This window comes from Lolium perenne, chromosome 6 (genome assembly GCF_019359855.2).
Source record: "Lolium perenne isolate Kyuss_39 chromosome 6, Kyuss_2.0, whole genome shotgun sequence".
NCBI classification, from domain to species: Eukaryota; Viridiplantae; Streptophyta; class Magnoliopsida; order Poales; family Poaceae; genus Lolium; species Lolium perenne.
Window position 1 is genome coordinate 228,952,165 of NC_067249.2, and position 72,089 is coordinate 229,024,253.

A 72,089-nucleotide genomic window follows, 5' to 3' on the forward strand; every position below is an offset into this window, starting at 1 on the left:
TAAAAAAAAACCTTTTCTTAAATCTAAACAACCTTTTCTTAAATAAGGAATAAATAATGTATACATCTAAACAACCTTTTCTTAAATCTAAGCAACCCTTTCGTAAATCCAAGCAACCCTTTCGTAAATCCAAGCAACCTTTTCGTAAATTCAAAAAACCTTTTCGTAAATCTAAACAACCTTTTCGTAGGCGTCCTCGGATTGGCCCGGGAGATCGAATTGATTATAGAAACATGAGTTTAATTAATAGATTTATTAGTGAACAAGGAAAAATACTTCTAGATAGAGAAAAAAACTAAAGGAGAATACTTAATAATACGGCGAAATATTTATACAAAACACCTATCCCGAGCACACGCAAGGGAACCGTAGACAGGCAAGTGAAATCCAATCCACGAAATAATTTGATCCATGGACGACACCATTGTGGTAAAGGTCGTAATTCCAGAGGAATCATTACCAAGGTGGCTCTTTGCTCAACGAGTAAAAAACTAAATCTAGCAAACTAGAACATTGAATGTAAACTCCAGTTGTATTCGTATATGTCTCAGTCACTTCAATCAGAGTCAAAAGCGAAAGAAAGCAACTAATTGACCATCTGGACTGATTTTAAATGGAACGGCGGCTGATCTTCCTTCTTGTTCTTGCCAAGCAACGAATAAACCTTCCATGGTTTTTGTTGTTCGACCCCGAATTCTACGGTACTGCCAGTCACATTGATGCCATTGTCCTTGGCTCCGTGCTAGTAGCACCTTCAGTCACACTGATCTGATCCGTTGAGAAAGTTCTTGGATCCGTGAAACCAAGCTGTTTTGCTAAAGCTGTGTGTTGATTAATGGAGGTTTGATAACTCAGAATGTGTAACCGTCCATCATGATCTCGTGTAGCCCATCCCAGATATCCTGCTCCCTCGCCGCCGGCCTTCCTTGCTCCGGCAGCCGCGGCACGTGCGCAGGCGACGAGGCATTTGAGCCGGAGTTCTCGCGATGGCTATCCCACAAGTGCTGCGGCTGCGCAGCCGTCCAAGAAGAGGCCGACGCAGTTGAAGACGCGGCGGCGACTGGGAAGTTGAGCTTGGCGCGGTGGCCGCGGAACTCGAGCGCCGCGACGTCGTAGGCGCGCGCGGCGTCGGCGGCGGTGTCGAAGGTGCCGAGCCACTTGCGGACGGCGCGGTGCGGGTCGCGGATGTCCGCCGCCCACTTGCCCCACGGCCGCTGCCGCACGCCCCTGAACTTGCCTCCCTTCCTTGCGCGCCGCTTCCGCACGCCGCCATCCTTCACGAAGCTCGCGGCGGAGCACTCTTCGCCCTCGCTGCTTGAGCCGGTGATCGCCACGGACGCAGCGACAGCGGACTCGCAGCCCACGCACCCGTTCGCGCCGCACCTGGCGCAAGGGGGAGCGGTGGCGGCAGCAAAGGGTGGCGTGGATGGCTCGAGGTGTGTAAAACAGGGTTTGGGAACGCTCGACACCCAATAGGGTTGGCGTAGGGTTTATATTTATAGTGTACAACATGTACAATGTTACAGGTATAATACACAGAAGCTCTACGTACATATACAGTCTAACACCCTCCCTCAATCTCAACTCTGTTATCTAACATCTAACAAGTTGAGATTGCGCCGACAGCCTTGAAACAAGGGCAAGGACAGTAGCTTTGTGAAGATGTCAGCAAGTTGATCTTTGGAGGAGATAAACCTGATCTGAAGAAGCTTCCGTGCAACACGTTCCCTCACAAAATGATAGTCAACTTCGATGTGCTTGGTTCGAGCATGAAATACAGGATTAGATGACAGATATGTCGCCCCAATGTTGTCACACCAAAGAACAGGAGGACGAGCTTGCGGTATGCGCAACTCTCGTAACAATGACTGCACCCAGATGATTTCAGCAGTAGCATTTGCCACAGCTTTATACTCGCCTTTCGCATCGCTCCGAGACACCGTAGCTTGCTTGCGAGCACTCCAGGCGATCAAATTAGGACCAAAGAATACCGCATATCCCCGTGGATCGCCTATCATCGGGACTACCAGCCCACCGCATCGTAGAACACAGACAAAGAAGGTGAAGGAGCAGAACGAAGACGAAGTCCATAGGACGGTGTATGGCGAATATAGCGCAGAATGCGCTTCACAGCAGCCCAATGAGGATCTCTGGGTGAGTGCAAATACTGACAGACGCGGTTAACCGCATAAGATATATCCGGCCTGGTAATAGTGAGGTACTGAAGACCACCAACAACACTGCGATACTCCGTCGCATCCTCAGAAGACAAGAGCACACCATCGGCAGCTGTAAGGACATCCGCGGTGGACATCGGAGTCATAGCAGGCTTACTGTCTAGCATGCCAGCACGACGAAGCAAATCCTGAGAATATTTCTTCTGAGTGAGAGACACCCAAAGATCATCATGAGTCACCTCAAGACCAAGGAAATAGTGCTTTCCCAAGGTCTTTCACAAAGAAAAGTAGCCCCAAGAGAAGCAACCAGACGATCAGTAGCAGTAGCAGAGGAGCTGACCAGGATAATATCATCAACATAGACCAAGAGATACATAGTGACCTCTGGACGCTGAAGCAGAAACAGGGACGTGTCAGCTGTAGAGGGAACAAAACCATGAGCACGAAGAGCAGCTCCAAGGCGTGCATGCCAGGCACGAGGAGCTTGCTTAAGGCCATACAAGGCCTTCACCAAGCGACATACATGGTCAGGACGAGAAGGATCAGCAAACCTGTGTGGTCGACGCATGTAAACCTCCTCATCAAGAACTCCATGAAGGAATGCATTCTCGAACGTCCGGTGGCGAAGAGACCACCCACGAGTAATGTACCACGTAGCGAATACGAATGGTGGTTGGTTTGACAACAGGACTGAATGTATCCTCATAATCAATACCATACCGCTGTTTGAATCCCTTTGCCACCAAGCGAGCCTTATAGCGCTCAATGGTACCGTCTGCATGTTTCTTCACCTTGAACACCCATTTGCAGTCAATAACATTGAGACCTGACCGTGGCGGAACCAAGGACCATGTTTTATTTTTGAGAAGAGCATGATACTCAAGGTCCATAGCTTGACGCCAATGAGGAATCTGCATGGCTGCAGAATAATGACGAGGCTCAGCAGTAGGATCCGCAACGGCTTGAGACAGACACGCGGCAAGCCAAGCAACAGTCCCATCAGTGCGCTCCTTAGGTCGAGAGATGCCACTCCGACTGCGAGTGTGAGGTCGAGATGGCACAGGGGCAGCCACGGTAGAAGGGGGAACTGTGGTCACAGGTGGCGAGGCAGCCGGCGACGCAGTCGCAGGTGATGGTGGCGGTGATGGGCACGGTGGCCCAGTCGGCGACGGAGGCGGCCCAGCGGAGGAGGCAGGCGACGAGGCAGCAGGCGTCGCTGCGGGCGACCCAGGCGTGGGCGACGGCCGGGCGGGGGCGACGCAGGCGCTCCTCGAGAAGGCGAGGACGTGCCAGGCGCGGCAGAGTGCTGAGGCACATGCGCGGGCAGCAGCACGGCGACCGAGGACGGTGCATGGGCCATGCACGGTTCCACCGGATCGTCGTGAACAGGGGCAGCCGGAGGAGCCAGAGGGGAATCATCCAGAAGCTCAAGGCGAGCACCTCGTCCAACACCTGCACCATGGTTAGGAAGCAAAACAGAGAATATGCAACATCATCAAATTGACCAGGCAAAGTAGGAGTAGAAACCAAGGGCCGAGTATTGGACACGGTGGAACTGGGAGCAAACTAAACAGGTTTTCATCAAAGACGACATCACGGGAGATGTAGACACGATTGGATGGAATGTGGAGACACTTGTACCCTTTGTGCATAGAACTATAGCCAAGGAAAACACATTGTTTGGAACGGAACTCCGCCATGCGATCGTTGTAGGGACGTAGGTGTGGCCAACACGCACACCAAATACTTTGAGAAAGGTGTAGTCCGGAGGTTCATGAAATAGGAGCTCAACTGTGTGTTTTCATATTGAGAAGTCTAGAGGGAAGCCTGTTAATGAGAAAACAAGTCGTAACGAACGCATCACTCCAAAACGAAAAGGAACAGATGCATGGGCAAGAAGAGTTATGCCGGTTTCAACAATGTGACGGTGTTTACGCTCAGCTACGCCATTCTGTTGGTGAGTATGAGGACAAGCTACACGATGAGCAATGCCATGCTTCTGAAAGAAGGAACTAAGATTACGGTACTCACCCCCCAATCAGACTGAACATAAACAATTTTCTCCTTGAGGAGCCGCTCTACATGACGTTGGAATTGCAAGAAGACATCAAACACATCAGACTTGCGTTTCAGCAGATAAATCCATGTAAAGCGACTATAAGCATCAATAAAACTGACATAATAGTTGTGACCACTAACAGAAGTTTGGGCATGGCCCCACACATCTGAATAAATAAGCTGAAGAGGAGTTTTGGCTACATAATTTGACACTGAAAAGGGTAACTGATGACTCTTGCCTTGGCCGACAGCATCACAGATCGCAGTGTTCTTTATTACTAGACACAAATGGAAGATCATGACGACGAAGCACATGACGAACAATGGGAGTGGCAGGATGACCAAGGCGAGAGTGCCAATGTGATGACGAAGCTCGCACAAGACCGAGAACATGGGGGGCGGCAGGCACATCAAGGGAGTAAAGACCATGGCGACTCCAACCTCTAAGAAGAACGTCCCGCGTGACCCGGTCCTTGACAAAAAAATGAAAAGGGTGAAACTCAACAAAGACATCATTATCAAGGGTGAGCTTTTTAACAGACAGTAAATTGCGAGTGACCGAGGGAACACGAAGAACATTACGAAGATGAATGGACTTGGACGTACGGGTAAGAAGGGATGCCTGGCCAACATGGGAGATGTGCATACCTGACCCATCAGCGGTGCGAACCTGGTCGTGGCCGGTGTAGGACTCCCGCGAGGTGAGGTGAGAGAGATCATGTGTCAGATGATCAGTAGCGCCAGTGTCCATGTACCACGTGGAATCAACAGGGTATGACGAAGTAGATGTGACGCCCCGGAACCGGTACCATGAGGATTCCAGCGATCCCGCCGAAATCCGCACGATATCGATTCTGAGACGCCCTCCGACACGACGTGCGCGACGAATCACACACGTGATGCCAGAGGAATTAACACGAGCGGTAACATTACAACAGGATTACAATAGAGCCCACAAGATACATATATTACAACAACGACTCCAACGAGTCAAGATACAAATATACAATACAAAGATCCGAATCATACAGAAGATCGAATACATCCGAGTACGGACAAGATACAAATTGGACTAAGAGTCCTGAAAATAACCAGCGGCGTCCATAACCCTGCCCAGGCCAAGCCGGAAGGGTAACCTTGCTAACGTCGTCATCTCGTACCTGTCAAAGTCGGGCCATCGGTTGCCGACAAAAGGGGGAGGAGACAAAAAGAAAGGAAGGCGAGGGTAAGTACCATTGGCACATACTTGCGAGACAAGACCAGCTATGCTCGCTGGTGGGCGGTATAAACTTCACCCGGCTATATGTGGAGTTTAGCGGCAGCAAAGCTACTATCCAATAGAGACACGCTACAACATCCGTCTACTCAGAGAAGATAAGAGAGCGCACAAGGTAACAGTTCTATACTCTGCAAACATAACCCAGCCAATGCGATCCCCCTTCGCCAAGAGGTATTGCAAAGGCACACACACTTTTGAAAGAGTTTTATTAGCAAATTATTAACAACAGGAAATAAGGTGTAAGTTGTTCTATGATCGAGCTATACAATTCCAAGTCGTCCATAACCGCGGACACGGCTTATCGATAAGATGTACACCCTGCAGGGGTTGCCCAAATGTAACCATACGCATGCTCGACCCACTTACGACAGGTGGATGTCTCACAACAAGACCGTTCCCAGTTCAACAAGAAAGTCTAGGGGGCCACCCGACTAAGCTACCCGTGATTTAAGTCCGCCCGTACTCCGAAGCGGACTCAGGGTTTGCGTTAACGGCTAGGCGTGCAAACCACACGCTTCGCTAAACGTTCCGCGGGGTACAGTACAGAATATAAACACCCGAAGGCAACAGGAAGTAAACACCCGAAGGCAACAGTAAGTAAAGCATGGCATACATGGCATAGGCAAATAAAACCAAGGTTGTGGCCCCCTTTTCAACTGACTTGAGAAAAGGTAAAGGGTGAGGGGGGGTCCCAATAATCATCCCCACGCATGGGTAGAGCGCTCAATCTCGGAACAGATAACAAGAACTCGGGTCCTAGGGGACATTAGCGAGTCAAAGTTCCGATGCTTTCGCAAAGGGGCTCACAGATGCCTCTGCTTACAATTTTAGTTGTTAACAATAAAGTAAAGTGTGATTATCTCCAACAAATGATATAGCATGTGATAACCTCCCAACAAGATATCCCGAACATTTCGAGATATCAACAAAACCCTAAACTCGCCTACGACTCGCAAAGCTGTCAAACAACAAACAATAGGTAGGGCGAGGAGGTGTATCTCGGACATATAGGTAACAGGTGGATAGGACACGTGACACAACAGAATCGCAACATAAGGATAGCAATAGATCAAAAGAGCATGTAAAAGTAAAATAGGTGAAGGGGTGGGCTCGCCTGTGAAAAGCTGCAGGAGAACTTGTCGGAGAACTCGTCGTATCTCACCACACCACTTCGTGATCCTATCCGGGAAGAAGCAAATGCTGGAACACACAACGGATGCGAACTTACTACTACGGATGAAGAACCAGCATGATGAAGATGATATGCATGACATGGCAGATATGGTGCAATGCAACTTATTCATATTAATCGGAGTCGGAACCCCGGACAAGCAAATTAGGTTGGAGTTGCATTTTCTACCGATAAATTTAAGTGTTGATTAACATGGCATAGACATGGCAAGGGTGAGCTACTTCAAAGTTAAACGGAGCGGGGAAACCTTAGTCGGATATCCGAAATACTCCGCATATATGTTAGGTGAACATGCATAACTATCACGTCTCGACACGATGCAAGAAGCAAACACATGTATGGATGGCAAATTCATGATCCTTATGTTTTTGTGATTGAAAAGGACATAAAGTTTGTTTGATTTGGATTTATAAAAGTGCATTTTTAATTCATTTGAAAAACCATCTGTTTGTGCAAAAGCTGAAAACTGAAATTGAATTTTGAGCCGGAAAACATATTCTCGGAACTGATGCTAGCCACAGCCATAGACATGTGGTTCCATGGCCACGTCAGCACCCAACGTGCAAGAAACAAAAAAGGTTGGATTTTATGCGCGCGCCAGGATTCGAACTCTGGGCTACACGGTTGAGGATCAGGGTTGCTGCCAGTGGGCTGCTGAATCAGATTTGATCATATACAGGGTGCAGGCGATGTAAAGTGTAGAGGCGTGGTTAACTGAAGAATGAACACTACAAACTGAAAACATGACAGCTGGTGTTCCTGTAGACAGATTTTTGCACGGATATTAAAGTCGTGACCGCGACAAACATCGGGCACGGTTTTGTGCGAACCAAAAACAAAGATGGAGCTGGTTGTGGGGAGCATCGAAAGGAACCATTGGCTCGTGCTGAAGTGGTCTGGGACGCCGGTGAACTTCGCCGGAAAAACGGATCAGCGACGAGACGCTGCCAGCTGAAAACTGAAAACTGTTTCTGGGTCGAACTTTGAACGAAGATGGCGACGTCTATGCTGCACGGTTTGGGACGATTCAAAAACCAAAATGTAGCCTGTGCTGTTGTGCATCCAACGGTACAAAGATCTCGAACGGAGGTTGTCTGGTTCGCCGGGGATCTTCGTCGGGAGTAGCCACCGTGAAGCAGAACAAAAACGGGACCTTTTGTTTCGAAAACCACTCGATCTCGTTCTCTCGCTCGACGTCGCAGAGATTCATGCAGAGGGGAAAGCGTGGTGTTGATGCTGCTCACCCAGGGTTGCTCGACGACGAGGAAGAAGCGGCAGAGGGGCTCGCCGGCGTTGAGGAAGAAGGTGGCCGGGTGGTAGATGATGAAGACGTGGACGAGCTCGAGCTGCTGCCGGCCTTGGCGTCCTTGAGGAAGACCAGGATGAAGAAGGCAGGGACGAGCGACTGGCCAGCGGACACGCAGCGACGAGGTGCAGGGCCTGGCCGTCGCGCTGGGTCGATGATGTCCGCGACGAAGACGTCGGAGAGCAGAGACGTTGAGCATGAGTTGCTGGAGCGGACGGCGACGGTTGGAGGCTGCTGCGGACGCGGTTGCAGCGGCGCGTGCTGGGGCGACGGAGAGACGCAGACGTGGCCGCGGCGTCGACGCTTGGCGAGCTGGAGGCGGACGACGGCGGCAGGTCGATGTCGACGCGCTGCAGCCCGCGGGCGCGAGCGGCGGGAGTCATGCAGGGGAACCGGGCGTCGATGAGTTTGTACACGCGCGGCTGCTGGCACGCGCGAAAGGGCGGGGACGGATGCATGCTCGTCTTTGTCCTTGCAGACGCCGGGATGATCTTGGGAGCGGAGAGGATGAGCGAGGAGAAACAGAACGGGAGAGAGTGGCGGCGGGGAAGAGGACTAGCAGGGCTAGGGTTGCAGGGTAGGAACAGGGAAGATTTATAGGATGGATGCGGACATCCTCGGACGTCCCATCGAGTTTCATGGCGACGTGGAGCGTGGGGATCAGCGCCGTACGAAGAAGACAACGACAGCAGGAAGCAGCAAAGGTTGTTGGTGGGCTGTGGGCTGAAAAGAGTAAAGCCCAGAAAGGAGAAAAGATTGGTTACGTGGTGCTGCTCTCTCTTTTCAAAACGCTGCTTAGTTTTGCTTTGAATTGCAAAGCAGATAAAAGAAAGAGAAGAAGAGTTTTTATTTTAAAATCCTTTTAATTCTGAAACTGTTTTGAAAACCAATTTTAAAAGAACAAAGCTAGAACAAATAAATATCATTTTGAATTTGAAACCATATGAGAGGGAAAAACACAAAATAATTAGGATTTATAAAATAAATTTTATTTAGTAAAAACATGGATGATATGATGCATGATGCCATGATGATGCACAAAAGAAAAAGAACAAGCAGATCTATTAGGGGTACTATCCTGGGCCGTTACAATCGACACCACTAACAAGGAACCTCGCCCCGAGGTTCCACGCCATGGTACGGGGGAGAGAGGTGAACTAGCGGATCTTCTGGCGCATCGTTGATCTTCACCCGACCTTGAGGTGGAACCTTCTTCTGACGAACTGTTGGTCTTCTCGACACCACTAACAAGAATTCTTGCTCCACGTAGATCGGCGACACCACTAACAAGAAGTCGTTGTTCCGTTGTTGATGATGCGCTTCCGTCGGGATCCTCCAAAGATCGAACCTAATAGGATAAAGGCATAGATCGTCCAACCCACGTCGAAACCTAAGACTCGGAAAAACTCGGATAAGAGAGAAGACTCAAAACTCGCAAAGGTAAGAGGAGAAAGAATAAAGATAAGGAGAAAAATAGAGCTAATCAGATCTATCCAACGAATTTTCAGAAAATAGTTTTCACACTAAACACAACAACGTCTGTTGGCAAGGTTATCCTACAGGCTGGACTAGTGGGGTACCGTCAACCTGAGGCTCTGATACCAACTTGTGACGCCCCGGAACCGGTACCATGAGGATTCCAGCGATCCCGCCGAAATCCGCACGATATCGATTCTGAGACGCCCTCCGACACGACGTGCGCGACGAATCACACACGTGATGCCAGAGGAATTAACACGAGCGGTAACATTACAACAGGATTACAATAGAGCCCACAAGATACATATATTACAACAACGACTCCAACGAGTCAAGATACAAATATACAATACAAAGATCCGAATCATACAGAAGATCGAATACATCCGAGTACGGACAAGATACAAATTGGACTAAGAGTCCTGAAAATAACCAACAAGGCCCATAACCTCGCCTGTGCCAAGCTTAAGGGTAACCTTGCTAACGTCGTCATCTCGCACTGTCAAAGTCGGGCCATCGGTTGCCGACAAAAGGGGGAGGAGACAAAAAGAAAGGAAGGCGAGGGTAAGTACCATTGGCACATACTTGCGAGACAAGACCAGCTATGCTCATTGTGTATAAACTTCACCCGGCTATATTTGTTTTTTAGCGGCTTCAATGCTACTATCGTATAGAGACACTGTACAAGATCCGTATACTCAGTTAAGATAAGAGAGCGCACAAGGTAACAGCTTCTATACTCGCAAACATAACCCACCCAATGCGATCCCCCTTCGCCAAGAGGTATTGCAAAGGCACACACACTTTTGAAAGAGTTTTATTAGCAAATTATTAACAACAGGAAATAAGGTGTAAGTTGTTCTATGATCGAGCTATACAATTCCAAGTCGTCCATAACCGCGGACACGGCTTATCGATAAGATGTACACCCTGCAGGGGTTGCCCAAATGTAACCATACGCATGCTCGACCCACTTACGACAGGTGGATGTCTCACAACAAGACCGTTCCCAGTTCAACAAGAAAGTCTAGGGGGGCCACCCGACTAAGCTACCCGTGACGAAGTCCGGCCGTACTCCGAAGCGGACTCGTGGTTTGCGTTAACGGCTAGGCGTGCAAACCACACGCTTCGCTAAACGTTCCGCGGGTACAAAGATGTAATATAAACACCCGAAGGCAACAGGAAGTAAACACCCGAAGGCAACAGTAAGTAAAGCATGGCATACATGGCATAGGCAAATAAAACCAAGGTTGTGGCCCCCTTTTCAACTGACTTGAGAAAAGGTAAAGGGTGAGGGGGGGTCCCAATAATCATCCCCACGCATGGGTAGAGCGCTCAATCTCGGAACAGATAACAAGAACTCGGGTCCTAGGGGACATTAAACACGTGACACAACAGAATCGCAACATAAGGATAGCAATAGATCAAAAGAGCATGTAAAAGTAAAATAGGTGAAGGGGTGGGCTCGCCTGTGAAAAGCTGCAGGAGAACTTGTCGGAGAACTCGTCGTATCTCACCACACCACTTCGTGATCCTATCCGGGAAGAAGCAAATGCTGGAACACACAACGGATGCGAACTTACTACTACGGATGAAGAACCAGCATGATGAAGATGATATGCATGACATGGCAGATATGGTGCAATGCAACTTATTCATATTAATCGGAGTCGGAACCCCGGACAAGCAAATTAGGTTGGAGTTGCATTTTCTACCGATAAATTTAAGTGTTGATTAACATGGCATAGACATGGCAAGGGTGAGCTACTTCAAAGTTAAACGGAGCGGGGAAACCTTAGTCGGATATCCGAAATACTCCGCATATATGTTAGGTGAACATGCATAACTATCACGTCTCGACACGATGCAAGAAGCAAACACATGTATGGATGGCAAATTCATGATCCTTATGTTTTTGTGATTGAAAAGGACATAAAGTTTGTTTGATTTGGATTTATAAAAGTGCATTTTTAATTCATTTGAAAAACCATCTGTTTGTGCAAAAGCTGAAAACTGAAATTGAATTTTGAGCCGGAAAACATATTCTCGGAACTGATGCTAGCCACAGCCATAGACATGTGGTTCCATGGCCACGTCAGCACCCAACGTGCAAGAAACAAAAAGGTTGGATTTTATGCGCGCGCCAGGATTCGAACTCTGGGCTACACGGTTGAGGATCAGGGTTGCTGCCAGTGGGCTGCTGAATCAGATTTGATCATATACAGGGTGCAGGCGATGTAAAGTGTAGAGGCGTGGTTAACTGAAGAATGAACACTACAAACTGAAAACATGACAGCTGGTGTTCCTGTAGACAGATTTTTGCACGGATATTAAAGTCGTGACCGCGACAAACATCGGGCACGGTTTTGTGCGAACCAAAAACAAAGATGGAGCTGGTTGTGGGGAGCATCGAAAGGAACCATTGGCTCGTGCTGAAGTGGTCTGGGACGCCGGTGAACTTCGCCGGAAAAACGGATCAGCGACGAGACGCTGCCAGCTGAAAACTGAAAACTGTTTCTGGGTCGAACTTTGAACGAAGATGGCGACGTCTATGCTGCACGGTTTGGGACGATTCAAAAACCAAAATGTAGCCTGTGCTGTTGTGCATCCAACGGTACAAAGATCTCGAACGGAGGTTGTCTGGTTCGCCGGGGATCTTCGTCGGGAGTAGCCACCGTGAAGCAGAACAAAAACGGGACCTTTTGTTTCGAAAACCACTCGATCTCGTTCTCTCGCTCGACGTCGCAGAGATTCATGCAGAGGGGAAAGCGTGGTGTTGATGCTGCTCACCCAGGGTTGCTCGACGACGAGGAAGAAGCGGCAGAGGGGCTCGCCGGCGTTGAGGAAGAAGGTGGCCGGGTGGTAGATGATGAAGACGTGGACGAGCTCGAGCTGCTGCCGGCCTTGGCGTCCTTGAGGAAGACCAGGATGAAGAAGGCAGGGACGAGCGACTGGCCAGCGGACACGCAGCGACGAGGTGCAGGGCCTGGCCGTCGCGCTGGGTCGATGATGTCCGCGACGAAGACGTCGGAGAGCAGAGACGTTGAGCATGAGTTGCTGGAGCGGACGGCGACGGTTGGAGGCTGCTGCGGACGCGGTTGCAGCGGCGCGTGCTGGGGCGACGGAGAGACGCAGACGTGGCCGCGGCGTCGACGCTTGGCGAGCTGGAGGCGGACGACGGCGGCAGGTCGATGTCGACGCGCTGCAGCCCGCGGGCGCGAGCGGCGGGAGTCATGCAGGGGAACCGGGCGTCGATGAGTTTGTACACGCGCGGCTGCTGGCACGCGCGAAAGGGCGGGGACGGATGCATGCTCGTCTTTGTCCTTGCAGACGCCGGGATGATCTTGGGAGCGGAGAGGATGAGCGAGGAGAAACAGAACGGGAGAGAGTGGCGGCGGGGAAGAGGACTAGCAGGGCTAGGGTTGCAGGGTAGGAACAGGGAAGATTTATAGGATGGATGCGGACATCCTCGGACGTCCCATCGAGTTTCATGGCGACGTGGAGCGTGGGGATCAGCGCCGTACGAAGAAGACAACGACAGCAGGAAGCAGCAAAGGTTGTTGGTGGGCTGTGGGCTGAAAAGAGTAAAGCCCAGAAAGGAGAAAAGATTGGTTACGTGGTGCTGCTCTCTCTTTTCAAAACGCTGCTTAGTTTTGCTTTGAATTGCAAAGCAGATAAAAGAAAGAGAAGAAGAGTTTTTATTTTAAAATCCTTTTAATTCTGAAACTGTTTTGAAAACCAATTTTAAAAGAACAAAGCTAGAACAAATAAATATCATTTTGAATTTGAAACCATATGAGAGGGAAAAACACAAAATAATTAGGATTTATAAAATAAATTTTATTTAGTAAAAACATGGATGATATGATGCATGATGCCATGATGATGCACAAAAGAAAAAGAACAAGCAGATCTATTAGGGGTACTATCCTGGGCCGTTACAGTAGACCCCTGGGTCGCGAGAGCCGCTTGCTTCTCATTACTGCGGCCATCATTCCCAATACCAAGAAAGTCCTGCTTGAAGCGTCGATGGCACCGAGAAGCAAGGTGGCCCTCAATGCCGCAAAGTTGACAGGGGACCTTGGTGCCACAGCCGGTTTCTTGCCGTGCACGGCCGCGGCCAGCAGTTGTTGCCGTTGGGGCGGCTGGGGGCCGGCGTGGGCTGCGGCGAAGGCCCACCTGCGCGCGCGGCCGCCGGGGGCCACGTCCACCACCGCGGTAGGCCGCGTTGGCTGCGGCATCAGAGGGACCATCAGGACGCATATTCAGTCGACGTTGCTCAGTATTGAGAAGGCGAGCATAGAGCTCGCGAGGCGGAAGGGGAGTGTCCCGACCGTTGATGTTCTCCACGAGGGCCTCATAGTCTTCATCAAGTCCGTTGAGAAGGAAGGAGGTGAACTCCTCATCACGGAGAGGCTGCCCAATAGAAGAAAGGATGTCCGCCATCTCCTTGACCTTATTGTAATAGGTGGACATGGAGGAGTCCAGCTTCTTGATTTCACCAAGTTTAGTGCGGATTGCCATAGACCGAGCCATCGACTGCGAGGAGAAGCTAGAGTCCAGCGTGGCCCAAGCGTCGCGTGAGGACGTAGCAAAGACAACCATGCCCGCCACCGAGGGAGTGAGCGAGGACTGGATAGCGCCAAGGATGGCTTGGTCCTGGGCGACCCAAAGGCGATGCGCCGGGTTAGTGATAACCATCGGAGCACCGTCAGCCGTTGTAACCTGAATCACAGCCGAAGGGCACGGCAGTGTCCCATCAACGAAGCCCTCGAGATAGTGGCTGCGCAGAAGAGGCAACACTTGGGCTCGCCACAGAAGATAGTTGTCGGCGTTGAGCTTGACCGTCAGAAGATGGGCGAAGTGGAACGGAGCAGCAGGTATAGCCTGGGCAGCATCCGGTACATGCCAGCGAGCACAGCGGCAGGGACGGCAACAGGCGGCGTGTCCACGACGGGTGGAGGCGGCGGCGGAGAGTGCGGCCCATAGGAGAGGGGCGGCATACCATAGAACAAGGGCTGGCCATATAGACCAGCACCATAGGGCACCAGGGGCGCCGACGCGGCTTGCGACGGCAGCGGAGCAGCGGCGCCGGGGGACGCCGAAGCCGTGATCGGCGCAGAGCAGCCGGGCCGGCGTGTAATACGCAGCGACGGAGCTGGGGCGGTGCCGAGGGGCCGGGCGCAGAGGCGGCGCCGATGGTGGCGATGGAGCCCGGCTAGCGGGGATACCAGGGTGGAGAAGGGCACCCAGCGCCGTTGGCGAAGATCGAGCCCGCCGCACGCGTGGAGATCGGCGGCGGAACAAGGGGCGGAGGAGCGGTCCCGGCGAGAAGCGCCGCGAGGAACGGCGACACCGACGCGGTGGTGGAGGCGCATTGCATCGCGGGAAGCAGACGACGTAGTCGACGCGATGGAGACCGAGGCGGTCGACGCCGGCAGGCAGCGACGGCCGACGCGGGACAGGAGGCGCCCGACGACGCCGCAGAGGTGGCCGGCGTGCTCGAGGCGGAGGGAGACGAGGCGAGGGCGGCCGACGAGGTGGCGGCGGCCGATGCGGTGGAGAGGGCGGCGGAAGTCATTGGATCGGTTTAGGTCTTGATACCATGTAAAACAGGGTTTGGGAACGCTCGACACCCAATAGGGTTGGCGTAGGGTTTATATTTATAGTGTACAATATGTACAATGTTACAGGTATAATACACAGAAGCTCTACGTACATATACAGTCTAACAAGGTGCAGCGCGGGGACGACGGTGTCGCCGGACAAGACGGAGATGAAGGCGCTGAGAAAGAAGGAGTTCTCGTGCTCGGTGTTGGGGAGCTGGAACTCGCGCTCTAGCCTTGGCACCATGACGGGAGCTCGTGTAGCTCAGCAGTGACGTAGAGTGAGGTCGGTGTCCGAAGAAAGTTTTGGGATCTGAATTGAGTTCGAGTGATTCGCTCTGATGTTTCAGGTTGTCTTTTATACATGTCCACGCGCATTTAAAGCACGTTGTTGTCGTGGGGAACGGAAGAGTGAGTGGATGATTAGCCACATCCACACAGTACCCTGACGGCTGGATATGACCATATTTGAGCTGTTCACACACGTTGTCTTGCAACAGCAAATCAATTAGGTAGTCTCAGCTTATCTTCAGGCCGACAAATATGTCCCCGACCTCTAGCAAGATTATGTTGGATTTCCTGTATCAAATGGGAAGTAGATTAGTTATCTGTTTTTATTCTCGAAAAAAAATTATGTGTTTCTTTTTCTCGATTTTGTGAGATTTCACAAATCAGTGGGAAGGCTGAGCTTAGGGCATCTCAGTCGACTGACACTTAACTTATGTCTCGATCGAATTACGTCAGCGTATTTCAATAGGAGCCTAAACAAAATACAAACAGTAGCAAAGGCAAATCTTCAAGCAGAAACAAAATCTAACGCTGCAGCTGGGACATAAACTACGAGACTTAGCAATACCGTATTTATTAACGGTAGTATTTCACTCCAACTACGAACTGATTGTTGTCGTTGGAGCGGCCATCACTGTCCTCCTTCAGGTGCTCGAGAGCACTCTTTAATGTGGGGTTGTCCTTCATGCCAAGGAGGTGCACCTCTTTAAGCTTCTTCAAGTGCTCCACGCCCTCGATGCTCTTTTGGTTTTTACCGAAATTCAGTTCGAGCGTCTCGAGTTTTGTCATGGATCCTTCCTCAAAACTGAAAACACTCGGGAATCCAGCCTCACAGCTGACTCTCATCTCCTTGAGTGCCCGGAAGTTGTGGGCACTTTGTGCAACCAGTTTGTCACCGCTATAGAAATGACGCTGCAGCCGCATGATCCTCAGGTTGGGCGCCTTGGACAGGACAGCGAATGGTTGGTCACCCTCGAGGCGTCCATTTGACATGCAGAACTCCACAAGATATGAGAGTGACCCGACCCAGTCTGGCAACCTAGAAAGGCAGCCATCAAAGCGAAAGTAACGCAGGAGCTGCGGCGGAGAGCGTAGGTCCATCAGATAATCCAAATTACTATCGCTGGAATTTTCAGTGTCTCCAACACTGAGCCACCGGAGGGCGTTCGTCCTACACAAGGAGGCGGCGAGATGCTTACAGACTTCCTCATGAATCTGTGACTCGGCCTCGACGTGCACAACTATGCCTTGCAATCCTTCTAGATCACCGATCTCTTTGGCGACTTGGATGTTGTCTCTGATTACTATGCTATTCACCTCTCGCAGAGCCTTCATCCGCGATATCCCACTTGGAGGCTGCCATGTTGGCGACCACGTGTTCCTTTTTGAAAAGAGCAGGCGCTCAAGCTTCTCCAGATTTATCACTGTTTCTGGTAGATACTCCAGGTAGGTATGACGTGCATCAAGCGTCTGCAAGTGCTCTAGATCACCCACACTTGGAGGAATCTCATTTATATCTGTACCCCTAATGCTCAAGAACTTTAGGAGATACATCCGGCATATATCCCGAAGATGCTTGTATGTTAGGCTTCTGCAGCCTTCCAGATCAAGTACCCTTAGTAGAGTGAACTCGCCCAGTCGATCAAGCAGCTTGTGCCCTTCCGGCTCAAACATGCTAAATGATCGGACGTGTTTCAAGTCCATCCCCTCCATTACATCCCTCCTACCATGTCGCCCCGCTGGCATTTTCTTGGGCGGTGGAGATAAATCATTGGCTCCCTGTTCTATGCCATGGATGGAAAGGCGGCGAATCTTATCGTAAGACATCCCAACATATTGACAACCTACCAGGCTAGCAAAGTTGGCCTCCAGGGCTTTGGATACCATGACCTCTAGTATCATGTCATGCACCCTGCACGTCTCCACCCCCCCATTGTCATAGTTGCTTGCAAATGGGGCTGGATCAATCATGTTCCTACTCATCAGCTCCTTGTAGTAGCCTTCTGCTACCTCCAACAATGTCAAACCCCTCTTCTCTTCTACCAATCCTTCAGCGATCCATCTATGCAGGAGCCGATCCTTGAAGACCACGTAATCCTCAGGAAAAATACTAAGATACATCATGCATATCTTGAGGTGATGAGGTAGGTGGTTGTAGCTGAGTGTGACTATCTGTCTCATCCCATCTAGGGTAGGGTTGCTTTCCATCTCAGAACCAATTGATCTGCAAATTCTTTCCCACATATCTGTACTCTCCGCCAATTGGTAGCTCGCCAGTAGGCTGGCAATGCTAACAATGGCCATTGGCAGCCCAGCACATTTTTTTAAGATTTTCCCCATTTCAGCTTCCAACTCCTTAGGGCAGGAGGCATCCTTGGACCCAAATGCTCTACTAAGGAACAACTTTTTTGAGTCTTCTATATCAAGGGGCTTGATCTCATGTATGCAGTCGCTACCAGGGCTGCATGCTTTAGCCACATTGTCTATCCGAGTGGTCACTATGATTCTACTCCCATTGTTGTTTCTAGGAAACTTGGATTGGATCGCTTCCCAGGATGCTATGGTCCATACATCATCGATCACGATCAGGTACCTGGTTTCAATATAAGCATATATATTGTTAGAAGGAACTTTACACACAAATTTCTGAGGGAGACAATGTTTACATGTTATATTTTTAAAAAATAAAATAATATTCATCCATTGGGATTGTATACCTTCGAAAACAAGTAACGCTATTTAACAAATAACTTACATATTGCTCGTATAGTCGTGTTATCTTTAATGCGACTCTCGAATGACGACGCTGCTATGACATCATGAAACCACTAGATCATGATGTATTCCCATCGAAATGGGCACTCCCAAGCCAACACAATTTTGTTTTTGTTTTGCAAAAGGTGGTTTTATTAAACTAAAGAGTCCGTGCCATACAAGCCTGCAACATAGATTTCCTTCATCTCATGTGTTTTATTTTTTCAGTGAGGGACAATATGTAACTATAAAGAACAGCCGAGATATATATGGCTACTACATGGAATCACTTCAAGAGATAGACAATATATCGAAAATACGTACATCCGGATTTATACTGAGTGGCATTTGGTTTGGATTCAATTTGGAAATGAAAAAGAAGACGAAACATGGCACTTAAATGTCAGGCCGGCCATATTGAAGAACAATATGCAACCCTAACAATCTGATTGAACACTTGGCGTGAGAAATATTTTGCAGTACAAACGCCTCTGAAAAGCAAACAATGTACATACCCCACAATACTGAAATTGTCCTTTGTCCAATAAGCTTTGTGAATGAAAGGCTCCAACCTTAATAGTGCCGCCTTTAAAGTGAATGATTTTGTAAATCATTACTTCTAGACCAAAAAGTAGTTCTACTTCAAGGTCAACCCTATGGCTTATGTTCGGCATTGTTGAAAACCTGTTGGATGCATGATCGGGCGCGCAAAAATAAATAGCTAGGTTGCAGTAGTACTGTCACATATAGATGATGGTGGACTATCAATCCTACAATATATTTGTGACACGATTCTATTCAGGGACCACAACCACAGAAAGGCTAAAACATTGAAACTAATACTCTCGAGCAACTTTCTGGCCTCAAATTAATTTTCATATTGACCCTTTTTTTCTATTGCGAAGCCAAAGATGTCGCTTCTCAAAAGGTGGAAGTATTGTTTTCTGATAAAAGGGCAGCTTGTAGTTAGTTTTTAGGTAGTCCAATTAATTATTGGTGGCTAATGAATGTTGTGTGGAAGATGTTGAGGAACCCCTTAAAAACAAATTGAGTAGTTTGAAAGAAAAACAACTCTTTATCGATGAAAGATAGGTTCTTATAAATCAAATACTCCCTCCGGTCCTAAATATAAGCCATATAGTTTTTGGCACGGAAATTAAGAAACACACTTTTGGGAAAAATTACACCTTGTTTGGTTAGGATTAACCCTAGGCAATTAACGTGAGCTAATAGAGGACTTTGCATAAGCTAAGAAAACATAATTCAATCACTAAAAATATTTTCCATACAAGTGGGGCAACGTAGTAAACCTTTAACGGTTGCCCCGAATGACTCCACTGGGCCTGAAACGGCGATTATAGACGATGATGAAGATGATGACATCCTAGATGGTCAAATTCTCTCGGCTATAATTGGCAACATTTCGGAAGTTGATCTAGAACATGCGGAGCTTAGTTCTGATTTGCAAGCATCCGAACGTGGTTCTCGATCATCGGCTGGAAAGAAATCTCGTAGGTATGGCAAGAACTTTAAATCTAAAATAGTTTCTCGATGAATGGCATGTTCCGGAATAGCAGAGGTCTTCGCGACTTGGCTAAGCATTCCCACATTGCTGATGGTTGTAGAGATTATGATTTAGATTTTCTTGCTATATCGGAGACGGGTAGGCGAAATTTCTCTCAAAGTTTTCTCGACCGTTTGTCGGGCAGAATTAACTTTCAGTGGTTCTCTCGCCCGCCACGAGGTAGGTCAGGAGACATTTTACTTGGCGTCCGCATAGACACCATGACCGTCTTAGCTAGTTCTGATGGAGAGTATCATATTAAACTCGACATTCAGAATAAAGCCGACGGTTTCGTGTGGAGTCTGGTTGCTGTGTATGGTGCCGTCCAAGAAGAGTTTAAGGCTGACTTTTTACGTGAGTTGGTAAACCTTACAAAGGATAATCCCTACCCGATTTTAATCGGAGGTGATTTTAATTTGTTGAGGTTTCCTCATGAGAAAAGTAAAGGCCGTTTTGATGGTCATTGGCCTTTCTTGTTCAACGCTGTCATTGATAGCCTTGACTTAAGAGAGGTGTTTATGACTGGTCGACAGTTTACTTGGGCGAACAGCTTGCCGGAGCCCACATACGAGAAACTAGATCGCGTGTTGATGGATACCGAATGGGAAAATAAATACCCTCTGGTGTCAGTCCGCGCACTAGAACGTATTGAAAAACTGTCTGACCACGCTCCCATCCTTTTAACCACCGGGAATCCCACACCCGTTCGTAAACGGCCGTTCAAATTTGAACTTGGCTGGTTATATCGAGAGGGATTTCATGATATGGTTAAAAGGGTTTGGGACAGACCGGTCGGGGGGAGTACACCCATTTTGAGATGGAATAATAAAATGTGTTCTATGCGCAAACATCTATCTGGTTGGGCTGCCCATACGGCTGGTATTCTTAAAAAAGAGAAGTCTCGCTTATCAACTGTGATTGATGAGCTTGAGGCTGTTGCGGAGACTAGACCCCTGTCTACACATGAGATTGAGCTTAAAAATCAATCCAATGAACAGATGGCGGGTCTTCTTCGCGAAGAGGAGCTCAAATGGTATCAACGATCCAAAGCTCAATTCATCTTGGAAGGAGACTCGAATACGCGGTATTTCCACGGCTTAGCTAATGGGAGACACCGAAAAAAACGTATTCACTCTCTTATTCAAGATGAAGGGTTGATTGAAGGCCATGAGCAACTCAAGTCTTACATTACTAATTATTATAAGGGTCTGTTTGGTCCTCCGGAGGAAAGTACTTTCTCTCTTAACGAGGACTTAACGGATGATATACCCCAAGTTTCTTTGGAAGAAAATGGCTTGCTAACCGCACCTTATACTGAGGAAGAGGTTAAGAAGGCAGTTTTCCAAATGGAATGTAACAAAGCACCGGGTCCAGATGGGTTTCCAGCAGAGTTTTATCAAACTTTCTGGGATACTATTAAATCGGACCTTCTAGATTTGTTCAGTGATTTACACATTGGACAACTAGAATTATTTCGTCTAAATTTTGGTGAAGTTATCTTGTTACCGAAAATTAATGAGGCAGAAAGGATCCAACAATATAGACCCATTTGCCTATTAAATGTAAGTTTCAAGATTTTCACGAAAGTGGCCACCATTAGACTTAATACGGTTGCAGATCATGTTGTTTTACCATCGCAGACAGCCTTTATGCAAGGACGTAATATCCTTGATGGAATGGCGGTTTTGCATGAGAAGGTACATGAGATGCATTCTAAGAAATTAAATGGTGTTATTTTAAAGCTTGATTTTGAGAAGGCGTATGATAAAGTTAAATGGTCTTTCCTTCAACAGACACTCAGGATGAAAGGTTTTTCGCCTGAGTGGCGAGCTCTAATTCATGACTTCGTGTATGGAGGTAGTGTTGCAATCCGGGTTAATGATGACACCGGACACTACTTCCAAACACGAAAAGGGTTACGCCAGGGAGATCCGCTATCTCCGATGTTATTTAACATCGTAGCGGATATGTTGGCGGTACTCATAGAGAGAGCCAAGTCTGATGGTCAGATTGAAGGTATGATTCCACATCTGGTTGATGGTGGCTTATCTATCCTTCAATACGCTGATGATACAATTCTGTTTATTGATCATGATCTTGAAAAAGCTCGAAATCTGAAATTAATTTTAGCAGCTTTTGAGCAATTATCAGGATTGAAAATTAACTTCCATAAAAGTGAATTGTTCTGCTTCGGTGATGCCCAAGACGATGTAGCTCTGTATACAGAGTTATTTGGTTGTGGGCAAGGCCAATTTCCGATTGGCTATTTGGGTATTCCGATTCACTATCGGAGACTGACAATTGCGGAATGGAAATTAGTGGAAGAAAGATTACAAAAACGCCTCAGTAGTTAGAAAGGTAAATTGTTGTCCCTGGGTGGAAGATTGGTACTCATTAATTCAGTACTAACTAATATGGTACTGTATATGTTATCATTCTTCATCCTACCAAAAGGAATTCTGCATAAACTCGATTATTATCGATCCAGATTCTTTTGGCAAGGGGACAACGAGAAAAAGAAATATCGGCTGGTTAAATGGAGTATAGTTTGTAGTCCCAAAGATCAAGGAGGGCTTGGAGTTCATGACCTGAAGGTCAAGAATTCAGCTCTTCTGGGTAAATGGCTTTTTAAGCTACTTACTGAGGATGGGATTTGGCAAACTATACTTCGGAGAAAATACATCGGCTCGAAGACATTATCTCAGGTGGTTTGGAAACCTGGGGATTCACACTTCTGGGCTGGTCTTATGGCGACAAAAAATGTTTTTTTTCGACATGGGACTTTCTCCATTAAGAATGGAGAGCAGATACGTTTCTGGGAAGATGCTTGGCTAGACAATGCACCCCTATGTGAACAGTATCCCGCTTTGTATAGAATTGCGCGTCGCCAAGGTAATACCATTGCAACCGTAATGGCTACCTCACCCCCGAATGTGACGTTCAGACGGGTTTTACTAGGACAAAGGCTCGTGGCATGGAACAACCTAATTCAGAGGCTTGGAGATATTTAGTTATCGCCAGAACCAGATGAATTTCGATGGAACCTCCACGTAGATGGTTCTTTTTCTGTAAAATCTTTATACAATGCGATGCTACTTTCTGATTTACCAGTTGATAATAATAAGAAAATTTGGAAGATGAAGATACCATTAAAAATTAAATTTTTTGGATGGTATCTTCCTCGAGGGGTTATTCTCACCAAAGACAATCTTGTTAAGTGGAATTGGCACGGAAGTACACGATGTGTTTTTTGTCATCATGATGAAAATATCAATCATTTATTCTTCCAGTGCCAATTTGCGAGATCTATATGGTCAGTCATCCAAGTAGCGTCTACCTTGTATCCTCCGACTAGTGTTGCTAATGTCTTTGGCAATTGGCTTCATGGTATCAGCTCAAGGTTTAAAATGCTTCTTAGGATGGGGGCGCTAGCAGTTATCTGGGCGCTCTGGCTATGTAGAAATGACAAGATCTTTAACGATAAAAATTGCTCTTTGTTGCAGGTTATCTACAGATGCACAGGTATTCTCCGTTCGTGGTTACCTCTTCAGCGTGTGGAGAACCGATACCTGTTTACGGAGGTCTGTACACGGTTGGAGGATACGACGAGGGATACTTTTCCCCTACATGGGTGGCAGCATAGTCTACGGATAATTGCTCCACCTAGCTCTTAGGCGTTATATGATTCATCGTTCCGATATGTATTTCGCCTATTTTTGTTTTTCTGTAACTTTGGTCACTTGAGACAACAAACGGCTGTGTGCATACTGGTTATGCAGAGGCTGGATGTAATTGCTTTTTGAAGTAATAAAGCATCCTTTATCGAAAAAATTATGGATTTTTTCTCAAAACACTATATGGCTTATATTTAGGACCGGAGGGAGTACTATGTAATATGGTATTGTGTATGTTATCATTCTTCCAAGGGACAATCAGAGTCTTACTAAGATTGAATTATTTTTATCTATATTTTTCTAGCAATGTGACAGTGAAAGGACAAAAACCACTAGGAAAATAAAATATGATTTGTCGTCGAAAGATCAGGGGTGTTATTGGGATTGAAGTCCATGAAAAGATAACCCTACTTAGGAAACGGATACGCGTCCTTAAAGCTTGAGAGAAAGAGCCGCAAGAAAGTGTGTGTGTGTGTGTGTGTGTGTGTGCCGATCTGCCTAATAAAGGAGACGGTCTTTGGGTTCTTCTCGCGCCAAGACGATTTTCTGCTTGATGCATCCCTCATGGATCTAGCCGGTGACGAAATCTTGAAGGCTCTGTCGACGATCTCCATTGCACTATTGTAACATCCTGTTTCAGGGATCAATAGGATTGGTAGGATACTCATACCAACAAGTTGCAACTTCTTTTTCAGAAGCTCATCTCCGAAGAACTCCGTGGATAAGTGTGCTTCCCTCGAAGCGATTTAAGGATGGGTGATTGATCGAGAAGTCTTTCTCGGATGCGCATGAGTGAGGAAAGAGTGCACATGAAAGACATGTGTTAGTCTGTGGGGCTTGTCTAGAGATTGTAGAGAGCTGCTAACTATAACATGCCCGGTCGAGGTGTTCCAACTACTAGGAAAAAGCTCTTCTGTGCCCGGCACGACTAGCCGACTAGGTGACTAGAGGCAACGGTGATGGGTGGACATAATTGTTAGACAATATATATGTGTACCCTCATATACATGTGATAGCCAAACCTGTATTATGGCGTTAAGCAGTTGCCCAAAATATTGTGCCGAATAAGAGCGATTCGATCCAATGTCTTCCACTTCCACCATCTCTGGTTCCGCTGCCGCCATCTTGACAACCACCGCTGGCTCGCCGTTCCTGACTTCGGCGCCCCTCTCCTGAACGGCCTCATCGGCTCTCCAAGGCGATCTCCCTGGGTCGGCACCTGCCCTCCACCACCCCGATCCGGCGCCGTCCTATGTGCCCCTGCCTATGGCGGTTACTATGGTGGTTACTATGGCGCTCCTTCCTCGGCTCCAGCACCGTCCCCGGTCGTGCCACCGCCTCTCCAAGTCAAGCAGCCACCGCTCTAGGTCACGCCGCCGTCGCTTCAGGTCGAGTCAGAGCATGGTGGCAAATACCAGGTTCTGTGGATGGTCACTAGCGGTGCTCCTGGTGGCGCTGATTGCCGCGGTGACGACAGCGAAGGAGGCGTGAAGCTAGGCGGAGCCAGAGCACGATGTTGGGATTCACCCACGGATCGATCACATTAAATTAGACGAACATACACAACCACAAAATTTATAGCTAAGGGTGCGTGTCGCACCCTCTAAATTCTCCTCTGTTTATTGTTTTCCTGTTTTTCACACAAGTTCCACCGAACAATCTGACAATACAACGTTCATACCGGAATTGCTAAGTTTCAGCTAGCTAAGAGATAGCTTATGTCTTAGTTACGTGCTCCACCGTTAAATTTTGTTTCTGCTTAAAGATTTGTGTTTGCTATTAATTATTTGCACTTTGTCTAAGTTAACATTGATACATGCTGATATAATTTGACTGAGACATAAATTAAATTTTAGTGGACTGAGCACCCGTAAAATACACGCACCAGCTGACCCGGGACATGTACTTGGGCACGAACTACTACACCGACACGGACACACCATCCAGCTAGCTTGTGTGCAAGCCGAGCCTGACTCGAATAGACTAAGAGCTTCAGCCGCGTCCCCCAAAGCGTTCCCAAACCGCGCCGGATTGAGCGTTTGGAGACGTGTTTTGTTCGTGCCGCGTTTGGGGGACGTCGCTCCCCAGCCACGTCCTCCAAACGCCTCCCCCAAACATTTAAAATACTTCTTTTTAACACAGAACCATTTATCAAATATAGCATATGAATAAAAATATTTGCGAGGATTGTTTTCAAATTAAATTAAAATAAACAATAAAACAAGTAAACAAGTAAACAAATATAATAAATAGAGCTAGATGCTAGATCAAGGTGCCACGGTATTTTCTTTGATCCTCCACAAATGCTCAACGAGATCAGCTTGAAGTTGTTCATGATCATTGCTGTCACGGATCTCTGCGTGCATGGCGAGAAAATCAGCAAAATCTGCAGCCAACTCATGATCAACCTCCGCAAGAGGGCCCTGACACTCATAGGGACCAACATGTGTCCTGACATGATTCTTGCGGTCATCCTCGATGATCATGTTGTGCATGATCACACAAGCCTGCATCACCTCCCACATTTGGTCGTGAGACCAGCTTAGAGCAGGGTACCGGATAATGGCAAATTATGCTTGAAGCACACCAAATGCCCGCTCGACATCCTTCCTGCAAGCCTCCAGTCGCGTAGCAAAGTGGGAATTCTTCAGACCTGATGGATTCGATATTGTTTTGACAAAAGTGACCCATTTTGGATATATACCATCGGCTAGATAATAGCCTTTGGTATATTGGTGGCCATTGATCTCATAGTTGCATGGTGGAGCATGCCCTTCCACTAGTCTGCTGAACACCGGAGACTGCTGCAACACGTTGATGTCATTGTGTGATCCCGCCATGCCAAAGAAAGAATGCCAAATCCACAGGTCATAATCTGCCACAGCTTCAAGCACCACACTGCAATATCCATGACGCCCTTTGTATATACCCTGCCAAGCAAACGGGCAGTTCTTCCATGCCCAGTGCATGCAATGGATGCTTCCAAGCATTCCAGGGAATCTTCTGGCAGCATTTTGTGCCATGATCCTTGCAGTCTCTTCCTCAGTTGGCCCTCTCAAATAGTATTTTCCAAACTTTCCCACCACATCTCGGCAAAACTTGTACATGCACTCAATGGCAGTAGACTCTCTAATGCGAAGGTAGTCGTCTTGTGTATCGGCAGGTGCTCCGTATGCAAGCATCCTCATGGCGGCGGTGCACTTCTGAATCGACGAGAAGCCGACAACACCTACAGTGTCGAGCTTGAGCTTGAAGTAGGGGTCGAACTCTCGAACGCCGTGGAGGATATTCATGAACAGCCCCTTGCTCATCCTGTACCGGCGCCGAAAATTGTCGGCATGTGTTGCATCGTCGGCGAAGTAGTCGTTATGCAGCATGGTATGCCCCCCATCCTCTGCCGGGGCTTCGACTTCCTTCTTCCCCGCCTTGATCCTCCGCGGCGCGGCCTCTTCCTCTTCTCCGCCTCAGCGTCAACCAAGTCCTGGAGGGATGCGATGATCAGCAAATGCTCCCGCCGATCGTCGTCGAAGGCTTGCTCGTCCTCCAGCAGCAGGGCAAGCATCTCATCGTCGCTGTCCATGGCTACAGAAAGATCAATGGTTAAAATTGCGTCGAGGCAGACGATGCAACAAACAGCGGCCAATCGCGCCTACCTGGCCAGTCGTCGAGCACCTTCTGTGCGCGGAGGTGGGGCGGATTTGACGGCGCGTTCTGGGACGCGCTGGCCAAGCGGCGGCGGCACGACCGGCGGGAGCTCCAGCCGCGACGATGGTGCCGACTCTCAGCAGAGATCAGACGCCCAAACGGCCAGGAAATCCAGCGGCGGCGGAGGGGTGGGAGGCGCGGGAAGGAAGGAGCGACGAGAAAAGAGGCGCGAAACAACGGTTTATGCAAATAGTCGCCGACATGTGGGAGCCCGCCTCGCTTTTCGTTGTGTCCGGCGTGCCCGGAGCGTCCCCTGTGGGACGGGGACGGGCTCGGGGTGCCGGACACCGTATCGGGGCGCGCCGGACAAAAATGGGCTTTGGGGGACGCGGCTGGAACGGTTTTTTTGTCCGGCGCGCCCCAAATTGCTTTGGGGGACGCGGCTGGAGATGCTCTAAGAGCATCTCTAGCAGAGCTCGTAAACAGCCAAAAACCGAATAATAACCGCTAGTTTACGGGTTCGGTTCGAAAAGCCACACAGATCAGTGACCGTAAACGAGCCAAAACCGAAAAAAAAATTCAGGTCGAGACCGAAAACCCAACTCAGCATGTATTTGCAGGGGCTGAAAGGGAGAACTGAACACAAGCCCCTACTCGTGGCGCGTTGAAACTTCATATTAGGCCAACTGCTTCCCCAGGTACATTCACCGAAATCCGGCCAAATTCCGGCAAATCTCAACCTAATCTGATCGAGATGTAGCATCACGACCTTGCTGGACTACAGCAGGACGGCCAATGGTAGGTGGCGCAGCGCGGGGCGAGCTCGAGCGAGGTGAGCTCGCAGCATCGCGGGGCAGGGCGGCGTGGGGGCGGGTCGGGGCGGGTCGGGGCGATGCCGGGTTGGACATGGTCGGGCGGGGCGGGTCGGGATGGCGCGGGGCTGGGCGACGCAGGGGTGCCAACGCAGGCCGCGCGGGGACGGGCGCGGCTCGGCATGCGCTGGCCAGGGCGCGGCGACGGGCGCAGGCCACGGCGCGGCGACCGGGAGCAGCGGCGAGCGCGGCGGCCAAGCGCGGGCCGGGGCGCAGCGTGCATGGTCTGGCGCCTTGGTGGCCAGCCTCTGGGAAGAAGACTAGAAAAATTGAAAAATGGGGAAAAAGGAGAAAAGGCTGACAGGTGGGCCATAATTAGGAAATATGCTGTTTTACAGTTCTCGTTTACGGATTCTGTTTTGCTCTATCAATTTTTTGACCCGTAAATACGAGTTCGGTGAACTAAACTCGGCGTTTTCAGTTCGCGTGTTTACAAGTTCTGCTAGAGATGCACTAGTACTAGTACTAGTGCTTCACGTGGGACTAACCAGCCTTGCCCCTGCACTTGTACCGACTAAGGGCATCTCCAACCGCGCGACCCATCCCGCGCCCGCGAGTCCGGATGGGTCGAGCCGGACAAAATCCCGGCCCAACGCGGGGACGCACCGCAAAAGCGGACGGCCGCGCCGTACGGAACGACGCAAACCCGGCCCAAATCTGAGCTAGGTTTGCGTGGCCGCGGATGGCACACGCGTCCGCTCGCGTCCGGCGCTGGTCGCCTCGTCTCCCTTGGGCCCACCTATCGGTGACCCGGGAGGCTATTAAATGGGGACTGGAGGGGATCTGGCCCTCCACTCCAGCCCCCACTCCACTGCCGCAGCTAAACCGCCGCCATGGCCCCGAAGCGACGGTTCGCTTCCGGAGCCAACGGCGACGAGGCGAGCAGCAGCCGCCGTCGTCCGCCGGCGCTGCAGCCTTCCGGAGGAAACCGAGGCGGCCTCCACATCGGAGAGGCCGCTCGCGGCGGCGCGGCATTGCCGCAACCGCCGCCTCTGCTGCTCGAGCCCAAGCCTGAGTCCTCGGAGGAGGACCCCGACCTCCGCGCCGCGCTGCTCATCTCGGCGGCGGAGGAGGACGCGAAATGGCCGCACCTCCATGCGGCCATTAACACCTCCGAGATGGAGGAAGCAGCCCGGCAGGAGGTCGAGGAAGCCGAGGGCTGGGAGCTCTACGCCCAGGCCCGCCAGGCGCGACGGGAGGAGGAGGAAGCGGCGCGGCGGGAGGAGGCCAGGCGCCGCGCTGACGAGGAGCGCCGCGAGGAGCAGCGGCGGCAGGAGGCCAGGCGCCGCGCGGAGAAGCAGCGGCGCCAGGAGGCCAGGCGCCGCGCCTGGCAGGAGAGGGAGCAGGGCCTCAGGGAGGAGGCGCTGCTCCGTGCGTCGCCGCATCCTCGGGTGGCTCCGGACTCCCACTCGGCCTGGGAGGAGGCCCTGTGGTCTCCGTGGCCGGAGTCCCCGGCGCGGTCGAGCCACAACAGTGCCTCGCCGCCCGGGAACATCGTCCACGATGACGACGACGCCGACGACGCCCACAGGGGCTAGGCGGCGCACCGGCGGCCACCGCGCCGCCGACCAAACCCTAATAGAGGGTTTTTAGTTTAAATTTAAAAGCCCATATAGGGGCTTCTTTTGTTAGTTACTAGTAAAAGTGTCCGTGCTTTGCAACGGGATTAGAATAAATCTCACATATTAGGTTTGACTTAAAACTCGATTTTGCTTTTAACAATTGTTTAGAAGTATATATCTAATATTAAATGGGACAACACTTCTTCTTGTATCCATATCGTAGATCTATCATACGTCCATCACAACATGTGATGGCACTCAAAATTATTTGTGAATTAAATATTTTTTTGCACCATTCTTATAGTAGTATTTTTCAAGATTATTCACGAAGTAAACCATGTCAAGAAATTTACGATCAATAGACAACATATTTTTACGACCAATAGACAACATATTTTCATCCCTGATAGGTGAACCTAACCGTCTCTAAGCCCGGGCGTGCCTGGCTTCCGACTGACGGCACAACTTATTTTGATGAAAATTTAACCTAGCTTGGACATGTCCAATAATAAGCGCTTAACTGACGGAAATTTATCCTACATAATCAAATTATTGGGCAAGTGGCGTTGCATGCAAGGCTAGTCGCTTATTTGGGGTTGCTGGTTTAGTGTCCAGGAAGCGAACCCGTGGCATTAAACTGCCTTTGGTAGAGAGAAAAAGATTACAAACGCCCGACATCTAACCGAGCGTCGACACAAGCTAGAAACCTGAGACCCGCTAGAAATTGGGGAAAACTACCAGGAATAAGATCCTAGTGCCAGAACTGACGGAAATTAGTCCTACAGAATCAAATTATTGGGCAAGTGGCGTTGCATGCAAGGCTAGACGCTTATTTGGGGTTGCTAGTTTAGTGTCCAGGAAGCGAACCCGTGGCATTAAACTGCCTTCCGTAGAGAGAAAAAGATTACAAACGTCCGACATCTAACCGAGCGTCGACGCAAGCTAGAAACCTTAGATCGGCTTGAAATTGGGGAAAACTACCAGAAATAAGATCCTAGTGCCCGCTGTTAGCGTCTGCGTTGAAGATGTCCTTATAGTGTGCCCGGGCTTGACGGAAATCTTGGATCGGTACGGCTGAATATTGCATCTAGAGCTGAGTACGATTTTAATCAAATAGAGTAAACACAAACATGAACACTGAACAGAGTTGTACCAGAAAGAAGCAAAGTAAATTTGCAACCTGGAGCTGAAGCGCAGCAATCAGTAACGTCGTCGTGCCAGGCTAGGACCCGACGATGGAGGCCTACATTAGTTTCCTCTCTCACCGCAGGCTCCAGCTCCGTGTGCCCCTCGTCGGCACCTCAACTTCCATCCTTTCATCCTAGTCACCAATTTATCCCAAATCCAATACACAGGAGGACTGGAAGAGCCAACGAGAGAAGCAACTCATTGGTGGGAGTCAGGATACCAACGCACAGCGTGGTCACACCGTTCAGCTCGACTCAGTCGTAGAGAATTGCTTCCTTTGAAGAATCACTTCTCGTCTACAAAGCTTGCTGCCATGGTGGAAAAATCTACAAAATCACGCATCCACGGAGGAGAACAGGGGAGGCTGCCCAACGCCCCTGCGTCTCCCGAAAACAGTTGATGGCTTACCGTGGCCCGCGATCGGAATCCATCTCCTCCACATCACAGCTGCGGAGCTGCCGTGCGGTCGAGCCAGCAGCTCGAACCGCAGCTTCAACCGTCCTGCCCAAGCGCCGGGCGCCGACGACGGCCGAGATGGCGGCGGTGGGGAAACATCAGCACTTCGCCGAGACTTCTCATCTAATCGCACGCAAGACTCTCGATCGAGGAAACGCTAGAAGGGCTGGGCTTTTTATCACGGGATTTACTTTCTTTCTCGTGCCGGAATTGAAGTCTCTTTCGGATCGCTTTCCCAATCGGACAAAGGAACCCAGGCCGTGACCTGGTTCGCGGTTAATGACGAAGAGGTAGGATGGACTCCGGTGTGCGGCTTGATTTCACAAAGCCGATCAAGGCGAACGGACTACTCCGGCGACTTGACGTTGAGTTTCCGATGGTGCATGCAGTTCACGAGCGTCGCCGGCTGGGGTGGCCGTATTAGAAGTGGAAAACTGGGGTTGCTAGGCTAGCTTTTATCGTGTGCCAAATTGAGTACGACTTGACTTGATTATTGCATGCAGCATATCGGCCGGGTTCCATACAAACTCTGGATGGCGCGACCTAGTCCGTGCCTGACTGGTCATCCGGTCTGCTTTGTATGTAGAACGGAACGAGAAGGAAGAAAGACATACGTACGTAGCGTTTGATGGACGACCAAAACGACGGACGAACCAAAAACGTGGGAAGAAACCACGGAAACGCTTCTCCCTTTATTATTAGGTATAGATTTGCACAAAATAGGGCAATGTACAAATTTGCCCAAAATAGGGCATATGTTTAATCAAATTTCGTTTAGATTTGCCATTTTTCTTTTGTTTTGGTGTTTCTCCGATTATGCGCTGCGTCCGTGCGTTGGGCGCAGAGCGCGACCCAAACGGACACGCGGACGCGGGCCGCTGTCCGCGTGTCCGCTAGGCCACCCAAACGGCCCAAAACGGACGGTCCAGCGCGTCCGTTTGGTCGCGCGGTTGGAGATGCCCTAAGTCCCAAAAAAAGTTCACTAGCACCGACTCTGAATAACTCCAACTATATGAAACTTCCCTAATTAGACTTCATGACTTACTTGGTACTAACCATACTGTATTAGGACAAGATAATTTCCAACACACGATCGTCCATGAGGCAGACTACCCCGAGACGCATTTCGACGATTGTGTATGACCTGCACCACAAACTCAGCGACGGGGGCCAGCCGTACGCAAACTACCGTAAAGATTTTGTCCAGGCGATAATGCAAGCTTAGGGCATCTCCAGCGGGATACATTTCGGACGCTCAAAAGGGGTCGCGAGTGTCCTTTCGTCGTGGACATATTTTGTTCGTGCGTTCGTTTGCGTATGGGTATGCTCCCACCAAGACGACCCATTTTCAGATTTGCAATATATTTGAAAGCATATAAAGTAGTACATTTGAAAGCATAGAAACTATACAAAGTAGTTCTAGAAGCCTAGACTACTTGCTGCCTGACGGGCTGGCCCCGTCGTTGCGTCGCTCCCTCGCCTGCTTCTCCGCCGCCTCCCGTGCGTCCGCTAGGGCTCGGTGCGCCACCGCGTCCTCTAGCAAGCACTGCCGCAGCCTCGCGTTGGCGGCGTCGTCCTTGAGCGTCTCGAAGGACTCGACTATAGCCCTCTGCTCCGCCGCCCTCTCCTCCGGGGTAGGCGCATCAGGGTCATCGGAAGACCATGATATGTCGGAGTCGGAGTCCTCTGCGACTGCGGCGGCCACCACCCTGCGTTGTTCCATCTCGGCTTCAGCCAGGGCCTCGACATGGGCCGCCCGCTCCTCCTCTGCTTCCTTCCTTCTCCGCTTCAGCCAGGGCCTCGGCGTTCCTGACCGGGTCGAGGAGGTCGGTGCTATCGTCGTAGTCGAACTCCTCGTCGGAGCTCGAGGCCGGGGGAGGTGGAGTGGGAGTGGAGGTGGAGGCGCGGCAGCCTAGCCGCGGTCGGCGCTGCTCATGGTGGCTCCGGTGGTGGCTGAGCGGCAGCGGCGCTACGGTGGAGGTTATGCGGCGGCTAGGGTTTTGTGGTGAGAAGATGAGATGCTCACGCCCCTGTTTATATAGATCGGATGCAGGGCGACGGCCGCGGCACACGTGACATCGCCATTACTTCGTGCGCAGAGGTAGGCGATGGCCGCACGCCGCGCGAGGCATCGCCATTTACACGGTCGCAGACTGCCGAAGCGACGCCTCGGCGCCAGTACTGGCGGAGAAGATGCATCGACGCTGGGTCACTGCCAGGCGGGCCAGACGAAACATCCGCCTGACGCGAGAGGACACTTTGAGCGTCCGTGCAGCGTCCGCAGAGACGCATCCGAGACGCATATTTTAATCAGGTTTGCATCACCGCGGACAACCCTATCACTTTATCGCCCACTGAAGATGGTACCGGACATTTTTCGAACCACGCGCGGGAGGAACGACGCTTTGTTTCCTTTTTTTTCGCTGGGTCTGGTGCCTCTTTTTAATGCCTGCTTCTATTTTCTACGTACACATGACAGAGAGATTAGCCTCTGACTTGCCTATAGAACCCCTGGAAATTTTGACTCTTTTTTTTGCGAGTTAATTTTTGACTCAATATATACTACTAGTCCATATGACTAGTAATCCTTACCAAAAAAACACCTTTTTTATTTTTATTTTGTACTCTCTTTTTCCACAAGAGCTGTCTTAGACTAGTCACAATGGGAAGTATCATACACTAGTATCATGTACATGATACTAGTTTATGATACTACCTCCACACTGCATAGTATCATAATATGGTATCATACTTATATCATATTTAATGTTTTGTAGAATCTCAATGCAAATGTGTGTACATGATGTATTTGTCATGAAGTTTTCTAGGTTTATATGTCATGATACCACTCTTATCTCTCACCTCATTAATTGATGTGACACATCAGATTTTTGCCAACATGACATGTATGATACTACTTATGATACTCCCATTGGGGCTAGTCTTATCAAAATTAAATGTATCTATATACATTTATATTTTGATAAATTTAATGGCACGTACAATGGTTGAGAAGGCTCGTCTTTTAGCAGTGCACATCATCTAGAGAACATACTAAATCTGAGTGATATAATGCATTATTTTTAATTATCATCTCAAGCATTTAATAAGAGTAAAATAATTTTAGTAGAAAATTGCGTCGATAAGTAAAGAAACATTATGCAGTGGAGAAAATAACATTTTCTTATTTTCTAAGGGATCATCTCTTTGATAAGGTAAGATCAATGTAGGTAGAAACCTATGGTTGCTGGGATGGTTGAATGTTATTAATGAGAATATTAATTCACTTTTCTTAACAATAAGATCTGGGGATTTCTTTATTCTCTCTCCTTTAATTAAGTAGAATCTGATGTGGCGACTGTTGTGGGTATATTTTATGGGTATATCAAACGGCATGGCCTAGATCCGGCAAGGCCGGGTGGCCCACAGACGGTGATGTGGCATGTGGCCCATCGGGCGGCCCAGTTGCTGTAGATCCTAAAGGATGAAATCCAGCCCAGGAACAGGAAGCCGGATCCCAACCGACCTACGAAGGAGTCCGGATCCGTGAAGGCCCATGAAGTATCCGGATCCAGCACGTTCTTAGAGAAAGGCGGATCCTTGACGTACACGGCAAGATATTGTACCGTAGTTAGGCAACTTGTATTCCGGCTAGGACTCTCCATGTAAACCCTAGATCCGTGCGCCTTTATAAGCCGGATCCCGGGAGCCCTAGAGGCACAACCACAACTCATTGTAACAACGCGAAAGCGCCCAGATAATTCCAGACAAGCAGCAGTAGGCCCTGTCATCGTGCAGGTGTTCCGAAGCTGGGTAAATCGCGTACCACCGTCCCGTGTGCACTCCGCCCTATGGCCCCTACTTCTTCTCCCCCTCGTGAGGATCCCTCCTCCGAGGGACCGTCGAATAGGCAACGACAGTTGGCGCCCACCGTGGGGCTAGCGGCGTCTGGAGGCTGGAACCGGGAGGGTTCCACCATGGGAAGCTACGACGACACCATCGCTGTGGGCGCGTCCTTTACACCGGAAACCTTCCGATTGTCCCTCCGGACGAGTGCTGGATTCCGGCTAAGACAAACCCCGTCAAGCTCTCCATCGTCCCAGTCGGCGGCATACACATCTTCATCGGCGAAACCGTCGATTCCGACGGAAACGCTCTGGTAAGTAACGCTGACGCGACCGCCGCTGAGCAGGACGCAGTCGCGAAGATCCGATCTGAGATGCAGGAGCTTCCTAAAGAAGATTCCGCCTTGGATCTGGAAAAATCAAAACCCACCCAATCCGCCCCTGAGCAGGAAATAAAGGTGGAAGACCAATGCAGATCCGCCTGGGTCTCCCAGGTGTTAGAAAAGCAAAGGTGTCACTTCGTACACTTCTTGGCCCATACCACCGGAACCGCCCCTCAAGAAGTCGGAGCTGGTCCCGAGCAGCTTGAGGCACCGGAAAACAAGGCTGCTCTGGATCAGCAGGAGGCTGTCGGAGAAAGCAGCGCTCCGGGTGAAGAATCAATCATGTGCAACCTAAGCCCAATTTCCGGGGATACCCCTTCCATGGATACTGAAGAGTTCGATCGCAAGGTGAAGGAATTTGGATACGGTGATCAGCCGGAAGTTGAATCTGCCCAGCCTAAACAGGTTCTCGCAACCTTGGCGACACTGGATCAATGGGAATCAGAGGATGAAAACACCCAGTCCGATCCTCAGCCATCCCATGCAGGATCTCCGCTATCGCGGGAACGACCACATAAGGAAGTCCTGTCCCCAGAAGAACTGGTTGAGCAGGCAGTCATGGAAGCGATCGCGCACTCGGATATCCTTAACAAACCCGTAACTCCTGAAGATGGAGCAGACCCGAAAGCGCTAGAAGCTAAGATGCAGGAGATGCTGGCAATAGCCAAAAAGTTTGCCACCACCGCAGCAGCAATGCTTGACGAGAGGAAAGAGGCCGCGAACTTCGTGGACAATTTTCTCCAGCGCGAACGTGAGGTGGACGAATCACTGGCGAAAGTCAAGCAACTCCGGAAGCATTGGGAGGACAAGATCACTGAGGCTCAACAGGAGATCGATAAGATCCGACGAGAAACTATAGCTCCCCGCAAGATCACCTTCGCAACTCCGACTGAGCAACAACCGTTCGCTACTCCAAAGGATAATATGAAGAAGGCTGCGGAGATCTTGAAGAAAAAAGACGAGGAGATCGACATCGACTACGTCCGTACGCTCGTTGCCTCAGCAATGAAGCAGCAGAGCAAGGCAGATACTTCGCGCAGGTTGGAATCCAACCCGGAACATTGCATCTCTACCACGCAAAAGGACGCCTACGATAATCACCATCGTGATGATGAATCGCGAACCGGATCCTCGGAACGTAGAAGGAAAACCAGAGAACACCCAAATCCAATCCCTGTACCATCACAGACTCCTCCGTCAGACCCAGGAAAGGGAAAGGGTGCAATGTACACTGGTAGGGACAAATACCGTAACCCCTCACCTCCGCCCAAAGGGTATCCGCGTCCCCCACCCCCTCGCCGCCGTAGTCCAGCCGGAAACACCAGACCCCATGGGCCTGGTGGAATCAATATCCGCGACAACGGGCCTCCTCCGAGGAATGAGAACAGGGAGAGTACGCCGGAACCTCGCCGAAGCCGGAACACTGATCGTGAGCCCGAGCCTAGGAGGAGCCGGAACGACGAAGGCAGCCAACACCATGGTGAAGGCAGCCACCGAAGCCGGAGTCAGCACCGTAAGCGCGGGGGGAATAAGAAGACGGAAGCAAAAGGTCGCATCGGCCCCCTCGCAGGTCTCCTTCCCCACCACCTAGCGGCGGAGGCAGAGGTGGAGGCGGAGGCGGTGGCCGGAGATCTCTCTCACGATCAAAAACCCCTCGCAATGGCCCGCGTGACGCACGGGTATGTCTCAATGAATACAAAACTGATTACATCGGCCCAAAGTGCTTTGGCAGGATGATTCGAGAGGAACCAAAGCCAAGGATGAACCTCAAGCTACCCGGAAACCTGAAGAACTATGATGGCACCGAAAGGCCGGATACCTGGATCGAAGATTACTACAATGCAGTAACCTTTACCGGAGGAACCCCTAACATCGCCTGCCGCATGCTTCAGCTGTACCTTGTAGGTCCAGCCCGGATCTGGCTCAGCGACCTCGTGAAGAACTCAATCTTTTGCTAGTTCGACCTGAAGAACGCCTTCGAAAAACACTTCAGGGGCACCTACAAAAGACCTGCCACAACAAGCGATCTATAGGCCTGTATCCAGAAGATGGGTGAAACATCAAGGAACTTTCTCACCCGATGGTTAGCAACAAGGAACAAGTGTGAAAATGTTGATCACACCACAGCTATGCACGCCTTCATAGGTGGATTGCAGAGGGGAGGATTGCTGCGGCACAAGCTCACTTGCTTTGCTAACGCAAACAAACTGACTTTGGATGACATGATCTCCATTGCCAGCGATCATACTGCCGCCGATGACGACGCATGCGGAGATCTCGCAGCTACAACAATTCCCCTGCATCAGCAGAAGAAGAACCGTGATAACGGTAACAACAGCGGCAATAGGCGGAAAAATCCCCATGCTGACCAGAAGAGTGGCGGATCCGAGATGGTCGCCATGGCTTTCCAACGTGGAGGTCAAGGAGGCGGAAGGGGCCGCGGTCGCGGAGGCGGCGCCGGCAGAGGCCAGCAGCGTGGTGATGAAGTCACCGCTGCCGGAACCCACACCCCCCAAACCTATGAAGAGTACAGAGACATGCCCTGCCTGGCCCATTTGGATCCGGCTACGGGGAAGTCCACTCACACTAACCGCAACTGCAAGTGGGTCAATGATCCGAAAAACGACCTGGAAGCAGGATACAAGCGAGCCCGAAAGCATCGCCCGCGTGGCAAAGGAGGCAAGGGCAAGAACAAGGACAAAGAGGAAGACAGTTCCGAGGCGATGGATGAGGATGATGCTTTGCCGGATCCCAAGGAAGGATCCGCAGCTAAAACCAACCCCTTCGTCAAAAAGAGCGCAGGCGCGTACCACACTTTCCTCGGAACCCCAACAGTCCATGCCAGCAAGTCAGCTTTCCGGATCCTGAACGCCACAGTTCCTGCTGTGCCGCAGTATGTCAGGTTGTCGAAAGTTCCGTGCATAATTGATAGGAAGGATCATCCTACCATTGTGCCAAAAGAGTGCTACGCCTTGGTTGTAAGTCCCCGCATCGACGCCTATGACTTCTCCAAGTGCCTCATGGATGGCGGAGCCAGTCTGAACATTATGTACCTGGAGACTCTAGAACGGATGAACCTTACCAAGGAACAGCTCAAACACAGCAACACTGAGTTTCATGGCGTGGTTCCGGGTAAAAAGGCGAATTCCCTCGGCAGCATCAGACTTCCCGTGGCCTTCGGTGATGTTAATAATTTCCGCGAAGAGATGATCAAGTTTGAGGTCGTGCCCTTCAAGAGCTCCTACCACGTCATCTTCGGCAGGCCCACCTACCACAAGTTCCATGCAAGAGCGTGCTACATCTACAACAAACTCAAGATTCCGGGTCCCAATGGTATGATTACCGTATCCGGAGACTACAAGAAGGCTCATGAGTACGAGTTGGGCGAAGCCGCCTTCGCAGAGTCTGTGATATCTGGAGAGGAGCTGAAAGGCTACAGAGCCGCGGTGGATCCAACAGAGATGCAGACCACCAAGAAACAGATCTCCGAACAGAAAATTCCTTCAAGGCCGCGATAGAGACCAAAAAGATCAACTTCAAGGAAGGAGATGCTACCAAGCAGGTCTCGGTCGGAGCCAACATGGACCCCAAATAGGAAGACACGCTCGTCGAGTTCCTCCGCGCTAACATGGACATCTTCGCATGGCAGCCTTCTGACATGTCCGGAGTACCAAGGGAACTCGCCGAGCATTACCTCAACCTAAATCCGGGGGCTAAACCGGTGAAGCAAGCTATGCGACGCTTTGGAGATAAGAAGCGCCGCGCCATAGGAATAGAATTAGCAAAGTTACTAGAGGCAGGTTTTGTAGTAGAAGTTATCCATACTGATTGGGTTGCAAATCCCGTCCTTGTACCCAAAAAGAATTCTGAAATACTAAGAATGTGCATCGATTACTCCGGCTTGAATAAGCATTGTCCGAAGGATCCATTTCCCCTGCCGCGCATTGACCAGGTCATTGATTCGACGGCAGGGGTGGAACTTCTATGTTTTCTTGACGCATATTCCGGGTATCACCAGATCCGGATGAAGAAGTCCGACCAAAAGGCGACCTCGTTCATCACCTCGTTTGGCACTTACTGCTATGTTACCATGCCTTTTGGTTTAAAAAATGCAGGTGCCACCTACCAACGTACGATGCAGCGGTGCCTGAAGGACCAAATTGGCCGGAACGTACACGCCTACGTCGACGACATCGCGGTCATAACCCGGAAAGGATCCGACTTGATCAACGATCTCACAGAAACCTTTGAGATTCTCCGACGGTACAAGATGATGTTGAATCCGCTGAAGTGCGTCTTTGGCGTGCCAGCCGGAAAACTCCTTGGCTTCATTGTCTCTAATAGGGGCATTGAAGTTAACCCGGAGAAAATCAAGGCAATCCTGTGCATCAAAAGGCCAACTTGTCTCAAAGATGTGCAACGACTAACTGGTTGTGTTGCAGCAATCAGCAGGTTCGTTCCGTCTTGGCGAGAAGGCGCTACCCCTGTACAAGCTATTGAAGAAGACAGACAAATTTGTCTGGGACGATGCAGCGGATGCAGCACTTCAAGGGTTCAAGGAAATACTCACCTCCCCACCTATCCTAGCAGCGCCAGAAGAGTCCGAGCCCATGCTCCTTTACCTGGCAGCTACCAACAAAGTCATCAGCCTCATCATTGTGGTGGAGCGACAGGAAGAAGGACACGAATATGGAGTCCAAAGGCCAGTCTGCTACATTAGCGAAGTGCTTACGGAATCCAAACAAAGATATCCTCACTTTCAAAAGCTAGCCTATGGAGTGTTCCTCGGTAGCAGGAAGCTGAGGCACTACTTCCAGGAGCATTCAGTAATAGTCGTGAGCAAAGTTCCGCTAGCTACGATTCTCAATAACGCTGACGCAACAGGACGTCAGAGTCGCGCATGAAACTCCAGTGCTCGGAGATCATGCCCTCGTTCTGGAGCTCCCTAAGCTCCGCATTGGTAGTCTCGCAGGGCCACCATTGACCCCTCACGCCTTCGCGGATCCGGGCCTTGGAAGCCTTCTTGTTGTCCGCTTCCTGAACTTTGGCTGCCATTCTAGCTTGACCTTGAAGTTCTTCTTGAAGTTCTTGGGGAGTAGGAATCTGGCTTAGTACGGTACTGGAAGAGGCGGAGAATGGTTGAGCTAGCCTGATGTCGGAAACAAATGGCGGCAAGAATGCAATGGGATCCAGGCAAATCGGTTCTAATGTGCTGGGTTCCGGAGTGCTCGGAGAACTACCAGTACAATTTGGGGAACTATTCGACATGCTTCCGGCTGCACCCATGTGAGACTAAGTTGAGTATCCGGAATCTACACTAATCTACTTCTTCTTCTACAAGGCCGGTGTACTTACAGTTAATGGCGCGGTGGCTCGTCGAGACTCCGGCGAGGATGAGGTCGCCGGACTTGTAGCGCTGAGCCTCCGATGACCACGAATCGGCGGCGGAGACAATTTCCCGATCAAACGCGCGAATCTCGGGTCAAGTGAGACCTTGGAACGGTGGTGGTCGAAGCTCTCAGTGCGGAGGTTCGCCGAAGCTCAGATCCGGCGGGCGGCGCTGCGTGAGGAAGAAGAAGGAGGTGAAGGTTGCGGTGAAAGAATGGGAAATTTACTGCGCTTGGGGGTATATATAGACCTCGCGCGGAGATTCGTGATTCGGATCTAACGGTGGAAACGGAACGGTCACACCGTCGGATGATTGACACGTGTCTTGGGTCAAAAGCGGTAAAACGACGTGGAGGTAACTTAACTGTGCGCTCCCAAAATTTCCGGCTAAAGATTCACATCTCCGAAAATTTAGCGCGGGAAAAGAGGAAGTTGTGCGCGGGAAAAGTGGAATCTCCGTTGCACTACCAATTCAGAAGAAAAGAAGATTTCCGAACAGATGATGCCGGAAACAAGTAAAGTTTTGAAGCTCTTCAAGATTCTCTTCGGATCCGAGCTGAATGAAGTCGGAGGAATGATGAATCTCGGAGAACTTCGGGGGCTACTGTTGTGGGTATACTTTATGGGTATATCAAACGGCATGGCCTAGATCCGGCAAGCCCGGGTGGCCCACAGACGGTGATGTGGCATGTGGCCCATCGGGCGGCCCAGTTGCTGTAGATCCTGAAAGATGAAGTCCAGCCCAGGAACAGGAAGCCGGATCCCAACCGACCTACGAAGGAGTCCAGATCCGTGAAGGCCCATGAAGTATCCGGATCCAGCACGTTCTTAGAGGAAGGCGGATCCTTGACGTACACGGCAAGATATTGTACCGTAGTTAGGCAACTTGTATTCCGGCTAGGACTCTCCATGTAAACCCTAGATCCGTGCGCCTTTATAATCCGGATCCCGGAAGCCCTAGAGACACAACCACAACTCATTGTAACAACGCGAAAGCGCCTAGATAATTTTCCAGACAAGCAGGTGTTCCGAAGCTGGGTAAATCGTGTACCACCGTCCCGTGTGCATTCCGCCCTATGGCCCCTACTTCTTCTCCCTATCGTGAGGATCCCTCCTCCGAGGCACCGTCGAATAGGCAACGACAGCGACAGTAAAGGAAGCCTGGTGTCACCTTATTGTACACGTGTGCTAAGATACGTTTCATGGTACAGAGGAAATAACAGGATGATGTGCATGGCAATGTCATTTTTTATTGTTACAAAGATCGATGCGTAATTGTTTTCTTCGCGATATTAATACATATTCCCCTTACAGAAAGAAAATTATGTCTGAGTGTCCATTCGTACCTGTTGTCCATAAGTTTCTCCTCCATCGTGGAAGTGAGGGCATCGAGATTCATCTCGTCGATTTGACCGAGGGTGAGGGAGTCCTCTTCCTTGATGCCTTTCTCCTTGTGGGGTTTCACGTTGACAATCTGCTGCAGCATCCGCTTGAGCAAGGCCTTAAGGTCCTTCCTGCCGTCGAAGGTCTGGGACACGGACACTTGCGCCTGGCGATCGAAACTCGCCTCCAGCTGCCGGCACACCTCCATGGCTAGCGTAGTCTTCCCGAGGCCCCCGAAACCCACCACTGAAAACACCTTGCGCTCCTTGTTATCATCCAACTTCTCGACCTTGGCGGCCAGGAGCTTAGCTTGCTCGCTGATGCCGACGAACTGCTCAGGGTCGTTGGTAGCACGGAGCGCGTGCGTCATCGTTCTGGGCGCGGGGGCGAGAGAAGCGGAGCGGAGCGGCGCCTCTCGAATGAGGCCGTACCGCGAATGGCGCTCGCTGATGACAACGGCACGGGCGCGGAGCTCCCGGATCTCTCCAGCCAGCCGGCGGCGAGGAAAGAGCGTGGAGAGCAGCCGTCTGGACCAGACGAAGAAGCGGTCGTTGGGTCGGCAGCGGACGCGGAAGATGTAGAGGTGGATGCAGTCCTCGGCATCGTAGGCCAGCTCCCGGACCTGATTCATCCACTCCCTGACAAAGTGGTCCACGGAGCCGTCGTCGGAGTCGGACTGCATGCGGAGGACGGCGTTCATGGTGGCCAGCTCGTTCCTTAGCTCCGCCACCTGGCCGCCGACGCTGCGCAGTGTCCGGTACTCCTCGCCCACCAGCTGCCCCACGACAGACACAAGCTGAGTCGCGCCCTCCATTCACACACACACACTCTCCCTCTGATCTCTTCCTGAATTGGTTTTTTGTTTCGAAAAAACCAGATTCCATGGTTGGAGAAGCACAACGTACAGGCTTTATAGAAGCGCAGAAAAAATACAGACACACGCTGTCACAGGTATTCATTGCTAAGCTAGACGCTCATGATCAAACGTGGCATCATGTTGCTCTGTGACAGCCATCCATAGGCGCTGACCAGATTTAATATGCCGTCCAAACTTAAATCACGGGACGCGAATCTCCAAGCCAAAATAGCAAGAAAAATGAAACATTCATCTAAGAGCAATTCATCTAAGAGCAAGTATAATAAGATCCAGTCAGCCAGCTATAAGATGATAAAATATTATTTTGTTTGCTTAGCGGGAGAAGTGAGAATAGGAGAGAGGAGGTAAGTGGACTCTAGTGCAAGAGCCAGTTTTTACACGTGCTTCTAGGTACTTTGTAAGAATAAAGTGTGGATCATATTTTGAAAAAAATAGTACATTTTTAGGGTTAACTACATAGGACTTGCACGCATCCATAGATCATAAATTTAACCATGATAATACAAAATATATATTATTAGAAAGTTTAGGTGTTTTACTTTCTAATGATATAATTTTTATGTTGTATAATTATTATTATGTTAGCAGAATTGATAACCTAGAGACATCCAAGCCCAATGAACTGGAACGGAAGTAGTATTGTATATGGTGGCTATAAATTGGCTATAGATAACATGGCAAACCACTATATCCAAATGTCACTATAGCCAACTGTCCTAAACCCACTAGTGGAAAACTGCTCTTTTGCACCGGTTCATAAGGCCCATATGCACCGGATGGCCAACCGGTGCAAACCATCCGGTGCAAAAGGCCCCCCCCTTTTGCACCGGTTCTGTTACAAACCGGTGCTAAAGGGGGCACCACGTGGCCGTCTGTGGTGAGTCCGGCGGGGGACCTTTTGCACCGGTTCGTAATACGAACCGGTGCAAAAGGGTCTACCGCGGCAGAGAATTGCACTAAAACGCTGCCGCGGCAGACTCTGCCGCGGCAGGAATTTTCACTAAAACGCTGCCGCGGCGACTCTGCCTCCATTCGAAACACGGTATAATATTAATGCAAACAATTCAAATATATATATAGGAAACCATTGTATTACATATATCGATCAAAGTGACACACGTTCATGCATATATATATATATATGTCTACATCAACTTTGATATTGGCGGTTGTCCACATAGTGTTCTCCATCTGGAGCTATGACTTGCTCAAGTAAGAACCCCGCCAGTTCTTCTTGAATTGCTCGTACACGCTCTGTTGCTAGAAGACCGTCCCGCAACCGTTCGATCTAATAATTTGAAGAAGGTACGATGGTCAGTATATATATATATATATGTGTGTATGTGAATGAAACACAAGGTGATCGATAAAATAAAGCCATGAATGTTGTTTAATTACTTACATCAAGTTGTTCCAAAATGTCCCTCACATGATGGGTATTCTGGCGGATGAACTCGCAAACGTAGAACCCGCATAAATTATTCCCGTCCTCTTGCCTCAAGCACTTTACGAGAACAAAGTTCAATCAAAATAATATATATATAATCAAGGATGATAATAATTGTATTGAAACTAGAATCAAAGAGATGCGCGGCCTAGCCATTAGTACTTACCGGTACATGTTTTATTCGAAGATCTTTATTCTTTAAACCCGGAGCTTTGTTGGTGAACCGTTTCCAAGCCTTGTGGAGGATATCAGCCATGTCCCCCCACGCCTCAAGGGGTTTACTCTTCGAGTCCATGACTTCTACTATCCCGGTGTCGGGTTCAATGACTAGCAGGATATAGTGAAACCTGCGGACACACACATATATATATATATGCATAACTCATCAATGACTAGCATCCGTTCTACTATCCCGGTGTCGGGTTCAATGACTAGCATCTGCCTCATCTTTGTATAGTTTTACCATCGTTGGATCAAGGCACGCTAGGACATCGGGATACACTTGGAGCGGGGGGCACGAGTTTTTCTGGGCTCCAAGCTGGGGAACTAGTTTCCCATCTACCTTACTTTTTTCCCACCGCTCTTTTGCTAACACATTTGACTTGCGAATAGACCGGTCATAGTTCGATGAAAGACTTGGCTCAGGTTGATGAAGGTTCTTCAGCAGTTTCAACTTCTTTTCCAGAGATATAGCTGGCCCCGGCTCAAGCTGGGGCTTTTTAAGTTTCAACATTTGTTGCTTGTGCTGTTCAGCTACGATCTTGGCATTTTCCTCAACTGTATAGTCATAAGGTCTCTTGGGAGGAACCTTAGGCACTCTTGGGAGGGGCTCTTGTTTGCGTCTCGGTGATTTGTTACGACTCAGCTGTGTCGTAGCGGCCCGCCTAATTTTCCTCTTATACTTGGGTGGCGGAGAAGGCTCACGCGGCAGCGGAGATGGCTCACGCACCGGCGGGGAAGGCTCACGCGGCGGCGGAGATGGCTCACGCGCCGGCGGGGAAGGCTCACGCACTGGAGACGGCTGCATCGGTGGAGAATGCTGGCTCGGTGGAGACCTTGTTGGCGCCTTCCAACCCGGAATCACAATGAATTCCTTTCGCCATAGAACTGTAGTGTTCTTGGCCTCTCCCAGCTCTAGCAAATCCCCTTCACCGGCAGGGTGGTCAAGCCTCAGCGGCCCATACCCATCCATAACTTGATCCACCCCGGCAACAGCGTATCCAGGTGGAACCGGCTTGAAGTGATATCTTTGATCAGGTACCGGCGGTAAGACATAGCCGATCGCCGCCTTGAGCGTTAAGTAGCCCATCGTTTGGAAATGTAGCTCACAAGGTGTCGACTCTGTGATAAAGTCCACAGGGTAGAGATCAGAAGGCATCTGCGGATCCACAGGGGAGGGAGGAGCCATCTGCGGATCCACATCTGCATCATCACCAGGCAGCTCCGTGGAAGCCACGCTGCTCTTCCGCTGAGATCCCTGGCCGGTAGCATCGAATGCAACTTCTTCTATCCTCGGATTAGGTTGAGGTTGGGTGACCGTGGATCGAGCTCGACATTATCATCCTCACTTGCTCCTCTAGCTTAGCAACGCGTTCTTGAACCACATCCTTTTGCCTCTCGACGGCTTCTATCGGGATATTTCTTCGTTTCGCAGAAACCCAATACACCACGGCTTGCCACCTGGTATGGTTCGTGTTCGTCCTGGGTGTTCAGGATTCCCAAGGGTGCGTGTGAGCTGGTCCTTCTCTCTTTCGGGACGGAACTTCCCCTCTTCAACTTCCTTTGCAGCATTTCTAAAGGCTTCGATGGGAAGTGGGTTTTCCCGATGTCTTTGTGTATATATGCAGAACCCTTGTGCGTCCAACGTGCCCCCATGCGCGTAAAACCAATCCCTTGACCGCTGGTTCCATTTCCGTACCTCCGCTGGATCCCGTTCTTAATTAGGTCATTCTCCCATTTCTCCCACTTAGGTCTGCCACCTTGTAGACTACTCGCCCCATGGTATGGAAGTACATCTTATTAGCAGCATTTTTCTTGTTGGTGTCTGACCTTGTCTTTGCCCTCTCCGATGTCTTGTACTTCACAAATGCCTCCCAGTGGTCTTTTATCTTCTCATAGGGGCCGTTGAAATCTGGAGTCTTCTTTTTCTTGACAAAGGAGTTGTCCAATTTCTTCTTGTAGTCGTTGAACTGCGTTGCCATCTTCTTAAGAGCCCACTTCTTGACTCTTCGTTGTATGCTATTCAGCTCGGGATCCTCAGGGTCTGGCCTTTTATTATCACTATCGTAGTCACTGGCTCCGGAAATGTGAAATTTACCATGAGTTTCCTAAACATCAGATTTTTGGATCTCGTATCGACGTAAGTAACTCCTTCGTCCTCCTTTGCAGGTTTCTTCCATTCTTGAGTGGTGATCGGGATGGTGTCCCTAACAATAACTCCGCATTGACTTACAAACTTTTTTGCGTGATCCTTGGGAGAAATCGGTTCGCCGTCTATAGCGATTTCCGTGATGATGCACCTTTCATGCTCTTCCATCTTTCTGGCCGCGCCTCGTTTAGTTCTGCCAGTAGAGTGTGTTGATTGGGAGGTCTAAAAGAAGAAACAACGTTAATATATGTATATGCACATATCTGTAGGCTTGGTTAATTAATATATATACACCTCGACGTGGTGAGCTTCTCCCTCGCAGTCGTCACCTTCTCCCTCACCGGAGCCGTCTCCACGGTGGTCTTGATCATCTTCCTCATCGGAGCCGTCTCCTCGGGTTCGCTCGTCTCCCTCGCCGAATTGGTTTAGGTAAAGAGAGGTGATATCGTCATCATCACGGATAATCTCCTCGACGAGGTATTCTTGTTCTAGGTCTCTTTCCATAGTTTCTGCAAAGACTTAAAAGTTATTCTAATGCTATAAACACAACGAAGCTAGATTCTGCAAAGACTTACACGTTTCTGCAAAGACTTACAAGTAATTAAGAATAATGCTCAATACATGATCAATAATAGTGCTGAAAGCAGATAGTGCAGTTACATGCATACATAGATCGATAATACATCAATCACTACTACAAAAACTCAACCACTCAACCGCGCAGACCGGGTCCTAGAGGGCGCCGACCGGGTCCTGAGCCGCGCTGGGTGTACCCCCAAAGCCACGGAACAACAACGGGAGCATAGCTAACATGAGATCCCTGCATAACGCTCCATCCGGTCCTATACATGTTGTCTAACGCATACATGTAACGGCGAACGTGCTGGTCCTCCGCTTCAATGCGCTGAGCTACCTCCTCCGGCGGGGCCGGCTCCCTCTGAAACGAACGTGGCCCATAAGACCTCCACCAGAGAATATCCGGGTCGACGACAGGACCCGGATTCCGCACCAAGGTGCGCGCCGGAAGATAACACCTCCCAGTGCCACCCCGGCGGAGCCCAGTCCCGGACTTCCCCCATCTGCTGCATCTCCTCTAAAACTGTCCTAGCTCCAGGACGCGGAGGCCGCGGCATCGTATGCAAACTAACAAATATAATATTGAATTTGAATAAAGTACTTATGAATATGAATCAAAGTAATTAAAAATTTTCTAACACATACTAATATAGTACTGACATATTCCATCTAATTTTTTTCTAACACATCTAAAATAAAGTACTTACATATTTCATCTAATTTTTTCTAACACATACTATTTAAAATCTAACACATACTAGAATTTCCTAACACATCTAACACACTAAATTTTTTCTAACTAAAATTTCCTAACACATCTAACACACTAACTTTTTTCTAACACACTAAATTTTTTCTAACTAAAATTTCTAACAATTTCCTAACTAAAATTTCTAACAATACTAACTAAACTTTCTAACAATTTCCTAACTAAAATAACTAAAATTTCCTAACTAAAATTTCGTAACTAAAATTTCCTAACTAAAATTTTCTAACTAAAATTTCCTAACTAAATTGTTTCTAACTAAAATTTCCTAACTAAAATTTCTAACTAAAATTTCCTAACTAAAAACTAACTAAAAAAAAAGGAGGGGGCAGGGGCGGGCGGCGCTGCTCACCTCGAGGGCGTGCGGCGGCGGACGGCGCGGAGGGAGGAGCAGGGCGGCGCGGGCGGGCGGGCGGCGCGCGGGCGACGTGCGGGCGACGGCGGCGGGCGACGGCGGGCGACGGGCGCGGTGTGGAGGAGGAAGAGGAGGAGCAGGCGCGGCGCGGGCGGCGGCGGCGGGCGACGGCGGGCGACGGCGGGCGACGGCGGGCGACGGCGGCGACGGCGGCGACGGGCGCGGTGTGGAGGAGGAAGAGGAGGAGCAGGGCGCGCGGCGCGGCGGGCGGCGGGCGAAGCGGGCGACGGCGGGCGGGCGCGGCCGACGAGCGACGGCGACGGCAGCGGCGCGGGCGACGGCGCGAAGGACGGCGGGCGGGCGGCGGGCGGCGGCGCGCGGGCTTGGAAAATTTTGGCAGCCTGCCGGCGTCCAAAACTCCTCGCGCGAATGGGGAAGAAGGAGGGGCGCGCGCAGTTAAGTAGCAGGGGTCTTTTGCACCGGTTCGTGGCTGGAACTGGTGCAAAAGAGTCTTTTGCACCGGTTCCAGCCACGAACCGGTGCAAAAGACCCCAATTTTGGCTGAAAATTTTGCGTTCTTCCCGCCTTTTTTCTCTGTTTCGCGCGGGATCGAGTTCCCGCCACGACGCTGCGCGGGTTTCCGCCACGACGCCGCGCGGGATATGTTCCCGCCACGACGCCGCGCTGGACATTTCCCGCCACGACGCTGCGCGGGTTTCCGCCAAGACGCCGTGCTGGACATTTTCCCGCCACGACGCTGCGCGGGATATGTTCCCGCCACGACGCCGCACTTGACATTTTCCCTCCACGACGCGCAGCGCGGAGATTTCCCGCCTAAACGCCCTCTATAAATAGTACTCCCCCGTGTCTCCCATTTCACTCATCACTGAACCCTAGCCCATTGCACAATGCCTCCAAAGCCGCACCCACCGCCGGAGGTGAACCCGCAGCTCGCGGAGATAGAGGAGTGGGAGGAGCTGCAGCAGCAGCTGCGGCAGGAGGCGGCAGCCAGGAGGGCAGCAGCGGATGAGGTGGACCCGCAGCTCGCAGAGATAGAGGAGTGGGAGGAGGCGGCGCTAGCGGCTACCATAGAAGCGTTTGAGAGGCAGAGTCTCCAGGAGCTGCATAAGCGGCCGCGTGTGGCGGATCTGGATAGTGAGGAGATGCATAAGCGTCGTCGTGAGGAGGAGCTGCGGCAGGAGGCGACAGCCAGGAGGGCAGCAGCAGATGCGCGGAAGAACTAGTAGAAGTTGTTATTTTTGAATTTCAATAAAGCAGTGTTGTCGTTGTTTTAGTTTAAGTTTAGTTAACGTATCTTGTTAAATTTCAATAAAGTCGTTGTCGTTTTATCCCGGTTAATGGGCTGGAACCGGTGCTAAAGACGGTTGATTAGTTTATATACCCCTTTTATCCCGATTCTTCATCGGGTCGAACCGGTGATAAAGATGGTGGATTAGTTTATATATCCTTTTATCTCGGTTCTGGCTGGAACCGGTGCTAAAGATGGGGGCTAAATCCGGGGAGGCTTATCTCGTTATTTGCCTTATCGGGGTGGTTTCATCCGGGGGAGGGGGTTATACGGAGGCACACACCGCTATATATAGCCCCTCCGACCAATGTTACGTATACATATCACAACAAACGCTTCACAATATGAGCTCAAGGTACATGATAATAATTAATACATTATGATCGCTTCGACCGTAACCATGGAGTATCTTCAGCATTTAACGCGATGGTTGGATCAATGTTCACTGTGAAGGGCGGAATTTCAGCAAACTTATTATAATCTTCTGACATGTCTGTCTTGTCCTCGACTCCCACGATGGTTCTTTTCCCTGAAAGAACTATGTGACGCTTTGGCTCATCGGATGAGCTCGTTTCCTTATGTTTTCTTTTATTCGGTCTAGAGGACATGTCCTTCACATAGAAAACCTGAGCCACATCATTGGCTAGGACGAATGGTTCGTCTCTGTAACCAAGATTGTTGGTATCCACTGTTGTCATTCCGTACAGCTGGTCTACCTTTACCCCTTTTCCATCCAGCTTGAACCATTTGCACCGAAATAAAGGGACCTTAAAAGAAGGTCCATAGTCAAGTTCCCATATCTCCTCTATGTAACCATAATATGTGTCCTTTTTGCCACTGCTAGTGTTTGTTGCATCAATGCGGACACCACTGTTTTGGTTGGTGCTCTTTTTATCTTGGGCGAACGTGTAGAAGGTATTTCCATTTATCTCGTACCCCTGGAAAGTCACTATAGTCGAAGATGGTGACCCAGCCAACATGTACAACTGATCTACAATACTGTTGTTATTAATGAGATGTTCTCGGAGCCAACCGCCGAATGTCTGCATATGTTTATGCGTAATCCAGTCTTCAGACTGCCCCAGATGTTCTGAGCGCACAATATTCTTGTGATCATTGATATACGGGGCCACCAAGGTGGAACTTTGTAGAACTGTGTAGTGTGCTTGAGTGAAAGAAATGCCGTCCCTACATATCATTGATTTCCTTCCTAGCGTGCCTTTTCCACTTAGTCGCCCCTCATGTCGCGATTCAGGAACACCAATCGACTTAAGGTCAGGAATGAAGTCAACACGTAACTCGATGACCTCCTCTCGTTCCATAGCCCTTGGAGATGCTTCCTTCGGCCTAGCACGGTTATGAACATATTTCTTTAAGACCCCCATGAACCTCTCGAAGGGGAACATATTGTGTAGAAAGACAGGACCGAGGATGGCAATCTCTTCGACAAGGTGAACCAGGAGATGTGTCATAATATTGAAGAAAGATGGTGGAAACACCAACTCAAAGCTAACAAGACATTGCACCACATCCTTCTGTAACCTTGGAAGACTAGCTGGATCGATTACCTTCTGAGATATCGCATTAAGGAATGCACATAGCTTCACAATGGGTATTCGAACATTTTCCGGCAGAAGCCCCCTCAGTGCAACCGGAAGCAACTGCGTCATAATAATGTGGCAGTCATGCGACTTCAGGTTCTGGAATGTTTTCTTCTCCATATTTATAATTCCCTTTATATTGGAGGAGAAGCCAGACGGGACCTTGATACTGTAAAGGACTTCAAAAAAGATATCCTTCTCTGCTTTGGTAAGAGCGTAGCTGGCAGGACTTAAGCGACTCCCTGTATCCTTGTAATCCTGTTCTTGCTTGTCTTTTGGGACTTTCATACGATACTGGTCCTCCCGTGCTTCTGGTGTATCTTTTGTCTTCCCATACACGCCTAAGAAACCTAGCAGGTTCACGCAAAGATTCTTCGTCACGTGCATCACGTCGATTGAAGAGCGGACCTCTAGGACTTTCCAATAGGGTAGATCCCAAAATATAGATTTTTTCTTCCACATGGGTGCGTGTCCGGTAACGTCGTCATTCGGAACAGATTGGCCGCCAGGACCCTTTCCAAAGATTACTTTTAGGTCCTTGACCATATCAAGTAAAGCATCACCGGTACGGAGTTCAGGCTTCACCCGGCGATCTGCCTCACCTCCGAAATGATTGCCTTTCTTTCTGACGGGGTGCCTCTTTGGAAGAAATCGACGATGCCCCAGGTACACAACCTTCTTACATTTATGCAAATAGGCACCTTCGGTCTCATCTAAACAGTGCGTGCATGCATTGTATCCCTTGTTTGTCTGTCCTGAAAGGTTACTAAGAGCAGGCCAATCATTGATGGTCACGAAAAGCAACGCTCGTAGGTTAAATGACTCCTGTTTGTACTCATCCCATGCATGTACACCTGGTTTGCTCCACAACTGTAAGAGTTCTTCAAATAATGGCTGTAGGTACACATCAATGTCGTTGCCGGGTTGCTTTGGGCCTTGGATGAGCACTGGCATCATAATGAACTTCCGCTTCATGCACAACCAAGGCGGAAGGTTATAGATACATAGAGTTACAGGCCAAGTGCTATGACTGCAACTCTGCTCCCCAAAAGGATTCATTCCATCTGTACTTAGGCCAAACCTTAAGTTCCTCGCGTCATCTGCAAAATCCGGGAACTCTCTATCGATTGTCCTCCACTGCGACCCATCAGCGGGGTGTCTCAACATCTCGTCTTTCTTACGGTCTTCTTTGTGCCATCGCAACAACCTGGCATGCTCTTTATTTCTGAACAGACGTTTCAACCGTGGTATTATAGGAGCATACCACATAACCTTGGCAGGAACCCTCTTCCTAGGGGGCTCGCCCTCAACATCACCAGGGTCATCTCGCCTGATCTTATACCGAAGTGCAGTGCATACCGGACATTTTTCCAAATTTTCATACTCAGCGCGGTAGAGGATGCAGTCATTAATGCATGCATGTATCTTCAGCACCTCTAATCCTAGAGGGCAGAGAACCTTCTTTGCTTCGTACGTACCGTCGTGCAATTCGTTATTCTTTGGAAACCTCCTCTTCATAATTTTCAGAAACTACTCAAATGGCTTGTCAAATAAACCAGCCTCTCGCCTTCCATTGCAAAGCAACTCCAGTGGTGGCACCGAGCTTTGTGTTGCCATCTTCGCAATTTGGGTATAACTTCTTTTTGTGATCATCTAACATGCCCTTTAACTTTCGCTTCTCGTTTTCTGTTTCTGCATCTCTGTGTGCATCGGCGATGGCCCGACGAAGATCATCATCAACGGGCTCATCTGATGCCTCTTCATCTTGATCACCTCCTCCTGCATCTTCATCTTCATCATGCCCTGTTGCAGTATCACCGTAGTTAGGGTACATATCATCATCCTCTTCTTCTTCTTCGTCGTCTTCCATCATAACCCCTCTTTCTCCATGCTTGGTCCAACAATTATAGTTGGGCATGAAACATTTCCAAAGCAGGTGTGAGTGAATGACTTGCCATTCAGGGTATTGCTTCAAGTTATGGCAATCAACACATGGACAACACATAAAACCATCCGCCTGTGGGTTTTCCTGAGCCACACGGATAAATTCTTCCAGGCCCGATCTGAACTCGGGTAGACGTCGGTCAACGTACATCCATTGCCGCCGGTTCATCTACATCAAATAATTAATTAAGTTTATCAATAAACAATTACAAAACATCATAATATTTATAAATAGTGGAAATTAGCACCGTACAAATGAAAGGGTTAAGTTGTTGCTTAAACCTTGATCGAGGAGGAAAGAAAGAGGAGAAAGCTTAAATGTCGCTCCGGCACCTCATCTCATTTTTGTTGGGTGTAAAATCAAGCGGCATCACTCTCTCACACATTTCATCGAGCACCTTATGTGCATGCCAAAGAGAAGCAACTTAGCACTCAACACACACACCTTCTCCTAGCAAAAATGAAGTGAGTTGGGCTGTTTGGCCGGTAGCTGAGCTGAAATAGGGCTGGGGACCTTTTAGCACCGGTTCGTGTTACGAACCGGTGCAAATGGTCTATCTTTTGCACCGGTTCGTAACACGAACCGGTGCTAAAGGTTCCTCGGCTGACACGTGCCTGGCGACGAACCTTTTGCACCGGTTTGTGTTACGAACCGGTGCAAAAGATAGACCATTTGCACCGGTTCGTAACACGAACCGGTGCTAAAGGTCCCTCGGCCGGCTGCTCCCCACGAACCGGTGCTAATGACCCCTTTTAGCACCGGTTCGTGCCAAATCCGGTGCAAATGACATTTGGGGCAAAAAACCAAAGCCCTTGTTTCTACTAGTGACCACAGCTAACGCTAGTTGTTTTCTAATCATCACTTAATCATGAGATTTATATTCAAAACAAGTTTACAATGTTATATTTTTTTTCACATTCAATTCATATTTTGCTGATCAAATTACTGCTCTAAGCTTTTTTAAATTACGTGCATGCTTATTAAACTGAATAGGATGGAGTAGTCTAAAACTCCTCTCTTTTTTTTGCAACATATTATGAGGGTACGTGTAACGCTGGCCACCCACTCTTTAACAAACCTCTGCTCAATAATGTAAAGAGGTAAACCTCTGCTCAATAATGTAAAGAGTGCTACGCATTTGAATCCAAAGTCAACCAGATCTCGGACATACTTATCCCGTCTCTTCTTGGCCCCGTCTCTTCACGTCAGTCTAGGGTCTAGGGGGCAGAGTTGCAAGCGTGTGCGTGTGAACACACTGCTGGCATATGAAAATATATTAATATCGTGAATATATTAACTATATCTAGAGTTAGCAACAATGTTATAACCTTACAAATACACAGATCTAAATGAAAAAAAAGCTAGAAAGGAAAACTTTCACTATAGTGTTTCAGTTTTTACAGTAGCTGCTGCCCAAACACCACCACTAGTACAGATCGGGCTGTCACACACACGGTTGAAGTGGTTTGTCGCACACGATAAAACCTACCTGTCACTATGCAACGATAGGCGACACGCTAAATAAGCGCACATGGTTTATTTAACCGTGTGCGATGGATCATCCTTTCGTATACGCTTATTTTTTACTAGTAGGAAAGTAGCTATAGGTGGGATGCCTATTATGTGGCGCACCAGTTTTGCATGCGCCATAGAAACTATTTCTTTGGCGCACCAGACACGGGGCACCACCGAAATAGCGTATTTTTGTGGCGCACCAAGCGCGGATGCGCCACAAAAATAAGGTGGCCCGACACCCGGCCAGTCCCATCATTGGTTTCACTTGGTTTCACTATTTTTGTGGCGCACATGATAATGTGCGCCACAGAATGTCTTCTGTGGCGCACCTTTCTTGGTGCGCCACGCCTTTCCTGGTGCGCCACAGAAATAGAACCAATAATTGTGGTTTCGATAGACGGTCGTATATCATCCCACTCCTCGCTCGCCCATACGCAGCCGCCATCGTCTCCCCTCCTCCTCCTCCGTGCCGCCGCCACCGTCTCCCTTCCTCCATGCCGACGCCGTGCGCCGGCCGTCTCCCCTCCTCCACGTGGAAGCCGCGCACCGGCTGTCTCTCCTCCTCCACGCCGAGGCCGCCGCCTCCCCTCCTCCTCCATGCCGCCTCCCCGCCTCCTCCTCCATGCCGAGGATGCCGTCTCCCCTCCTCCACGCCGATGTTATTGTCTCCCTCTCCTCCACGACGATGCGTCATCACGGCACCAACCGCCACCGACGCAGGTATAACCCCTGGACTTGCTCTCTGAAATTGCTCGCAGGCTCTGTTTGGATGTTTGCATTGGGAGGCTTGGCATTGTATTTGATTGAATGTCCATAACCGGTGATATTGATATTGATGTTGAATGTCAATATTTATGTTTGGATGTTTAGACATTTGGAACCCGGGCTTGATATTATGGTTGAATGCCAAATGTTGTTTTGGATGGTCAAATTGAGGTATTGCAATGGTATGACTTTGGTTTAGGAATTTTGCTCTCTGAAATTGCTCTTAGAGAATTTAAAAAAGAATAAAAATGATATCTGATTAAAGTTTGGTGGCAGTAGGTTTACTAAAAATGAACTTTCTAAATTGCTAATGAAATTGCTAGTGAAATTTTCTCTCTGAAATGAGAATGAAATTGAATTGGGGGTGATCTGCTGATGTACATGGTTCAATAAAATGCGAAGATGCTACTGGAATTTGTATAATGCTACTTTGAATAAAATGCTAAAATGCAGTAGGTTTTTATATACTGCTACTTTGAAAATGAATTGGAGGTGAGCTACTGTACATGGTTATATAAAAATGAACTGGTGATGCTGCTGATGTACATGGTGATGCTTCTGCTGAGTGTGCTGGTGATAAATAAAAATCAAATTCTCTGGTCAACTTTGGGCTTTCTTTGATCTCTTCTGGAAAAATGGGAGCAATATTTAGTTAGGTGTATGCTTAATTAGCGCTAGTTGACAATGTTCTTATACAAGGACATGGTTACTTAGAATCTTCTACTATATGTGAAGCGTAGATGGGTGTTCAAATGTATGAGCTATACATCATCTCTCTATCCATACCTACTGCTGGACTAAATTTCTTACTATTCTAACTGATTGTTTGATCAACTTCTTGGTCAAGAACTCCAACATGAATCTTCATATGCTACTGGGTTTACTTGCTGCCCTATTTTTGTTTATTCTATTAGTGAGTTCTTAATTAGTGTATAATCAATAAAATGGCATGGGATTTGTTTCCCATGACATGTGGTTGGTTTCTTATGAACTAACGAGAGATATATAACACTGAATTCATATGATAGTCTATTATCGACACTGAATTAAAATGAATTGGGTGCAAGTTCATAAGTGTCTTTAATTTTATTTGCACTTGCCGATGATTAGAATGTTTGGTCACTACACTCTGCGGTGGGGTGAGTGAACCTGGTGTGATGGCACTAATATCAATCTGTTGTGCATCCTACTTGGCTTCGCTTACTCCATCCCTAAATGATAATATTTGTTTCGACCAACAAAGTATGAATCATATGCTATCTAGTTGATACCACTTGGCTCGTATTTGAGTTGGCATTCTTCATTAACTTTGGTCTTTCTTCCATTTTAGTGCCGATGATTAGAATGTTTGGTCACCTGTACACTCGGGGGTGATGCAAGCGAGCCTGGTGTGATGATACAAATATCAATCTCTTGTGCATCCTTCCTGACCTCGCTTACACCATCCCTGAATGTTAATATTTGTTTTGATCAACAAAGTATGAGGCATATGCTATCTAGTCGATACTATTTGGCTCGTATTTGAGTTAGCATTATTCATTAACTTTGGTCTTTCTTCCATTTTAGTGTCCATGATTAGAATGTTTAGTCACTCGTACACTCTGGGGTGGAGCCAGCGAGCCTGGTGTGATGGACAAATATCAAACTGTTGTGCATCCTACCTGGTCTCGCTGACTCTATCCCTGAATGTTAATATTAGTATGAGGCATATGCTATCTAGGTGATACTACTTGGCTTGTATTTGAGTTGGCATTCTTCATTAATTTGGTCTTTCTTCCATTTTATTGTCGATGATTAAAATGTTAGGTCACGCGTACACTCTGGGGTGGAGCCAGTGAGCCTGGTGTGATGGCGCAAATATCAATCTCTTGTGCATTCTACCTGGCCTCACTGACTCCATCCCTGAATGTTAATATTTGTTTCGACCAACAAAATATGAGGCATGCTATTTAGTTGATACTACTTGGCTAGTATTTGAGTTGGACTTATTCATTTATTTTGGTATTTCTTCCATTTTAGTGTTGATGATTAAATTTTTTGGTCACTACACCTGGGGGCGGTGCCAGTTAGCCTGGTGTGATAGCACAAATATCAATCTCTTGTGCATCCTACCTGGCCTCACTGACACCATCTCTGAATGTTAATATTTTCGACCAACAAAGTATGAGGCATCACTACAAATAATTCGCCGATGATTAGAATGTTCGGTCACCGTACACTCTCGGGTGGCATTAGTGAGCCTAGTAAGATGGCGCAAATATCAATCTCTTGCGCATGGGACTTGGCCTCACTTATGCCATCCCTGAATGTTAATATTTGTTTTGACAAACAATATATGAGGCATTTATTTATTATATTCTATTTGGCTCTTATTTGTGTTGGCCTTCTTCGTTTATTTTGGTCTTTCTTGCATTTTAGTCACTACATACTCGGGGACGGTGGAAGCGAGTCTGGCGGAAGAGAGGAGGAACCGGATGAAGACCCCGATGCAAGTGAGCCTGGCGGGAAAGAGGAGGGAGCAGAGGAGGAACCAGATGAAGACCACTTTGTATCTCGAGATGATGAACTTTGTATGAATTAAGAGTTGTATGTAAAAAAATTGATAGTGTACCTCGATCGAGTTCTAAGTAATGTGATGATGATGTTTATATTATATCTGTGCAATATACATACTATTTATATTATATCCGCATACTTCTATATATAATATGTATAATATCTGTATATTGTTGTATATAACATGTATGTGTATAGCAGGCCGTACAAAATCGTGTATAAGACGGGCCAATTCTGCGGCGCACCTAACACTAGTTCTGCGGCGCACCTATTTCTGTGGCGCACCGCCGCACCAGTACGCCACAGAAAGGCGATATTATGTGGCGCATGGGCTCGTGCGCCACGGAAATCTAATTTTTATGGCGAGAATTCTGTGGCGCACCGCCCGTGCATCACGGAATGTGCATTTAGATGCGCCACAAATGACCCTTTCACTACCAGTGTTTATCCAACCATGTGCAAATATGACGGCCTTCGCACACGAGTTTTCTCTTCTAAGTGCGTGCGTTTCTAATGGTCGCAAACGTCTCGTGTTTCTAGTCGTATGTGTTCATCTTATTTCATACACAAACTAGTAGTACCCGCAACAGATGTGTGCTTAGCTTAACACTCATGGCCGTATGATACCATATCTCAATTGTATTCCAGATACATCATGTCTATAAATAGCATTACAAATAGTAGAGATAGATACAAAAAAAGAGAATTTATAGCTTTTCTTCGTTACGTCTTCGTCTCCGTGATGACGATGTATCTTGCAAGGATATCTGATGTAACTTGCAAGGATATTGGTAGCATCACCATCGACTTGGAGCATATTGAAGGGCACAATCCACTCATGATACTACTTCTACTTTAAAGGTAGAAGATACAAATAAAGGTAGAAGCTGCAAATATCGCCCAAATAATCTGAAAATACAATTCAAAATGTTCTTCAATGTAAGAACGATATACATAAATAGAAATGATCATCATATATACCAATTGAAACAACTAGTCACTTATGCTGCAACTGCAGATGGCATGGTACAAAACAGAAGAAAGGTTGTGAGATTCAGCCTCCTTATTTCATTAAAGCCAATGTGTTCGCCAAGACGGCATGACCAGGCCGTGAAGGTTTCTGCAATTAATTATCATGAATATGAGAAAGCTATCCTATATTCTTCGTCTTGTAATCTGCAGTCATATGGGTAGGGAACATACCGGCATAACACTAGGCCGTAAAAAGAATAGGGAACGACGATGCGACGTCAAATGCATCCCCTTGCAGTGTTAACAAATTATGATCTCTATTATACAAGTATAGAATGACAAGGCATTATTATAGGGGGTAATACAGAATCGGCCTAATGCATATGTAACCATAGAAGACTATACAAGTCGGAAATTCAATTCGGCTCCCGGGTGCGTATGCTCCCTCTACCAAAAAATCATATTTCGAAATGTCGAAAAATTTGGAAAAAAATTCTACATGTACATCTCCATAATATACGTGCGTTCGTCAAGTTTCACGAAAAATCAATATTTTGTGTGGTCTATATAAAAAAGAGAAAGTTTATCTTGTGAAAAGCATTATTTTTAGCACTGAAATTTGTCTTTTTACACACGTCATATGATAAGTCGATTTTTTATGAAACGACTTTGTGAGCACGTAGCACGTGAAGATGTATGTGCAAACTTTTAGTTTCAATTTTTTTAAAAATTTAAAATGTATGTAAGATGCATTTCGAAATATAGGGAGCATATGCACCCATGTTCCAAAACACCGCTCCCTATACAAGTTCACTATTATACATGTTCAGTTAACAAACAATCTATAGATGTGAAGTAATTAAAAAGACCAGGTTCAATACATATACTGCATAGCCAGATCTAAACTACAAGACTATCCTAATAGCTAACTAAATAAAAAATCAACCATGCATAGATAGATCTAACAAGTTAATTAAATAACAAATAAAACGTGTATACATAGATTTAAGAAGTTAACTAATTAAACAATCAACTGTGCATAGATAGATCCAATAAGTTAACTAAATAAAAAGTTAACATATCAATCTATTCATTTGAAGGATTTAAGAAAGACGAATGATTGATTTAACAACCTGCTTTGTGACGAAGAAGCGGCGGTGACGATACCTACTTGGTAGGGAGGCCGTGGATCTCACTAGCGTCGATGAACAAGACGTGGTGACAGACGCAGCGCGTCGCCGATGTGGATGTACATCGCACCATCGACACAACACCTCGCCGGTGATACGTGCATTTTACATCATCATTATTGCTACATATATGTTTAGTTTTCATTGTTATATGCCATCACAAACCTTTATTATGCATTTTTTGTTGATTTTTGGGACTTTCCTACCCTTCATTGGTATTTAATTCCTATGAGGCAGAAAACCTCTTTTTTCGTATTTTATTTGTTTTAGGGCTTTCTGGATCGCTAAAAATCGAGGCAAAAATACCTGATCAGTTTTTCATGTAGAGAAAGACCGTGAGCGAAAGAAGCACGTGAGGGGAGCCACGAGGGCCGAACGGCACCTGGTGGCACGCCCAAACAAGTAGGGCACACCACCCAAGTTCGTTTGCACATCGGGCATCGCCTCGGGTCCCCCTTTATATTAGAATGTCCGTTTCGTCTCAAAACCTAAGCCATATTTTTCCCGAGATTTATTGAGGTGGGGAGAGGGCAAATCATGCTACACAGGTGCCTTCGGTAAAGGGGAAATCGACGCCATCGACATCACCACTCCTCCTTGGCTTGGGAGGAGGCATCTCCATCAACATATCCACCAGCACCATCATCACCACCATCTCCATTTTCGATATCGACGTCATCCCCTCATAGGTTGTGTTGAATTGAATCCCGGATATTGATTTTAGTGCTATTGCATGTTTGTGAGTGGTACTTCATTGTTATTTGGTGGGGAGATTATATATTCAGATTGTGTTATAATCAATATGCCTCTGGTCCACATCATGTTTGACACTTGCGACTAGTTCCACACGTTCCTCGGAGCATAAGATGATCTGGCTATGATTCCACACGTTCCATGCTGGAAGGGGATTCCGTGAACATGGGAGTAACTGCTCTCGCCAGCTGTTTGCATCTGATTGGTCTGTTCCAGTGTTGGTCGCTGTGCCACGCAATTTCAGCAATGAATACACGCTGTCGGAAATGAGGTAATACGAGGTGTCCGTATTTAAGTACAATGTCAGGGGCAGTTGTTAGGTGGGCAGCGTGGTGGCTTGTAAGAGCGTCCCCAGCCATCTCCCCGAGAAGCCCCCATGACACGCGTACATCACGCGACCGTTGGGAACCCCAAGTGGAAGGTGTGATGCATACAGCAGTAAGTTTCCCTCAGTTAGAAACCAAGGTTTATCGAACCAGTAGGAGTCAAGAAGCACGTTGAAGGTTGATGGCGGCGAGATGTAGTGCGGCGCAACACCAGGGATTCCGGCGCCAACGTGGAACCTGCACAACACAAACCAAGTACTTTGCCCCAACGAAACAGCGAGGTTGTCAATCTCACCGGCTTGCTGTAACAAAGGATTAGATGTATATTGTGGATGATGATTGTTTGCAGAAAACAGTAGAACAGTATTGCAGTAGATTGTATTTCAGTATAGAGAATTGGACCGGGGTCCACAGTTCACTAGAGGTGTCTCTCCCATAAGATAAACAGCATGTTGGGTGAACAAATTACAGTTGTGCAATTGACAAATAAAGAGGGCATGACCATGCACATACATATTATGATGAGTATAGTGAGATTTAATTGGGCATTACGACAAAGTACATAGACCGCTATCCAGCATGCATCTATGCCTAAAAAGTCCACCTTCAGATTATCATCCGAACCCCCTCCAGTATTAAGTTGCTAACAACAGACAATTGCATTAAGTATTGCGCGTAATGTAATCAGTAGCTACATCCTCGAACATAGCACCAATGTTTTATCCCTAGTGGCAACAACACATCCATAATCTTAGAGATTTCTGTCACTTCCCCAGATTCACGGAGACATGAACCCACTATCGAGCATAAATACTCCCTCTTGGAGTTACAAGCATCTACTTGGCCAGAGCATCTACTAGTAACGGAGAGCATGCAAGATCATAAACAACACATAGACATGAATTGATAATCAACATAACAAGTATTCTCTATTCATCGGATCCCAACAAACACAACATATAGAATTACAGATAGATGATCTTGATCATATTCGGCAGCTCACAAGACCCGACAATTAAGCACAATGGGGAGAAGACAACCATCTAGCTACTGCTATGGACCCATAGTCCAGGGGTAGACTACTCACACATCACTCCGGAGGCGACCATGGCGGCGTAGAGTCCTCCGGGAGATGATTCCCCTCTCCGGCAGGGTGCCGGAGGCGATCTCCTGAATCCCCCGAGATGGGATTGGCGGCGGCGGCGTCTCTGGAAGGTTTTCCGTATCGTGGCTCTCGGTACTGGGGGTTTCGCGACGAAGGCTATTTGTAGGCGGAAGGGCAGGTCAGGGGTCACACGAGGGGCCCACACTACAGGTCGGCGCGGCCAAGACCTGGGCCGCGCCGCCCTAGGGTGTGGCCACCTCGTGGCCCCACTTCGTCTCCTCTTCGGTCTTCTGGAAGCTTCGTGGCAAAATAGGACCCTGGGCGTTGATTTCGTCCAATTCCGAGAATATTTCCTTACTAGGATTTCTGAAACCAAAAACAGCAGAAAACAACAACTGGCACTACGGCATCTTGTTAATAGGTTAGTTCCAGAAAATGCACGAATATGACATAAAGTGTGCATAAAATATGTAGATATCATCAATAATGTGGCATGGAACATAAGAAATTATCGATACGTCGGAGACGTATCAGCATCCCCAAGCTTAGTTCCTGCTCGTCCCGAGCAGGTAAACGATAAACAAAGATAATTTCTGGAGTGACATGCCATCATAACCTTGATCATACTATTTGTAAAGCATATGTAGTGAATGCAGCGATCAAAACAATGTATATGACATGAGTAAACAAGTGAATCATATAGCAAAGACTTTTCATGAATAGTACTTCAAGACAAGCATCAATAAGTCTTGCATAAGAGTTAACTCATAAAGCAATAATTCAAAGTAGAGGTATTGAAGCAACACAAAGGAAGATCAAGTTTCAGCGGTTGCTTTCAACTTATAACATGTATATCTCATGGATATTGTCAACATAGAGTAATATAACAAGTGCAATATGCAAATATGTAGGAATCAATGCACAGTTCACACAAGTGTTTGCTTCTTGAGGTGGAGAGAAATAGGTGAACTGACTCAACAATAAAAGTAGAAGAATGGTCCTTCAAAGAGGAAATCATCGATTGCTATATTTGTGCTAGAGCTTTGATTTTGAAAACAAGAAACAATTTTGTCAACGGTACTAATAAAGCATATGTATCATGTAAATTATATCTTACAAGTTGCAAGCCTCATGCATAGTATACTAATAGTGCCCGCACCTTGTCCTAATTAGCTTGGACTACCGGGATCATCGCAATGCACATGTTTTAACCAAGTGTCACAAAGGGGTACCTCTATGCCGCCTGTACAAAGGTCTAAGGAGAAAGCTCGCATCGGATTTCTCGCTATTGATTATTCTCAACTTAGACATCCATACCGGGACAACATAGACAACAGATAATGGACTCCTCTTTTATGCATAAGCATGTAACAACAATTAATTTTCTCATATGAGATTGAGGATATTGTCCAAAACTGAAACTTCCACCATGGATCATGGCTTTAGTTAGCGGCCCAATGTTCTTCTCTAACAATATGCATGCTCTAACCATAAGGTGGTAGATCGCTCTTACTTCAGACAAGACGAACATGCATAGCAACTCACATGATATTCAACAAAGAGTAGTTAATGGCGTCCCCAGTGAACATGGTTATCGCACAACGAGCAACTTAATAAGAGATAAAGTGCATAAGTACATATTCAATACCACAATAGTTTTTAAGCTATTTGTCCCATGAGCTATATATTGTAAAGGTGGAGAATGGAAATCTAAAGGTAGCACTCAAGCATTTTACTTTGGAATGGCGGAGAAATACCATGTAGTAGGTAGGTATGGTGGGCACAAATGGCATAGTGGTTGGCTCAAGTATTTTGGATGCATGAGAAGTATTCCCTCTCGATACAAGGTTTAGGCTAGCAAGGCTATTTGAAACAAACACAAGGATGAAGCGGTGCAACAAAACTCACATAAAAGACATATTGAAAACATTATAAGACTCTACACCATCTTCCTTGTTGTTCAAACTCAATACTAGAAATTATCTAGACTTTAGAGAAACCAAATATGCAAACCAAATTTTAGCATGCTCTATGTATTTCTTCATTAATGGGTGCAAAGCATATGATGCAAGAGCTTAAACATGAGCACAACAATTGCCAAGTATCACATTATCCAAGACATTTTAGCAAATTACTACATGTATCATTTTCCAATTCCAACCATATAACAATTTAACGAAGAAGAAACTTCGCCATGAATATTATGAGTAGAGCCTAAGGACGTACTTGTCCATATGCTACAGCGGAGCGTGTCTCTCTCCCACAAAGTGAATGCTAGGATCCATTTTATTCAAACAAAAACAAAAACAAAAACAAACCGACGCTCCAAGAAAAGCACATAAGCTGTGATGGAATAAAAATATAGTTTCAGGGGAGGAACCTGATAATATTGTCGATGAAGAAGGGGATGCCTTGGGCATCCCCAAGCTTAGACGCTTGAGTCTTCTTGATATATGCAGGGGTGAACCACCGGGGCATCCCCAAGCTTAGAGCTTTCACTCTCCTTGATCATGTTGTATCATCTCCCTCTCTTGATCCTTGAAAACTTCCTCCACACCAAACTTAGAACAACTCATTAGAGGGTTAGTGCACAATCAAAATATACATGTTCAGAGGTGACATAATCATTCTTAACACTTCTGGACATTGCACAAAGCTACTGAAAGTCAATGGAATCGAAATATCCATCGAACATACACTAGTAGGAAAAGCCTCATCAGTGGCGCACCAAAAATGGATTCTGTGGCGCATGGGAGCTGCGCCACAGAAACGTCGCCACAAAAATAAGGTTTCTGTGGCGCACCTTCCCGTGCGCCACAGAATTAAGGTTTCTGTGGCGCACTTGTTCTTAGGTGCGCCACGTAAAACGCGTGCGCCTGAGAATTGGTTTTTAGTGCGCCACAGAATTTGCTTGTATTATACACGATTTTGTTCTCGCCTGCTATACACATGCGCTTTATAGACAGCAATACAGATACACAAAGTTATATACGACAACATTCAGATATAATATAAATATCATGTACATTGCACAGATATAACATAGACATCATCATCACATTACTTAGAACCCGATCGAGATACATATATAGTGGCAAGTGTCAAATGTTTTGCATACAACTCTTAATTCATACAAAATTCACAATTTCAAGATACAAAGTAGTCTTCATCCGGTTCCTCCTTTGCTCCGTCATCTCTACCCACCAGGCTCGCTTGCATCGGGGTCCTTCATCCAGTTCCTACTATGATGAAAATGGAAGAAAGTGAGACCAACAAGTCCGATGCACAAGAGAAATGGAATAAATGCCTCATACATTGTTGGTCAACACAAATATTAACATTCAGGGACGGTGTAAGTGAGACCAAGTCCGATGCACAAGAGATTGATATTTGTGCTATCTTACCAGGCTCACTTACGCCGCCCCCGAGTGTACGGTGACCAAACATTTTAATCATCGGCATTTTGAAAATCTCAAAGCAAATGGAATGACAAAATGGAATAAGTGCCTCATACATTGTTGGTCAACACAAATATTAACATTTAGAGATGGCGTTAGTGAGACCAAGTCCGATGCACAAGAGATTGATATTTGTGCTATCTTACCAGGCTCACTTACGCCACCCCCAAGTGTACGGTGACCAAACATTTTAATCATCGGCATTTTGAAAATCTCAAAGCAAATGGAATGACAAAATGGAATAAGTGCCTCATACATTGTTGGTCAACACAAATATTAACATTTAGGGATGGGGTAAGCGAGGCCAGGTAGGATGCACAAGAGATTGATATTTGTGCTATCTTACCAGGCTCACTTACGCCACCCCCAAGTGTACGGTGACCAAACATTTTAATCATCGGCATTTTGAAAATCTCAAAGCAAATGGAATGACAAAATGGAATAAGTGCCTCATACATTGTTGGTCAACACAAATACTATGGTCAGAAACCATAGTTGCATTATACACAGCAGTATACTTTGCGAAGGGCCCCCTTTCCCCGGTTGGCGTTCCGTCAACGGGTGCTTGACGACACAACAACGCCGATCTGCGTCTCCGGCGCAGAACCACGCCAGTCCTCGCTGTCCAGATGCGTGAACGAGTCCTTGATGCAAAGACCGTGTCGGCCTGCCCAGCATTATGCCGGGCCGTGTTTCCGCGCTTCAAACCGGGTGTCCACCGATCGACACGGCCTGAAGCACGACAACGGGGGTCGGCATGATGCTAGGGAGGCTGGCACCGTCTTCGCATTAAGGACTCGTTCACGCATCCGGACGGCGAGGGAAGAAAAGTGGTGCTGCGCCGAGAGGCATGTCGGCGTTGTTGTCTCGTCAAGGACTCGTTCACGGAACGGCGGCTAGGGAAAGGGGAGCTCGTCTACAAAGTATATTGCGGCGTATAGGTGACCAAACATTCTAATCATCGGCACTAAAATGGAAGAAAGAGCCAAGTGGTATCTCAACTAGATATCATATGCCTCATACTTTGTTGGTCGAAAGAAATATTAACATTCCGGGATGGGGTCAGTGAGGCCAGGTAGGATGCACAAGAGATTGATATTTGTGCCATCGCACCAGGCACACTGGCCCCACCCCCAGTGTACGGTGACCAAACAATTTAATCATCGGCACTAGCTAGAATGGAAGAAAGGCCAATGCAATTAAGAAGTAGCTAGTATGAACTAAATGGAATGCCTCATACTTTGTTGGTCGAAACAAATATGAACATCCCGGGATGGCGTTAGTGGGGCCAGGTAGGATGCACAAGAGATTGATATTTGTGCCATCACACCAGGCTCACTAGCGACACCCCGGAGTGTACAGTTGACCGAACATTCTAATCATCGGCACTAAAATGGAAGAAAGAGCCAAGTGGTATCAACTAAATGGAATGCCTCATACTTTGTTGGTCGAAAGAAATATTAACATTCCGGGATGGGGTCAGTGAGGCCAGGTAGGATGCACAAGATATTGATATTTGTGCCATCACACCAAGCCTCACTTGCTCCACCCCCGAGTGTACGAGTGATCGACCAACCATCTAATCATCGACAAGTAAATCACTTGGGGTAATGTTAAAATGTTTGTCTCCATATTTGGGAGACATTTTTAATATTGGAGTCTAGCTAATGGAAATCAAGAACTAGTCTTGATCTCCAAATGGTGATTAGAGGGAATTTATTCATCTTAAGCAACATTAGGGACAAATGGGATCATGCAAGGGACTTGGGTCATTTGGATCATAAGGCATCAATTAAGGAGGCAACCAGGGACAAAGGGAAACATTTGATGATCCATTATCATAGGCAACAAAGCAGCAACTTTTTCCCCTCTAATCTAGCTAGAGTCCTTAAAAGAAATCCATCATAAGCATGGTCAAATACACATATATAGCATGGGGCAGATGCTCCAAAGGGATTATATATTCATCACTTGGTAATTTGGAGAGCAAACAAGCAGTAGCCATATCACTCAATCCAATAATATAGTAATTTGGATCATAAGGCATCAATTAAGGAGGCAACCAGGGGACAAAGGGAAACATTTTATGATCCATTATCATAGGCAACAAAGAAGCAACTTTTCCCCTCTAATCTAGCTAGAGTCCTTAAAAGAAATCCATCATAAGCATGGTCAAATACACATATATAGCATGGGGCAGATGCAGCCAAACAGCTCACCAGGCAGTGTGCATGCCCAACAGCACACACAGGCCAGTGAGTCACCAAATGCTTGCCAGGCCAAAATGGGTAGAATACCCAGTTTGTATCATCATCTGGCTACTAAGCCATTTGGTGGAAGCAAACTGAAGATCAGCCAGAAGGAAATCACCAAGGGAACATTGGTATGTCAGTATGGTGACACTACCAGAGAAATCCAACATGGATTAATCCCTAACTAGCCATCCAAACTCACCTAGCACCACACAGCTAGTTATACCATCAGAATATAGACATTTAAATGTCTATTTTGTTTTCAACAGCAAAAGCTACTGGTAATCTAGTCATGGATCAACCAGATAGCATGAGAGAGTCACAACAACAGCCACAAGAAAGGGAGCCACCCTTGGACAACATAAAGGCTGTCGTGGCTACCTCAAACCCATAGGAACATTCACTAAGCCACTGCATCATAACCCAATAGGGCTCGGCATGAGCTAGGGTACCCAATCAATGATTGGCAACCCTCTAGCTACATCCAGTCCATCCATGAGATCATTATCGCTCAGCAGTTCATCTCATTTATCTAATCAATCAAGTTAAACTAACCAGATAAATGAAATGCATAATTAACAAGTGCACCAGACTATTGCAAATGATCCAGAGGATACCACAGTAGCATACCATAGTAGCATTTCATGCATTTAAATGAACCAAAAGAGCATCAAAACCAACCAACTGTCCAACTAGCAAGCAAGACCAAGTGAGCAAGTCTTCATTACCTTGTACAGGTTCAGACAAGGATTTATAGAACAAGTACAGAGAGGCAGAGGCAGAGGCATAGACAATTTCTATAAGCATATAGAACACTCCAATTTCTATAAGCATAGACAATTTCATTGTCACATCTTTCTATAAGCATCACTAGCAGCAGCAGCAATGCATATGAACACCATATACGAGTACGGTTCGTAACAATTTCATTGTCACATTGTACAGGTTCAGAACAACATATAGAACACTCCAATAAGCATCACTAGCAGCAGCAGCAATGCATATGAACACCATATGAAGCAAAACGATTAGGGGCAATGCATCCAGAGCAACAGCAGCAATACATCCGGAGCGAGCATTTCGTCGAGCACGTTGTGCTCGCGCGGGGGAGGAAGAGGGAGGGGAGGGGAGGAAGAGGGAGGGAGCTCACCGACGACAACAACAGTTGTGGAGGAGCTCACCGACGACGACGGCAAGGGTGGAGGTCGCGGCGGCTCCTCCACCTTGACGCGACGGCGGCCCCTCCTCGCGGCGGCCCCTCCTCGCCGTAGCGGCAGCTTGTGCTGCAGGTGGCGGGGATGGGAGGAGCGTGGCGGCAGGCGGCCCTCGCGTAGGAAGGCGGCGGCGACGGCGACGGCGATGGCGACGACCATGGCGGCGCGCGGTGAGGAGAGGGGAGAGGGGAGAGGCGCGCGGTACGGATCAGAGGTGAACAGGCGTGGGCGGGGGAGGGCACGGGATGATATAGCTAAGTTCCCTTAGTTCTGTGGCGCACCAGAACAAGTGCGCCACAGAATCAAATACTCGTGGCGCACCAAAGAAAGTGCGCCACAGAAACAGTAATTTCTGTGGCGCAGCGCACCGCGTGCGCCACAGAAATACGTACACTGATAATTGGGGGTGACAGGTTGTGGGGCCCGCCAAGTTTTTGTGGCGCATGGTCGGCTGCTGCGCCACAAAATTAAGCTATTTCTGTGGCGCACCTTGCTTGGTGCGCCACAAAAACAGTTTCTGTGGCGCATTTTTAGTGGTGCGCCACAGAACTAAGCTTTTTCCTATAAGGGTTTTCCTACTAGTGATAACAAAACTAGCAATGCGAAATAAAAGGCAGAATCTGTCAAAACAGAACAGTTCGTATTGACGAATTTTATCGAGGCACCAGACTTGCTCAAATGAAAATGCTCAAATTGAATGAAAGTTGCGTACATATCTGAGGATCACTCACGTAAATTGGCATAATTTTCTGAGTTACCTACAGAGAAAACAGCCCAGATTTGTGACAGCAAAGAAATCTGTTTCTGCGCAGTAATCCAAATCTAGTATGAACTTTACTATCAACGACTTTACTTGGCACAACAAAATACTAAACTAAGATAAGGAGAGGTTGCTACAGTAGTAAACAACTTCTAAGACACAAAATAAAAACAAAGTACTGTAGTAAAAACATGGGTTGTCTCCCATAAGCGCTTTTCTTTAACGCCTTTCAGCTAGGCGCAGAAAGTGTGTATCAAGTATTATCAAGAGACGAAGTGTCAACATCATAATTTGTTCTAATAATAGAATCAAAAGGTAACTTCATTCTCTTTCTAGGGAAGTGTTCCATACCTTTCTTGAGAGGAAATTGATATTTTATATTACCTTCCTTCATATCAATGATAGCACCAACGGTTCGAAGAAAAGGTCTTCCCAATATAATGGGACAAGGTGCATTGCATTCAATATCCAAGACAACAAAATCAACGGGGACAAGGTTATTGTTAATGGTAATGCGAACATTATCAACTTTCCCCAAAGGTTTCTTTGTAGAATGATCAGCAAGATTATCATCCAAATAACAATTTTTCAGCGGTGGCAAGTCAAGCATATTATAAATTTTCTTAGGCATAACAGAAATACTTGCACCAAGATCACATAAGGCATTACAATCAAAATCTTTAACCTTCATCTTAATGATGGGCTCCCAACTATCCTCTAGCTTTCTAGAAATAGAGGCTTCACGCTCTAGTTTCTCTTCTCTAGCTTTTATGAGAGCATTTGTAATATGTTGCGTGAAAGCCAAATTTATAGCACTAGCATTAGGACTTTTAGCAAGTTTTTGCAAGAACTTTATAACTTCAGAGATGTGGCAATCATCAAAATTCAAACCATTATAATCTAAAGCAATGGGATCATCATCCCCAATGTTGGAAAAAATTTCAGCAGTTTTATCACAGGCAGTTTCAGCAGTTTTAGCAGTTTCAGGCAGTTTCTCGCGCTTTGCATTAGAAGTGGAAACATTGCTAACACCAATTCTTTTGTTATTAATAGTAGGAGGTGCAGCAACATGTGTAGCATTAGCATTACTAGTGGTGGTGATAGTCCAAACTTTAGCTATATTATCTTCTTTTTCATTTTCTTCTCTTTCCCACCTAGCACGCAATTCGGCCATCAATCTTATATTCTCATTAATTCTAACTTGGATGGCATTTGCTGTAGTAACAATTTTATTATGATGATTTTCATTAGGCATAACTTTCGATTTCAAGAGATCAACATCAGCAGCAAGACTATCGACTTTAGAAGCAAGTATATCAATTTTCCCAAGCTTTTCTTCAACAGATTTGTTAAAAGCAGTTTGTGTACTAATAAATTCTTTAAGCATGGCTTCAAGTCCAGGGGGTGAATTCCTATTATTGTTGTAAGAATTCCCATAAGAATTACCATAGCCGTTGCCATTATTATAAGGATATGGCCTATAGTTGTTACTAGAATTGTTCCGGTATGCATTGTTGTTGAAATTATTATTTTTAATGAAGTTTACATCAACATGTTCTTCTTGTGCAACCAATGAAGCTAACGGAACATTATTAGGATCAACATTTGTCCTATCATTCACAAGCATAGACATAATAGCATCAATCTTATCACTCAAGGAAGAGGTTTCTTCGACAGAATTTACCTTCTTACCTTGTGGAGCTCTTTCCGTGTGCCATTCAGAGTAGTTGATCATCATATTATCAAGAAGCTTTGTTGCTTCACCAAGAGTGATGGACATAAAGGTACCTCCAGCAGCTGAATCCAATAGGTTCCGCGAAGAAAAATTCAGTCCTGCATAAAAGGTTTGGATGATCATCCAAGTAGTCAGTCCATGGGTT

At 47.8% G+C, this 72,089-nt stretch overlaps 2 protein-coding genes and 1 long non-coding RNA gene across 3 annotated transcripts; all 3 read right to left on the bottom strand.

Annotated features, from left to right (window-relative positions):
* Positions 1 to 513: 513 nt before the first annotated feature.
* On the bottom strand, positions 514 to 1,478 carry LOC127309975 (uncharacterized; the record flags this gene model as incomplete). The annotated part of the gene is made up of 1 exon (XM_071822904.1): positions 514 to 1,478. A coding segment is annotated over one exon (627 nt), but the record flags the coding sequence as incomplete, so codon positions are not given.
* A 3,118-nt stretch (positions 1,479 to 4,596) lies between these two features.
* Positions 4,597 to 9,919, bottom strand: LOC127309976 (uncharacterized). Its single transcript, XR_011747741.1, has 4 exons — positions 7,951 to 9,919; positions 6,629 to 6,714; positions 4,884 to 5,395; positions 4,597 to 4,707 (listed from the first exon to the last, which is right to left on the bottom strand). It is a non-coding gene; the product is annotated as an uncharacterized lncRNA (long non-coding RNA).
* Positions 9,920 to 15,961: 6,042 nt separating this feature from the next.
* LOC127309977 (disease resistance protein Pik-2-like) lies at positions 15,962 to 42,913 on the bottom strand. The gene is made up of 2 exons (XM_071822443.1): positions 42,063 to 42,913; positions 15,962 to 17,978 (listed from the first exon to the last, which is right to left on the bottom strand). Exons 1-2 carry the CDS (start codon positions 42,911 to 42,913, stop codon positions 15,962 to 15,964), a joined length of 2,868 nt encoding a protein of 955 aa, XP_071678544.1.
* Positions 42,914 to 72,089: the final 29,176 nt, after the last annotated feature.

Bases quoted from the DNA above. Each gene is read 5' to 3' on its own strand.
- LOC127309977 (XM_071822443.1), bottom strand. From the start codon at position 42,913: ATGGAGGGCGCGACTCAGCTTGTGTCTGTCGTGGGGCAGCTGGTGGGC. The intron at 17,979-42,062 runs GTACGAATGGAC...TATTGAAACCAG, and splicing joins GAGAAACTTATGGACAACAG to GTACCTGATCGTGATCGATG.